The sequence below is a fragment of the Ursus arctos genome, unplaced genomic scaffold (assembly GCF_023065955.2).
Source record: "Ursus arctos isolate Adak ecotype North America unplaced genomic scaffold, UrsArc2.0 scaffold_17, whole genome shotgun sequence".
NCBI classification, from domain to species: domain Eukaryota; kingdom Metazoa; phylum Chordata; class Mammalia; order Carnivora; family Ursidae; genus Ursus; species Ursus arctos.
In genome coordinates this window covers 39664781-39736869 of record NW_026622841.1, presented here as the reverse complement: position 1 = coordinate 39736869, position 72089 = coordinate 39664781, and the positions used below count along the sequence as shown (strand labels likewise).

Here is a 72089-nt window from a genome sequence, read left to right as displayed (position 1 = left end):
TTAAGTGTATCTACTGTTAGCAAATCACTTTTTTTATATTTAATCATATTGACAATTGACCAGATTATTCTTCTTGTAAATATGCATAAGTGACTGCACTCTCAGATTTTACATTTGTGCCATATATTTAGAAAAAAAATGGAGCATAAAGAATTTATAGTTTTCAAAAATAGCTTTATTACATAAATATATCTTGAAAATATGCTTTACTGACTTCTCTCTCAGGCAGCCTTTTCCCGGCATCGGAAAGGCAGGAGTTCTAGTTTGCTTGGCGTATCTAAGCATGTGCCCTAATGCTCAAAAAAATATACTCTGTAAAAGGTGGAAAGTCACCCTTTACTGTATCAGAAAAGTAATACTATCATCTTCCAATATGTGTTTAGAAATGGAATTGATATTTTACATGATATTTTCAAGTTTTATGGAAAAGAAGTGTTTTAAGAATCAATTAACATAGCATCTCCAAATGCAACTTACCACTTTGCTTCTCCGCCAGGTAAAATTGAGCTTTTGGATTGAAAGTAAATATCCAATAAATAAAAGTCAAACCTCTAAAGAATAATATCTTTTAGTAATTCTAAATCAAATATATTTTGTCACCAAGGAAATAACATGCTTTCAACTTGTTTTTCATACCAGATGTCCATTTAGGCCCATTTCCAATTTTAAATAAATTTCAGAGACATCAATGGATACTAATTAATCTGATTCCACACACAAAGGTTAGCATCCATGTCATAAAAATTCAAGAAACTGAACAAATAAAACTGAAGTGTAAATACTTAAAAATGACATGAATGAAAAGAACTGTGGAAATTAAAGAAGTAAATCCTGCAATATTATCCTAAATCCTAAATCAGCAAAGCGTGAAATCCTAGGTCTTGGAAGGATTTTGACAATGTGTTTAACCCAGCAACATTCCTTGAGCTCCATTCAGACCCACTTTTGCTTTATGGTTTACACTGTGCTAATCACATAATTTCATTTAATCTTTACAGTAACCCATGGAAGTAGATATTATAATTACTTAGCAAGTTCGTACATGGCAAGGCTGTAGTATAACTGCAACCTCCCGTTTTCTCTTCTGCATTCTTTCCATTATATAATACAGGGGACAATTTATCCTGTCTTTATTCAGCTCTAGTGACCAAACTTTAATTATCAAGAATTATTATGCACCATCTGTTATAATAAATATGTACAGATTTAGGCATGGAGGAAAGGTAAACCAGCCCAAGGGGTTTTTTGGAAGCTTGACTGTTGAAATAACACTTGAACTCATCGAAGAATAAATAAAATATGATCAAAGGGAAAAGGGGCCTAATCAAGTTTGGGATTGGAAACTTGGAATCAAAATCAGAAATTTCTGATGTTAACCCTTCTTCCCTATTCTACTACTATTAATTTGAACTATACTTATGTAAGGGCAAATATAAATTAAAAATAAAAGGCCCAATTTATCCTGTTAAAAATAAGGGAAGGGATTCCCCCCACCTCCCTTCTCATACCATTTATTGCAGTATGTTCTTACTCTTTCTCTGACTTGTAATTTTTTCTTACTTGTAATATGTTCTTACTCTGTCTCTGAAAATTTGTAAATCCTTAAAAGCTAAATTAGCCTTTTACCACCTTAAGGACCCAGGAATGTCTTTCTCAAGGACCTAGGAAATATCCCATTAAAAAGTAAACATCAAGAAAAATCGCATTCTCATCTCCCAGTTTCTGTGGGAAGATATTTATTTTAATAGTTATATCCTTATTTTATTTTCCATTCGAGCAACTATAACTACTACTTCAAAATGATTTTATGGGCATTTGTCCTTAACTTGAGAGTTCCCTAGCTTGAGGCTAAACTGATATAGTTAGCTGGCTTAAGGCTAATTTAAAGAAAAATATTGCTATCTTTCAATAAGACCAAAAAATTTGTAGTTTGGTAAAATATGGCCAATAAATTTTAAATCAGACTTGTATGCTCTTCAAAGCCCTAATTAACATATTTGGAGAAAAGAGAAGAAAAAGGAGAAATTAAATAATCTTGAAATTATTGTATAGAACCTATGATTTTTAAATTTAGGTTAGGTTTGTTTCCTAAAATTTATATTACTAAACACAAAATTTAATTAAATGTTACCATATAAAAGAGCTATTTTGATTCCGCCTCTAAAACTCACTATAATTCATAGAAAGCTGGTGTGTACAGGACTGCATACAGGTCTTTTATTGAACACAATATAGTAGGTCTGGTTATTTTTACAATTGTTTAATGTTCATTTGTTAATTCATCCATTCATTAATCGATAAATATTTTTTAAACTTTTCTTACTGTTTTATTGAAATATAACACACAGATATAAATGTATACAAGTCACAAGTTTTAGAGTTCACTGAATTGTCGTAAAATAAATACACCTTGGTAACCACCATCCAGACCAAGCACCTTAGAAGTCTACTACCTCTCCTCCCCAAAGTCATCACTGTCCTGATGAGTATTTCTTGATTTTTAAGTTTCATATAAATGGAATTATACAATATGTCATATTTTCTGTCATGCTTGTTTTATGGTAGTCCATTGTTTGAATACACCACGATTTCTCTGTCAGTTCTGCTGTTTTTGGAATATGAGGTGTGTCCAGTTTGAAACAATTGTGAATAATGTTAGTGCAGACATTCTTGTATGTGTCTTCTGGTGCACATGCAAATGCATTTTTTGGGTGCACACCTAGTTGTGGAATCTTTGGGTATGCCAGTGTTTAGCTGTACAGCAAATGCCCGGAAATGGTCTTACGTTCCCACTCCACCATGGCTTCAGAAAGCTGCTTCACATCCTGGCCAGCTTTGCAGTTTTTGCTACTCTGGTGGTGCTCAGGGTTATCTCGTCATGCTTCCAGTATGTTCCCCTGAAAAGGAGGTGGAACATCTGTCCAACTGTCAGTTGGCCTTTCTGCTGCCCTCATGTGTAAATTCTAGCCTCTTGTCATTTTTTTAAGTTGGGTTGCCAATCTTTTTTTTCACTGGTTTGTATCATTCTTCATGTATCTGGATGTGAGTCCTTTGCCAATTATGTGTGTTGTAACCACCCTCTCCCACTCTGGGTTTGGCCATTTCATTGTCTTAATGGGTCTATTGACGAAGAGAAGCTTTTAATTTCAGGGTTGTCCACTTTATCAGTCTTTTTTATGGTTGCTCCTTGTGTCCTGTTTAAAAAATCTTCTCCTATCCTAAAATTTTAATCCCCTTCCCCCACCTCCTCCCTTCTGACAACCACCAAATTGTTCTCTGTGTTTACGAAGTCTGTTTCTCTTTCAATCAACAGATATTCTTGAGTGGCAATTATAAGCCAGACACTCATCTAGTGCTGGGAATACAATGATGAATGACAAAGACCTAGAACCCTGCCCACATCTACTATGGAAGACATGAAATAAGTAATGAAATGTCTACTTTGTTATAAAATACTACTGGATTTTGAATTATGTATAGATTTTATACTTACATTCATTCTATTCTTCTCATTGGAATGGTTATCATGTTAGTAAATTTTTTGATAAATATTTTGATATAAATAATGCATTTTTGATCAATAAGTTCAAACTGAGAGATTCCAATACGTGGGCATAAACTGTTTTTAATATGAATATTTGTAAAATATAACAGTTAACTGATACGTAGCATTGGCCAACACTTCCTTTTCAGTATATAATTTCACATAGCCTAAATGCTTAGGAATGTGAATTTGCAGTATTAGTATCTTGGTTGTGGCAACTCAGGGAACACCAGCTACATCTGCTCCTTCTTGTCAATGTTGCAACCACCTTTGTTTTAGAGCTTCTGTCCAAATCATCTTTTAACCAGTTCTTATTTAAAGAGCAGAGAATACTGTGTCTGTAGGCTTCTCAAAAAAGCACAATTTCTTTCTTGTAAAGGACTCAAAACAATGATCTTTCAGTCCTGTGTCACTCTGATATCACTGTCTAATTTTGATTTTAGATTTCTTCTCTTCAGAATGAATTCAAAAATTAGAAAAACAGATTTTTTATAAGCTCATCTTTATTTTCTATGGTCCTTAAAAAATAGAAGCCCAAACAACTGCACCAAATTTAAATGTAGAAAAATAGGCGGGACACAACTTTGCACATCTGAATTCTGATTTGGTAGCATTGATTAGTGAAAAAAAATCCATTTGAGAGCATTTCAGAGGATCGATGGCTGTATTTTAGTGCCACATTACTACCATCACTTCAAGTGAGGACAAGTAATTTCCTTTAAAGAGCCATCTATCACAGAAATAAACACAACTGATGAGTTATTTTCTTAATTGCCATTATTTCTACCATTAAGATGTCTTTGCCAAGAAACCAATTTTAGGAAAACTTAAACTTTAGGTTTGGGTTAATTTTTTCTGCTCACTGCCTTCAGCTTACCTCAAGGTTTTGGGTTAGATTCATTTCTTCAGTTTGCTCACTGCAGTCATTTCGATTTTAGTAATAATTTCAACACACATGGTAACTAAGGGGGGACACAAACTGAGAGACTAGCTTATGAGCTACACTATTGATTTCATTCAGGAGAATTATGATAATGTTGAGCAAAGTAGTACTATTTCTGTGAGAAATTGCCAATGCAATGAACTGAGAGATAGACTTATGTCACTCTCCTTTAAAAAAAAAAAAAAATCCCCAATCACTAAGACAATTAGTTATGCACAGGTAAAAATTAAGGTATTTTTTTGATTAATAAAACTAAAGATTGTGCTCAGTCTTTTAAGATTCACAACATAACACATCATATGTTAAATTTAAGTAGGTGTGATCAGGAAAGTCTCAGTCATTTAGGAAGCCTTCCTGGAGGAAGTAAGACCACATATGAGTGAAGAAGAAGCGGGAGATGGGGGGCAGGTAGGTGAAATAGGTAAACAGGTTTAAGAGGTACAAACTTCTATTTGTAAAATAAAGCTGTCATGGAGATGAAAATACAGCACAGGGAACATAGTCAATAATATTGCAATAACATATGATGATGGCCACTACCTTTATAGTGGTGAGCACTGAGTAATATATAGAATTGATGAATCAATATGTTGTACATATTATATGTACATTATATGTTAATATAAACTAAAACTAATATAACATTGTATGTTAATTATATACTTCAATACATTTTTTTAAATAAAATAAAATGTTCTTTAAAAAGAAGCAGCAGGTGAACGCATTATAAATATGAGGGCATAGCAGTGTTGACAAAATGTGAAAGTATAAGTAAATATGCTCAGAGCACAGGGTTTCTGTAGAAAAGTGGTGGTTGTTTTAAAATCTGGGTTAGAATTTTACATAAATGCTAAGAAACTTAATGTAATACATAGGAATGGAAAACTTGATTTTTTTTTTTATTTTTTAGCTATGGGATGAATTTAGAAGATAAACACTTCTCGTGGGTTATCAAAGTGATACTTCTAAATTATGATGTATGATCAAAACGTAATTATTTTTTCTATTCCTAGATATTCTAAGAGCATGTAGGAACTGAGTACTCTTCGCTTAGTGGTAGGATTGTCATTTCATGATGAAACCGACTAAGTGGGCAGGGTCAAATCTGGCTTTTGGAAATCAAACTCATTATGATGAACAGACTCTATTGTGGGCTTGAGCCACAGGCTAAGAACATGAGTATCCTGCAGATGTGCACCTCAACTCTGTTTAGGAACTCAGAGCCACAGCAGCTCTGAGCTACAATGCAAAGTCCTACGTCCACAACCAGTCATTGTCCACTCTAGCTTTCAGAAAACAAGTATTTTAGAACATATGCTTTGGTCAAAAAAAAAATTGAAAAAAGAGGCAATATGAGTGAAAAATCTAGAGAGATTAAAGAAGAAAAAAAAGTCCCCAAATATGAACAGGATGTGAAAGATTTGGAGAGGTTTGACAGCACGTGTGCAAAAGCAGGTAGTGGAGACAAATTCTGTTCAGTAGAATGTTGGTGAACTAAAGGATAAACAAATCTTGTTAATTTAGAAAATTTCCCCGATAGGAAAACCTTCCTTGCTAGAGCAGTATTTCTACACTGCTTTGATAGCTTAAGCTGGTGAAAAATATTCCTGATCTTCTATCCCCAGAGTGGAATGAAACCAGAAGAAATCTCTAAAAGGCAATGTCTCCATCTCCATAATAACTATGCATTTACAATTTCACCATTTTCTGCTCATCAACACAGTCAGAACTTTAGATTAGATCATGCAGAGAGCCTCATTCCCCTCAAGTCTTGGCACAAGAATCTGGACTTATCTTTGTGTTGCATAAAGGTTTTCTTGACAGACTGCTACCCTAGGGGAATCCAATATCCCAAATGTAAGGCCCTGGATTGAACCACCTGGTCTCAATTTCAAAACCTTCAAGTTAATATCTGTAAAAAATTCAAAGTTTTGGATAATAAATTGTACAGGCCAAACTTTCCAAGCTTCAGAAACGAAATAAGGAAAGGGGAAAAAATCATTTAACAAACAGTTATTGAGCTTGATTAGCATAGAAATAGTCCTCCATATAAACCTCATATGTATCTCATCTTGTAAGGGTTCTACTTTGTTCAGTTTTTAATATTTACTATTATAGTCCTGATTACATGCCAGAAATTTCCATTTAGGTTGAAACAGAATTTTATGAATACGACTTGTGTTCAGGACCAATTTGGAAAGCAAGGAGTAATATATCTATAGAGGCAAATTTTTCATAGGGCTAGAAGGAATTCTTACCACTAAGAGGTAACATGGAAGTTCACCCTTCAAGATGCATGGATGACCTCAGAGGTCAGTAGAGGACCTCCCAAGCAATCGTGTAGACTGAAATATGGACTCGAGCATCCCTTCAGTTATTTTGTTGTTTGTCTCTGAGCTATTCAAAGACAGCATATCTGAAAGTTATGAAGCTAGGGATTTGGGAACTGCAAGCTACCCTTGAGCATTGAGACTGCAGGAGAGGCATGAAGTAAGCTCCTCTCCCATCTGTCACCCAGCACACAGGAGAAATGAAGGAGCATGTTTTGTTTCATATTTAAGGACCAGAAAATAAATACTTCAAATTTAGATCATTACTTCATGTTAAACATTCTTGAATGTATATCATTTTGGTCCTATCAAACTCAATTAGGTATTCAAAAATAAAATCCTCAAGTATGACAAGTCAAGAATTTATAGTTAAGGAAAAGCAATTTATTGTTTACTTTGGTTCTGTCTGTAAGCAGAACTAAGTTTAAATGGTGTCTGTTTTAATAACTTAAAACCTTCTGAATGTATTTTAAATATAGTTAAAAGGTGATGAATGCAACTGATTGTATAGTTGCTGACGGTGTGAATGGAACAAAATTATTAGAAATTTTCAAAATGGTAGAAACTTCCTGAATTAAGAAGGTATAGGAATTCTGGGGGAAATGGCAGTGTAGAGAGGATCTTACACTCAACTTTTCCCATGGATACAACTAGATAACACTCACATTCGTGTAAATAACTCAGAAAAGGACCCAAAGACTGACAGAACAAACTCTCCACAGTTAAATAGAGAGAAGAGGACACATCAAAAATGGTAGGAAGGATGGAGACACAGTTGGGAACCAAGCTGACTTGAGAGACTGTCCACAGGAGGGAGGGCCCCCACAAGCATGGAGAATGGCAATAAGCAGACTCCACACCAGGTACCCCAGACAGAGGGGACCCTCGCTGGGAAGGCAAACCCCATGACATTTGGCTTTGAAAACCAGAGGGTCTTAACTTCTTGAGTTCTTATAACCAATGGGACTTAACACATGGAGCTTTAAAAACCAGTGACTTGGCTCTGGGAGAGCCAAAAGCTGAGAGGAAACTGAGTACCCATACTTAAATAGACAGCACAGCAAACAGCCCCTCTGAGATATAGCATGAAAGCAGTAGTTTGAAAGATGACTTGGATATACAGGAAGGAGATTTGTTTACTAATCTCAGAGTGTGTGCTGTAGGAACAGGGATCTTTGGGAGACTTCTCCAACAACAAAAGAGCTGGTGGGCACCATTTACTGCCCCTGCCCCCCAGCCTAGATACATGGACACCTGTGAGAACCACTGCAGCACCAACACTTTCCACTTAGCTTGCTAACAGCATGCTGCACCCCCATGCTCTTCCGCAGACTCACCCCTTCCAACCAATCTCAGCAGCTATCCAAATTAGTACCAGGACTTCTCCCATAGCAGATACATGTAAACCCTGCTAATACCATGTGCCCTGCCCCCATGCCCTTCCCACTTGGCCTTGGCAGGAGTACATCCAAAGTTACACCACAACCATGGCATTGTGCAAGCAACCTGACAGGCACCAACACCACTCTGAAGTGACTCCTGACCCAGGGAGAGGGGTCACATACCAGTTCAACTGCTGCCCCAACAGTGGGCTAGGGGCTGACAACTGGTCTGACTACAGGCCCTGTCCACCAACAAAGCCTCCCGGGAAAAAAACACCAAGACTACCATGCAGTTCAGTGTAACTGAAGCTCTGGTGAATGACTGGTCTGACTCAGCTCAAGCCCAAGGCAGACCCAGATGGGGACATTAACAACACAGTTTCAAACCCTGCCCACAACAGTCAAAAAGAGCCATTACAGATGACTGGACTGGGGCAAACTCTGCTTAGCCACAAGAGTAGGGTGCAAAAAATACACATAAGAGATACCTCTGAAGTGCAAGGTGTGGTGAACAGGGGACAACTGCAGTGAAGTTCACTGTAGAACCTCTTCTTCATAAAACCATTACTTTCCAGTGCAGAGACATAGCTAACTTTCCTAAGACATAGAAACAGACACACAGAAAGTTTAAGAAAATGAGGAGCCAAAGGAATATGTCACAAATGAAAGAACAGGACAAAATCACAGCAAGATCACTAAATGAAACAAAGTGATATGCCTGATAGAAAACTTAAAGTAATGGTCATAAAGATACTCACTGGATTTGAGAAAAGGGTGAAGGACCTCAGTAAAACCCTCAATAAAGAGATAGAAAACATGAAAAAGAACCAATCTGAGATGAAGAATGTGATACCTGAAATTTAAAATACACTGGATGGAATAAATAGTAGACTAGAGGAAGCAGAAGAATGGATCGGTGACCTGAAAGAAAGAGTAAAGCAGTTAAGCTGAACAGGAGAAGGAAAAAACATTAATAAAGAATGAGAACGGATTAAGGAAACTCAACAACACTATCAAGCATGACAAGATTTGTATTATAGGGATTCCAGGAGAAGAGAAAGAAAAAGAGGCAGAAAATTTATCTGAAGAAATAATAGCTGAAAACTCCTTGAACCTGGGGAAAGAAACAGAAATCCAGATCCAGGAACCACAGATAGCCCCAACAAAATCAACCTAAGGAAGTCTACATCAAGACACATAGTAAATAAAATAGCCAAAAGTAGTGATGAAGAGAGAGTTTTAAAGGCAGAAAGAGAAAACAGTGACATATGGGGAAACCCCATATGGCTATAGGCTGATTTTTCAATAAAACCTTGCAAGCCAGAAGAGAGTGGCATGATAGAGTCAAAATGCTGAAAGAAAATAATAAAAATAAAAACCTGTAACCAAAAATACTCTGTCCAGCAAGGCTGTCATTCAAATAGAGGGAGAAATAAAGTTTCCCAGACACTAAACGAGCCCTACAAGAAATATAGAGCTTGAAGATGCCTAACAAATGTTCTTAAAATAAACCTCAAAGATGCCCTTTGGCCATAAAAACACACACTTATCCCACATGCAAAATATACTCATTCTCATTCCATCCAAAAGTGCTCAAATGTCTTATCTAATCAATAACAGGCTCAAAGTCTGGGATCTGGTGAAGTATATCAAATTGAGAAACCCATTCTCCTGATTTAGAGACCTATGAATAGAGAGAGAGAAGGGGAGAGATAAACACACATACAAGTAAATTTTTGACCTCATCCATACATCACATAATTTTTGAAATAGAAACCAGCAAATTCTAAAAAACACTTCCATTTGAAGAAAGGAAAAAAGAAAAGTACATAGGAGTCACTGCTCCTTGGAAACTCAGAATTCCTGCCATGCAAATGTTTCCATGTCCCCCTTCTCTGCAAGCAAAAAATGCCCCTTTATTAGGTCCCAGTTCTGCTCCTAGGAGTGGCTTTCAGCCACTTTTGTCATCATCTTTCTCCAGTTCTAAAGAGATTGCTAGAGGATATACCCTCTGTTTTCTTAACCTAATTTCTGCCTACAAAATTGGAGACCCAGAAGTTATTTTAGATATTAAACAATTTCAGTCCCTTTTAGCCTGGCTGGTGGTACTTTAGCCAACTGTCCCCAAATCTGAGTGTTTTATATACTTGATTACAGTCAACAACATTTACAAAGGTAAAAAATTTGTGTTTTATTATGTATTCTATTTCCATGAACCATAGTTATAAAGGCCACAGACCTTTGCGTGCTTTCAGTAGCATCGGCCCATTAGGAATCTGTGAGACTATGCTTTCTAGAGGCCCTTTTAGTCCCTGCAAGACATACTAGGTGCCACCTTAATTCTTCCAAATGTCTTAAGAAAGCACAGGCGGGCTACTTCTTGATTTGGTCTACACCCTTAAGCTACATCTCAAAGGCCCTTGATCTTATCTTTGTCCCAAAGCTCTATCTATCTTAATTTGAGAATTTTTTACTGTTTTGCAAGGTTAAAGAGGCTGAAGAATTTTAAAGAGTTTTATAAACAGTATGCTATGGAAGCTCTCTATTGCCTCCTCACTCTGTTTACTAACTGGGTAATTCTTTTCTGAGCTCATGTCTCACTTTTTTTACCTTATTAAATCCATCTAAATGAAGTTAGATCTCTTCTTTTGCACTCTGCCTGGAGTCCATCTTGCCCAAATCTAGAAATTAATTACATCTGATATCAGTCTTCCAAAAGATCACAAAAGACAGCTTTTACAAATATTTCTTGACTGTATCATATCGGCTACCATTTTCCAAGCCTCCTATGTCAGCTTCTTTCCAACTTGTCATCCAGGCTTGAAATCAATGCCACATATTTTAGTTTTTCATTATATTAGCACTCCAAGTACCAATTTTTGCATCAGATAACTTTTGCTGTATAACAACCACAAAATTCAATGACACACCAAAACAATAATTTGCTTCTCACACATCTTACCAGGTTGCCTCTACTTTTGTCAATTGGGTTCGCTCACACAGCAGTGGGCCTACTGAGTTTTTTGGGTTCACCTGAGTAGTTCTACTTCAAACATAGGTCTGTGGATTGGCTCTACTTCGTAATTCACACAACCTCCTTGGACCGGCAAGCTAGGTAGGGCGTGGTATTCTCATGGCAATAGTAAAGTGTAGAAGAACCTGTCCATGCACATTTCAGTCCCTCCATGTTGAAAACGCTCTTGCTTTTAGCATCCCACTAGCCAAATCAAGTTGCCTCATTATCTAGCCCAGAAGCTAAGCAGGGAAATATACTTCGTGTTTTGGGATAGGAATTGCAAAATTACATGGAAAACAATGTAAATCGAGGAAGGAATGATATCTACTTTACTACAAAAACACTTTTGTAGAAAAGTTAATGAATTTGACACATTTTATATTCAGAAACACATATAAAAATCCAGAGTATATCCAGGAGGCAACTGAGGTGAAAGACTTGGTGATGTCAAAGCTAGAAAAATAGATTTGGGCAACACTGGTATACAGATATGTAACAATTTTGCAGTGCACACACTATCATAAGGATAAAAAGATTATGTTTTGGAATAAATATAAATGCATGGGGGAAGACAGCAGATAAGAAGGCAGAAGAGGATGCTAAAAAGAACTGTTCATGTATAAAGTAAAGTACAAGTGAGGGTCTGGTGGATACCAGAAATAAAAAAGAATTTGAGGGAGAAAGAAGTCATAGGATGTGCAGAAAGGTAAATAAGGCTGAAACCTAGAAACAGATAATTACATTTGACAATTAATAAGTTCAATTTCCATGTTACACATGTATGAAATAGTCACATAATTTATACATGGTTTAATGATATCTAAATACAAATCATGCATCATAGCATTTGACTTTAGGGCTGCCTACCCTAAGACCAATTTAATAAACATAAGATCTTGCTCATCAAATTCCCAAGGGGCAAATTAAACATTAAGATTCTTTGATATCTACATCTAAGAAATTCTTATAATTAGATGTATGTGGAAGGAGAGTAATCCAAATTACAAAAGCTGAAAAAAATTAATCTGGCAATGCCTCTTCAGCCTGTCTCATTTACAATATGAGTAATAAAAAATATAATTAGAATAAAGCACTTTAGGAAGAACAAATTCCCCAAGCCTACCCTACAAGTTTTGACTCTGTGTTCCAGGAGAACTTATCTAAATGAGCAAAAGGAAAATGCAATCCACTGGGAATAACAAAATCATAAGTAATATCACTAAAGTTATTTGCTCCCCACAGAAGTACCCTCAATAATATCAGTTGGAATTCCATACAAAAAGAGAGTGTTAGATTCTAGTCTGTAAGGAATAATTTGCTATCTATCTGAATTTAATTTGTTTGGATAGATTAAATAGTTTTTTAAAATGCTATAATGAAATATGCCTAACAAGGCTTCATCTACTCTTCTTACAGACATGGCAAGAAACATAATATTATTTTGATCACACAGGTTGAGTTTATGTATGCAAGCGTTATGAATTGAATTGTGTGCCCACACACACAAAAATATGTTGAAGTCCTATTCCCCAGTACCTAAGAATGTAGCCTTATTTGGAAATAAAGTTATTGCAGATGTAACTAGTTAAAATAAAGTCATGCTGGAGGAGAAAGGGCCTTCAGGACACCATCACTGCTGTCTTTACAATATGGCCCTGTGAACATGGAGACACAGGGAGAAGATCATGCAAAGGCAGAGGACTGGCGTAACATGTGGATAAGCCAAGGAACATCTAGGATTGCCTGCAAACCACCAGAAGCTAGAAAGAGGCAAGGGATGATTCCTCTACACATTTCAGAGCCAGCGTGATTCTACCAACATCTTGACTTCAGACTTCTAGCCCTTAGAATCAGCAGAACATACATTTCTGTTGTTTTGAGCCACCCAGTCTGTGGTAGGTACTTTGTTATGGCAGCCCTAGAAAACTAGTATAGCAAGTCTCAATCTGACTGAATACAAGCAACTTAAACATACATTTATATCCTATATGAAAAATTGGTGATGACTTTAAAGGTGTCCATTTCATAAAATGCTAACTAGCCAAATTAATAAAATTAATAAAAAGCAAGGTCATCAAAATTATTGATGAATATTCAAAAGGTGAGAGTGAACCATGAGAGACTATGGACTCTGGGAAACAAACTGAGGGCTTCAGAGGGGAGGGGGGTGGGGGAATGGGATAGGCTGGTGATGGGTATTAAGGAGGGCATGTATTGCATGGTGCACTGGGTGTTATATGCAAGTAATGAATCATGGAACTTTACATCAAAAACTAGGGATGTACCATATGGTGACTAACATAATATAATAAAAAATTATAAAAAAAAGAAGTGAGGGTGGGTTAGCAATTGGCTTAAATGACTTCACAATAAAACACTCCCCATTGATAAGGAGGCAAATTTTAATGAGGTATGATGTTTGGTGGCTTTAAAGTCAGGTAATCTTGATGTAAAAAGATCAAGTTCCACCATTAACTAACTGCTTGACCTCAAGCAGTTTATTTTAATTTTCTAAGACCCAGTTTCCTCATCTGTAAAATGAAGATTATAATAATATCTGTCCCTATAGAGTTTTCATGAACACTTAAGTATATTTTAACACATAGCTCCAGTGCCTATGAAGGTGTTATTATTATTATTCTATTACCCGATACACTTTTGTATCATTTTAGAAATCCTCGTTCCGCACCGCTGAAAATCAGAATATTCGTCTTTCATTTTCTTTTATCATCACATTTCCACATCATCTCTAGCCAAACCACATTTCGAAGATGAAATGTATGCTCTAGCTTATCAATTGACAGAGAGATACATGATTAAGTGTAAAAATGTACAGTTTCTATAGTCAGACAAATCTAGTCTTCCTCCCTTGCCAGAAAGGAAAATTCAGACAATTCATCTAACCTCTCAAAGTGCCTATTTGCTGTGCTGTAGCATAAATTTATACTAATGTCTACCTCATTTTAAGTGCAAAATATAGACAGAGCATATGGCACATGGAAGTTCAAAAATTGCTGGGGCACAACTCTCCAACCCCTCAATTCATCTAGGCACTGCTATTCAAGTCATCCCCACGGCTTCTAATTGGCCGGGGTCCCATTGTCTTATGACAGAATCACTCCAATAGCTTTCTAAGCTAACTCCCTTGGCTTTGACCTCTCTACCCAGTTCTAAGCAACCTGCATACTAGTAAAGGAATGAACTTTATGTTATTATTCTGCCTTAAAAAAAAAAAAAAGACACTGGGGCACCTGGGTGGCCTAGTCAGTTAAACATCTGACTCTTAATTTGGCTCAGGTCATGATCTCAGGGTCGTGAGATCGAGGCCCGGCATTGGGTTCTGTACTGAGTGAGGAATCTGCTTGAGATTCTCTCTCTCCCACTCTCTCTTCCTCTCCCCCTCCCCTGACTCATGTGCTCTCTTTTTCTCAAATAAATAAATAAATAAATAAATCTTAAAAAAAGACGCATGTTCACCATGCATAATTTCATCTACTCTAGATCTTTCTTTCTGACTTGCCATAGTCTTGATAATCTAGTTCCACCCCACTGCAATGGACACTGTAATACACCACCCAGATCCCTACTGATGAAGAAATACATCAATGAAGTTTCTCCAGTTGCAGAGTGCTGACAGTAGCCAGCTTTCAATTGCCAGAAACATCAGAAATGTTACAAAAAGACTCACTTTTTGCAAGATCGTGCCCCTTCCCAGGGTGCCCAATACCCAATGGCTCATCAGTGCAGGCATAAAGAGTCCTGAAAGGTCATTCTAGCTCCAGAACTCTCCATGGGGTTGGCTGAGGCTATAATTAGAGCTGCCTTCTCAATGTCTCCTTCTTGCCACGCCTGCTACAGTGACTCATTTCACAAATGTTGATCCCAAGGGCTGTCCTTATATAAGCACCCTACTTAACAAACTCTGTCTCACAGTTGGCCTCCCAGGAAATGAATCTGAAACATCCGTCTAAGCTTTATTTCAAAGAAGCCATCACCAAAAATGCTTGTCAAGGTCAGCCTTTCTTCTCTCTTTAGCAAACTAATCACACACAAGCAATGATTTGTTCATTTATTCATTTATTTTTTGAAAATGAGCAAAGAACCCTTCCTTCCCTGTAGGCTTCTTTCCTACAGACCAGGAGAAGAACGTAAGCATTTAAAATAAATGTGACTAAAACAAGATAGTAGCTCTCCTAGAGGTAAATGTGCAGCCCATATGAGCACACAGAAGGAGCTAGACATTGCTATTGCTGTGCTGGTTCACAGGCAATTCTGCGGCTTCTTTTTTTCTTCTCTCTGTTAATGAGAAACTCAATATTCACCTCTTCGAGGGAGCTTCTCCTGGCAAGCCTTCTCACTCTATTTATTTAGATTTTCGTTGCCAATTATGGAAATCTTTCTGGTTAAAATATCATTATCTTTACTTTTTATTCAAAATATGTGTCTGCAATAGGCAAAGTATAAAGTACAGAGTTTCACAGAATTGATTGGAAAGATGATTATGTATAAGTTAACCATTTTCCTGAATACCCTAGTTGTCAGTCTGAACAACTTTCTGGAATATATAGAAATGGCAGCAAGAGGTTTCAAAGATAAAACATACAGGTTCCATAAAGACTGGGTTCATTATTTTCCAAAGATAAAATAATATTGATTTCTACAGCTCTGCTAAAATGTTCTTCCTTTCTGCATCTTCAGATAAAGGAAGGGAAGTTCTTAAAAATCTAGGAAAAAACAAAAGTTAACTTTCACCTTACCTAGTAATTTTTCACTTATTACTCCATTAGCAAGACATTCTACCTATGTAAAAATGACACCTTTCATCTGACCCAGAATCCATAGAACGAATTAGTCTCAGTAAACATGTGAAATGAATACTTAATGAATAAGTTAATAGAAAGTCACCTGCAGCTTCTTTTCCATCAAAAATCTCAAAAGTATACTCTTTGAAAAACATTTTCGCATGCATATACTTATAACATATATTATGAGGCTTTGCCTCTAAATTTGCCTCTAAATTTCTAGGGTTAAAGAAGTAAAAAATAGGGTGTTACAATAAGACAAGCTAGGCAAGTAAGAAGCCACATCTCATAGGTCTGTGGAATTGCTACCAGATCCCAGAAGAAACGGTAACATATACAAAGTTCTACATTGCAACTTTTCCCATGGGCAATTGCATTTTCAGAAATTATACATTTGAAGTTATTCTGTACTATTGTATTTATAGGATATTTCAGGGATAATTATGCCACAAGTCAGGTCTAAAGCACCACTCCTGTATGAAGTTGCTCTAAATGAATACTCTACTCAAAGGCTGTTCCTAGGTTTTCTGGCAACATTTCAATGATTTAAAAGGAGAATATTTAAGAAAGTTGTAGATATTCTGTTTCAGATGAACACACTAATCGATTACTCTTTCCAAGGCACTTAAGCATACCTCAAATAAGTAAAAATTCTTGGCTTTTTCATGATAGGTGTGGGTAACATTAACAGCTTTGAAATAACAGATTGTAGTGAGCTGACTACCCCACCACCATTACACTACCATAAACTACAGGAAAGAGCAACTCAAGACTTAACCCCTTGTGTGTTTCTTCTACAATGAGACTTTTACCGATTGGTGAAGACTTTTAAGTAAGTACTGATATTAGAATTAATATCTGAGCTCTAAGATACTGAAGTAAAACAGCACAACAGGATTTGGAATAAAACAAAAAAAGAAGGCAGTGGACTCAAATATAATTATTTTTTTAAAGATTTATTTACTTGAGAGAGAGAGCATGTACAGAAGGAGAGAGAGAGGAAGAAGCAGACTTCCAGCTGAGCAGAAAGCCCTACATGGGACTTGATCCCAGGACTCCAAACCTGAGCCAAAGGCAGACACTTAACTGACTGAGCCACCCAGACACCCCTCAAATCTAATTCTAACATTTAAATCCAAATGTTATCTCTTTGGCATTTTATCACTTATAGTTAAATTAACCTAGAAGAACAGTCATTAAATGCAACAAAGAAAGGTACATTTCTGTAGAAACTGGAAAAATTGACAACTATTCATTATACACTTTTTTATACACTCTGGGTCTATCAGTTTTAGTACATTTGTATACACAGCAAAAAAAGTATTACTAAGAGCGTCTTCAGAGGGCAGGGTTACAAACTGGGCGAGCATATTTAATTTGCTGGTGCTTAATTCCGGGAAGTGTGAAAGCAGGATGATGGAAGGGAATAGGAAAAATATAAGGAGATAAAGGAAATGTTCTTCCTAAAAAGACTTGGGTCCTTCTTTCCTCTGTCGTTTTTTGGTTTTTGGTTTGTTTTGTTTTGTTTTTCCATGTCTAGAAGCTGGAACACGATGTCTCACTCTTTGGTCGAACTTTCTTTCCCACTTAGTGACTAAGCAAGCAAAATCTGCAGGGCATGCTTTACAGAATTAAAGTTTTAAAAATGTGAGAAATAACAAACAAAACCTATAAGGAATTCACTATAAATATCTCCCCAAGGTTTGTCAATCTTGAAAATGAGTATAAAGCCCATTAAAGTTTATAAATTCTTGACTCTTAGCACCTCTTTATAGTGAAAGATTTTACCAATACCTAAGTTTTGCCTAAGTTCTTCTTGTGATCAAGCCCAGGATCTTTGAGTGAGGATTCTATATATGATTTAGTTTTATCCATTTAGAATGTTTAGGGGTGTGTGTGTGTGTGTGTGTGTGTGTGGTTGTGTGAAGTAAAAAAGAGGAAACAGAGAAAAAGAGGGAAAGAGAAAAAAAGAACCAGAGAAAGATCAGGCTTGGGCATGCTGTTTTCTCTTAGGTAACTATCATAACTGCAGAAATGAAGATAAAAAGAATCAATGTTTAGCTTTTGTATAAAAATTGAAAATCAACCCTTTGGCAGATTCTTTAGCTTTTTAAGTCACAAGAGGCTAGATCTTTACAGCATCAAGATCCAAGTTCTTGGTATCAGTATAGGTACCGAGTGAATAAATAATTGATCAGTAAGTGCTATCTCCAGGCACTGAAACTGGTAAAGATTTTTGCAAGTCGGGAAGAAGTGAGAAGAGTCAGAGAGTCATTGAAAGGGTATTGAATCCCGCCCTACCTATGTTAGTTCTAGAGTATATGCCCACCTGAGGGGTAGATTGATCTCATGGATGCTTCAGGAGGACACATATTTCTTGCATGCCAGGAAGCAACCTGAGGCAGTGTCACAACAGTCCTCACATGCTCTGATAAGACACAAGGAGCAAGCAATCTGCCAGCCCCTTCCTTGCTCTTTGGCTGAGACTGTCAAGGATGTGGCACCCTGAGCTGGAGGGTTGAGAAAGATTTGCAGTGGTTACAAAGACATGCCTTGGTGCAAGGGGAGAGTGAATCAAACGAGAGGTCTCTCAGCACAAGGCAGTAAGAAAGACGTCAATAGCAGCGTCTGGGAGCTTCCCATTCCTCCAGATATGATGATGTTTTTGATACATGCAGGAAAAATATCCCTGAGAAGAGGCAGGACTGAGGAAGAATCCTAAATTCATTTTTTTATCTCAAATTGACTAAGTTTATATGAATTGACTAAGAATTATTATGTTTTCTCCCATTAAACTGAATGGGAGGATTTCTATTGGGAAAAAAAAAAAAGCCACCATTTAGTACATCTGAGTCATAGCTTGAAACTGTGTTCATCCTACATATGTCTTTCTTTCTCTGAGCTTTCAATTGTTGCCTTACATTATCTTCTGGGAGCTTCTAGTCTGGTCTTTTATTGAATTTACCTGTCCTTGTTATCACTCTGAAATCTTGAATTGTGCCTATGGCATTAAGTCAGCACTGAACAAACATATGGAGGAAGGAAAGGGAAGGAAAGGGAAGGGAAGGGAAGGGAAGGGAAGGGAAGGGAAGGGAAGGGAGGAAATGAGAGAGGGAGGGGGTAGGAAAGCTGTAAAACTAATGCCTCCCAATATCTTACTCAGTATCTCTAAATGCATTGGAAATCCACTACTTATTTTGCCATCGTATTTGTTATATGATCTACTTGTTCCATTTTAAGGAGAAAGGGTTAAGCACATTCGGGAAGGAATAAGATACCAATAAGGACAAATGTTCCCATGAGAGGGAATTCTGTCTGAAACTACATGTATGATGGTTTTTCAAGCACTAAAAGAATGTCCGGGTTACTATTTTTAAAATCATGATGAAGGATGAATTTTCTAAAACACGAAACCAATACAGATATCATTAAGGAAAATATTTTAGGTTACATAATACCACAAATAAACAATTGAAAGATATACTTCAAATAGAGGAAATTATTGTATAAATAGGACAAAAGACTATTGCAATAAATCTTTTAAATCACATAAAAAATATAAAATTAAAGAAAGAGAAAGGGGAGAGAATAGACAATGAAAATGTGTAGGAAATAATTATGAAATCATTTTTAAAATATAGTCATTAAAGTATGAGAAATATTCAACCTCACTAACAATCCAATAAGTGCAAATTAAATGAATTTTTTCAAAAGTTTGACAAATAAAAAATTGACAATAAAAAATAAAAAGACATTATAAAAAGTGATAGTAAAATGATAGCACCCCAGTGCCAGGTGCAACAAATAGGACAGTTTGACAATAGGCATCACAATATGTAATGTGTGAATTCTTTGATCTATAAATGTCACTTCTGAAAACTTAACCTAGATAATAAACACATTGTAAGGTAAGTGTACAAGGATTTGTACACCTGTGTGGTTTAGAGCAGTGCAAAATAACATTAGCCTAAATGGTCATCAATAGTATTTCGATGTATAGTCTAGATCCATAGCATAGAAAAATACTTTGTGGAAATCAAAAATGATCGTGTAGTTGGCTTTTGGATGTGCCCAAACTATATTAAGTGAAAAAAAGAAAGTCCAGAAAACATTCAACCTAGGATGGTATTTTTGTTTTAGAAGGTGAAGAGGAGGGAAAGAAGAAGAGATGGGGCAGGGAAAGAAGGAGAGAGAGAACAACAGAACCTAGAAATATATTCAACATATATATTGAAAATGATTACTTTTGGATTATGAATAATTATAACTTCCTTTACTACAATTTTTGTTTAATAGCTTACAATGAAGGTATGTTAGGTTTAATGTCAGAAGAACAAGCTAATAAAGACATTTCTATTCTGGAAAAAATCTTAAGTTAATTATTTATGAAAAAATAAGGTTAAAAATAGCCTTAGCAAACATCTTTGACTTCAAAATGACTGCATCAGAGAAAAGAGCAGCAGCTGCAGCTGGGGGTCTTTGGGTGCAAGCTGTGGGCCTGCTGAGGCTGTTGGAGGAGGGGGAGCCCCTACGGACTGGAAGCTGGTTTGCTGAGGATTGAGTGAGTACTGTTTGAATGGCCAATAAATGCATAGTGACCAGAGGCTCTGGGTTCCTGGAGCAGCACATGGGGGAGCAGTTTCTGACCAAGAGGCTACACTGTCAATGGATTTGATATGCAGCAAGGTTTCAACATTCCCAAGGTGACCTCTGCAGCCAGAAGGATCCCTACCCAACTCTGAAAGGTGTAAGCACAGTTGTCCACTGTGTGTCACCCCCCACCATCCAGTAACAAGAAAGAACTCTTTTATAGAGTGAATTACATTGGCACCAAGAATGTCAATGACACTTGCAAAGAGGCTGGGGTTCAGAAACTCATTTTTATCAGCACTGCCAACGTCATCTTGGAGGAGGGTTGTCAACATCAAGAATGGAACCAAAGACCTTCCGTATGGCATGGAACCCATAGACTATATGGACACAAATATCTTACAAGAGAGAGCAGTCCTGTGGGCCAACAATATATTTCTTAACCATGACCATCTACCTTCATGACATTTTCAGCCCAAGGGACCCCAGTTGGTCCCCATCCTCATTGAGGAAGCCAGGAAAAAGGCAAGAGGAAGTTTGTGATTGGAAACAGGGAGAATTTGGTAGACTTCACCTTTATGGAGAACGTGGTGTGCAGACACATCTTAACAGTAGAGCACCTCTCCTGAGATGCAGCAGAGAGTGAGAAAGACTTTTCACATCACCAATGCTGAACACGTCCTTTTCTGGACATTCCTGCCCCGCAGCCTGACAGGCCTCAACTTCGAGGCACCAAGTACCACATCGCCTGCTGTGTGGCCTACTACCTGGCCCTCCTGCTATCCCTCTTGGTGATGACGATCAGTCCCATCATCCAGCTCCAGCCCCCTTGCATATCAATGCGGGTCGCACTGGCATGTTCTGTTAAAGCGGTGAGAGAGCCAAAAGGCCATGGGCAGGCCACTGGTCACCATGAAGGACACCAAACAAAGGACCATGCAGAGCTTTCGCCACCTGTGGGAGGTCGAGTGCGACATCCCAGGGACTGGGCCCTCGCAATGCATTCCCTGGCTGCTAACTCTCCCCTGTGGACCAACAGACTAACTTCCTTCAAGTGAGTTTCTTCTGAGCTACAGTCTCATCCTGCCAGTTAGATGAGAGCACACTCTGCTCCTCCATGACCACAAGGGTAGAGAAAACAGCAGACATTTCTCCTTTAGCAGGATTGGATTTGAATTTCTTAAAGCAGGAAGTTTCATGCTCTACTGTTTTGTGTTCTCTCCTCCCTCCCCCATCTTGCTCTTTCCCACCCTTCCTGTCTCCTGGGTTACTTACCATTCCAGTGTCCTTGTACATAACCGAGGAGACTGTAGGGAAGAAACAACTCATTTGCTAATTGATGATGGAAAACTGAATTTACTTCCATGTAAACTGATACTAGAGGAGAAGCCACAGACTGTTCAAGGCGTCACATATTACAACTATCCTAGAAGAAAAGCAGAAGTTATAAACACATAGTGAAACTTCCAATGTGCATTTCAAATAGACAGAATTTAAAGAAAAAATTTTTGAAAAGCTTAAATAATTGTAGCCCCCGCCACCACCAATCTCCAGAAGGAAAAGACTGCTGGTTGTTCACCTTCTTATATGCTTCCAAGTTCTCTCTCTCAGGTACAGCTGGTGAGCCTGCCTGCTTTGTTTTTTCATAAAACATTCTTTCATGGACACATCTCTCTTTATCAACAAAGCCCCATTGTCCTTTTTCATTGTAAGGTGGTAGCCCCAGTGGCCTACGATTTCAGCTGGGTAGCTTCTCTCCTAACATAGGACATGGGGCTGATTGACGGTAAGCCATTGAAAAAGAGAGAAGAGCCCCCTTTATCTGCTTGGAATTTGGGCAGAAACTCCAGGAGATGATGCAAAAAGTGCTATTTCTCTGCAGCTCACACTCAGAGAACACTTCAGGCCAATTTCCAAAAGGCAAAGCACATACGATTTAGGATTTTCCATTTTCTGGTGATGTTCTGCTTACAGAACCTGGTTTCTTCCCAGACTAATCGAAATGTCATGTTCAAAAAAAAAAAATGACTGCATCAAAATTGCATTAAAATAATGCCTTCTTTTGCTGCTTTAGAAATTCCATTTCTATACGTTCCTCAAATATTTTTATGTGTTACAAATATTTTTGGAGTTTGTTGTCTGTCTCTCATTTTCTGGTGTGTTTTATTAATTGCATGTCTATTTTATTGTCATCTATTTTTCCTTTAGGATTTTTTTTTGTTTTATGTTGTCCTTAAAATGATAACCAACACTCAAAAAATAGGAAATCATATCAATATTTTCCTCTAGCATTTCTATTATTTATTTATACATGTAAATTGATACAGAGTTAATTCTGATGCAAGTAGTAACATATTTTGGATGTAGTTTTTAATCTGTTATTGTCCATAATATCTCTATTGACTTCAAATGCCACATTTATCATAAAGTATGAGATAAACATAGTCTACACTTGGACTTTGTATCCTAATCTCTTGATCTGTTGATTTTATTTTTTAGCATTCTGTTTCAATTAGCTAGTAACATTCTCTTTGTTTTCCTGGACTCCACGTGTTCATTTCTCTGGATTAATTTTTTATAACCATTTCATGTAATAAAAAAGAGGTATTTTGAATATGAACCTATTTCAGTACAAAGTTTTTCTAATATAGGAATTATGTGTAGCTTTACAATGTTGAGAACTCTTCTATACAAAAGGAAAGCTAGATTCACAGGACTGATCTAAGGTTAAACTGCTCTTACTAATCAACACTATAAACAAAAATCTCATTTAAAAAAAGCAAATGATATGAATAAGAATTTCACAAAAAGTGAAAACAAGATGAAAATAAACTTAGAAATGTTCGGATCATTCACACACACACAAAAGAAATATACTCTAAAACAGTAACAATGCCCCATTTCCAAACTGCCAAAATGATACAAGACAAAATATTTTATAAGAGCTTATGTTAGTGAATCTATGACAGAATAGGTATCATCGTCTTTTGTGGATGGAATATGTCTATTTTGCGAAAGCAGTTTGAAAGTGTAGATACAAAAATTCTTATTGCAAATCAACACATCAGCAAGCCCACTTTGAGGAAATATCCAACAGATATTTATCCAAAGATAAAAATATCGAAAATTCAACTGACAATGTTAATATCAAGAAATAGGAGATAGATCGAATAAACTACTATAAAGCTGAACAATGGACTATTATGCAGAGATTAAGAAAAATGTGGTAAATTGAGATGAAATGGTATAAAAAGCTGATTGTAATAAATGACGAGTAAATATCAAATGAAGGGCAAATCACAGAATAATGGGTTAAGAATGATCCCATTGCATAAAATAAGTTATTTATGGGTACCCGTTCTATCATACAAAACTGGCTAATTATGGGCAAGAGAAGAGGTGATCCTAAAGAGTGACTTTTTTGAACCATTATTCATATAATGTCCCTTCTGTATCTTTCTATATTTGCCATTATTTTGTCATATATTGAAGCATGTATGACTACTTTTTCAGTAGGTCATTTTAAATTACTGTAAAAATTTAAATAAAAAATGTCAAGCAGTGTGGTAAAAATATTGGCCTTTTGTGTTATGGTTAGATTTCTATTTCTATACTTATTCAAATATAAAAGCCATTATCAAATGGCTTTTAAAATTCAAAACGGGGGGGATGGGATAGGCTGGTGATGGGTAGTAAGGGGGGGAATGGGATAGGCTGGTGATGGGTAGTAAGGGGGGGAATGGGATAGGCTGGTGATGGGTAGTAAGGAGGGCACGTATTGCATGGTGCACTGGGTGTTATATGCAACTAATGAATCATCGAACTTTACATCAAAAACCAGGGCTGTACTGTATGGTGACTAACATAATATAATAAAAAATATTATTATAAAATAAAATAAAATTCAAAACAGAAATAACACGGTCTAATAAGTTGATGCATTTGTAACTTTATATCTTAATATTCCTAATGCTAAAAAGACACTAAAATTAAAGATAAGAGTATTTTGTGTCATAACTATAACGTAATTGTTAGTACTAATGTAATAATAGTATTTATAATATCTAACATTTTTAAAGTTGTCAAAGGCTTGTAACGTGCATTATTATCTTATTTGAGCCTCATAACAGCCCTGTAAATTATAGATGAATATAATAAAATTTTAATGGAAATTACCCTCAAATCTCCCATATTCCGCAAACATATATATCTTAGAGACAGAACATTGCATTTTAAAATGCATTGTAAATATAAACTGAAACAGATTTCAGAAATGTATCTATCCTAAAATTTACCTCACTAAAGGTTTGGAAGCATAAAAGGACCACATTAGCATAGCCTATGCACAATAGCAAATTGATTATCCATATTTAAAACCAATGCTTAGAATTCTTTTCATGGGCGCCTGGGTTGCTCAGTCATTAAGCGTCTGCCTTTGGCTCAGGGTGTGATCCCAGGGTCCTGGGATTGAGCCCCGCATTGGGCTTCTCCACTGGGAGCCTGCTTCTTCCTCTCCCACTCCCCCTGCTTGTGTTCCCTCTCTTGCTGACTCTCTCTCTCTGTCAAATAAATAAATAAAATCTTTTAAAAAACAAAAATAATTATTTTCATATGGTATATAGTATAGTTTGCTCCACAGGCAGTGAGTTTGTGTAAACTAGAGTAAAAACAAAATCCCTTCTTCCTTGCTGCAGCCAGATCCAAAGCTGCCGCGAGCCATAGTTGTCACCGGGATACCACACAGGTCGGATTTAAGGATGCAATAATGAAGCAAATTTATTATTTTTTCCAATGTTCCTGCAAACCCTTTCAGTGATGTTTGATTTTCTCTTTTTCTGGATGAAACCTCAAGCAAAGCCAGTAACTTTTCCAGTCATTGTCTGCTTTATAAAAGTCTCCTGTCACATTAATCGCTCCAATGGATCCAAGACATCCATTCCAATAGCTGTTATGTTCAGGCAAAGTAGTAATCAAACTCCAAACTTCGTTAGAATTCAAAATTACTCCCCTCCCTCTTCTTGGGCCTACAGAAGGCAGAAAGGGGTGGGGGGCTGTCTGGCCCCTCTCCTTATTCTTCTCCTCCTTCTCCTTCTTCTTACTTCAAGCTAGGAGAAGAAGCAACCATCTAGAGAGTCTTCTGTCTACTCTAAGAATATGGTAAGCTGTCCTTGGATTCTGTCCTGCTTCCCAGGAAACACACCTCTCTTCTAGGCATTCTTTTTTTTTTTAATAATAATTTTTTTTTGTTATGCTAATCACCATACAGTACATCCTTAGTTTTTGATGTAGTGTTCCATGATTTATTGTTTGCATATAACACCCAGTGCTCCATGCAATATGTGCCCTCCTTAATACCCATCACTGGCCTATCCCAGTCCCCCAACCCTCGACCCTCTGAAGCCCTCGGTTTGTTTCCCCGAGTCCATAGTCGCTCATAGTTCTTCTAGGCATTCTTATTCTTCCAACATAGTTCACGTCACTCCAAATGACTATTGGATAGGAAATACATATTTCCTTTTAATTTGTCAACTCAAAACACTGGGGAGAAGCATGAGAGTGAACATGGCTGAAGATAGCAGTACCTGGACAAGGAACACGGATTTCTAAACACATAAACCAAATGCAACTGGTTTGGGAGAATCATTTTCACACCTGACTTCACCTAAGCCAGCATTTGTGCTTGAACTCTGAAAGTTTTTGTAAAAATTTCGTATCCAATTTAATCTTATTCAGACTACTTTAAAGCACCCATCGTCCTATTTTAATCTTGGCTGTAATTACATTTATGTCTATATACTTAAAGGTATGATTTATGCATATGTGTATATTAAAGATATGTGATGTCTTCAGGGTTTTTAAAGCTAACTTTAGCTTTATTTTTTGCTGAATGGAACATAAGAAAAACTTTAAAATATTCTCTGGATCAGGAAAGACCCAAGAATAAATTATTGTAATGATATTTCCCCTACATATGCATAGACTATCCAGAGGATGACTTGAACATAACAATTTAAAAAAAGAAGTAACTTGTCAAGTGAGGAATTTTCAAGTCAAAGAAAGTTGACACTGTCGCTTTATATTAACATGTTTTTGAAATTTGCTATTTCAAATAAAAGAAATTCAAGTTTCATGTTTATTAACAAAGCTAATATGGAGATGCATAAGGTGATGCTCACTTCTGCATCCTTAGCAACAGCCTCATTCTATGTATTCTCATCAGTAAATTCACTATCCACCTGCTATAATCAAAGTCTACATTTTTGAAATTGATATGTATCTTGTCCTATTCCTTCCAGGAAAAAAAAGAGAGATGAGTATCTTATCATTCACTTAACACCTTAGGAAATTAAAATGTATGTTTCACAATTTGGGTATCACAAAACAAGTATAAATATCTGCATTTAAGGTTTCTACATTTTAATAGATAAGATTTTCCAGTTGATATTAGTCTGGCAAACAGTGGAAATGATTCCCCCTTATTACTGTTTATCATCATTGGCAAAAATTGTGGTGATGTCAGCATTCTATTGCAGTTTGTATCCTACAAAGATGAAATCATTTTAAGATCTAGAGGTCATCATGTGGCTCTGAATGAGGAATTATTAGTAATAATCACATTTTGGAAAATCTATAATGTCTTTTTCTATTCTTGCAAACATATAAGAGATTATTTGGCAAATTTGGTTACTCTACAAAATATGTACTGTCTAGTCCATTTAACCTCTATATTAGGAGCTCAGGATATAAATATGGGGGTGGGATTGGACTCTACCTTCTAAGACCTTATAGAATGGAGATAGAATGGATAAGCACACCGACCAAAAATTATAATGCAATGTATTGTTGCTGTATTAAAGTTATATGCCAGATACAGGAAGAACTTAAGGCAGATTGCTGATAGTTATCTGAGAGAATCCAAGATGTATTTAAAGAGCAGGGGAGCCTTGAGCTAAGACTGACAGGATGAAGAGGCACTTGGGTGACAATCAGCAGCAGACGTGACAGATTAAAGGAATATCAGGTGTGAAAGTATGAGTCTGACAAGGTCTGGGAACACTAAGCAATTCAGAAAGGGAAAATGGAAGGTTGAATCAGGTGAGATACAATATTTAGGTGTGGTTCACGCTAAGAAAAATCTGGTATATTATGCAGAAGTTTAGATTATTCTCTAATTAAGTTTTTAATAATTATATCTCCATTTGTCATTGACCAGTCAAGTGTCTGTGTTGGAGAGATCATCCTGGAGGTGAAACTGAGGATGGACTAGAGGAAGATAAGCACAGAGAAAGAAAGATGATTAAGGAGAGTAATACAATTATCCAAGTGAGAAGAATGAGGGGAAAGAATTAGGGCAGGGACAGTGAGGATGGAGAGGAGGGGACCAGAAGAGAGATGTTTAAGACTGAGAATGTGCCAAGTTACTGACTCTGGAAGGTAATCAAGTAGAGAAATCTAGGATACATTGATTGATTTGCGAGTATTGGACCACCCCTTCAGCTCAGGAATTAACCCAATCCAGAAACAGAGGAACTCGATCCTAGATTTCTCCGCAAATCAATCAATGTGATACACCACATTAATAAAAGAAAGGATAAGAACCATATCATTTTCTCAATAGATGCAGAAAAAGCATTTGACAAAATACAGCACCCATTCTTGATAAAAAACAAAGTAGGTATAAATGGAACACACCTCAACATCAAAAAAGCCATGTACGAAAGTCCCACAGCTAATATCATTCTCAAAGGGGAAAAACTGAGAGCTTTTCCTCTACAGTCAGGAGCAAGACAGGCATTCCACTCTCACCATTACTATTTAACTGGAAATATGAGCCTTAGAAATCCGACAACAAAAAGAAATAAAAGGCATCCAAATTGGCAAGGAAGAAGTCAAATTTTCACTATTTGCAGATGACATGATACTCTATATGGAAAACCCTAAAAAAGACTCCACCAAAAAAATTGCTAAAACTAATACATGAATTCAGCAAAGTTGCAGGATATAAAATCAATGTACAGAATCTATCTGTTGCATTCCTATACACCAAAAATGAAACAGCAGAAAAAGAAATCAAGGGATCAATCCCATTTATAATTGCAGCAAAAACCATAAAATACCTAGGAATAAACCTAACCAAAGAGGTAAATGATCTGCAAGATGAAAACTTAAGAAATTGAAGAGGACACAAAGAAATGGGGAAAAAGTTCCATGCTTATGCATTGGAAGGACAAACATTGTTAAAATGTCTATACTACCCAAAGAAATCTACACATTTAATGCAATCCCTGTCAAAATACCCCCAGAATTTTTTACTAAGCCATCAAAAAGAATGAAATTTTGCCATTCACAAAGACATGGATAGAGCTAGAGTGTATTATGCTAAGAAAAATAAGTCAGCCAAAGAAAGATAAATGCCATATGATTTCATTCATGTGGAATTTAAAAAACAAAACAGATGAACACAGGGGAATGGGGGAAAAGAGACCATAAGAGACTCTTCATGATAGAAAACAAACTGAGGGTTGATGGAGAAGTTGGATGAGGGGATGGACGAAATGGGTGATGGTTATTAAGAAGGGCACCTGTTATGATGAGCACTGGGTCTTACATGTAAGTGACGAATCACTGAATTCTACTCCTGAAACCAATACTACACTATATGTTAACCAACTAGAATTTTAAAATTTTTGAAAAAAAAAAAACAAGTAATATAAAATCGAAAGAAGCTTGGTTTGTTTTGTTTTTAGTGAGAGTTTGAAGGAAAGAAAGTTCCCTTTAGGTTACACTGAATGGGAAGTTCTTATGAAAATCTTTATGGATTTTCCCATTGTGGAATAAAAAATATTTTTAAATCTATTTTTCTTTCTGCTTTATATGATTGGGGATTTTCATGAAATCACTATAGATGATCAAATAAAGTTGATATTTAATGTCAATGACATTTAAATCACTGATATTAGGGTAATTGAGCCAGAAGCTGTATTAGAACTATATACTTTAAAAAGAATGTAAAGTAGTGATTCCCTATGCCCTGAAAAAGACTATTTAATAATGCCAAGTTGTCCTCTGTAGTGTCATTCTCTAAGGCTATGGCTCTCAAATGTTTTTGAATTTGCCTCATCAGATGTACTTTTTCACACTGTCCGCTAGCATCAAGGGGAGGTAGAAGTGAGAAAATTCAGTGATAATAAGAGTGTCACCACATCAGTCAAATTATACCAGGGCCAGAAGGAAGTGGACACAACCCCTGGAGTGTAGTAGGATGGATAACAGTGTGCTTACCAAATCTCACCTTGAGCAGAATATTGGATGTAGTTGTAAGGAAGATATTGATAAATCATGTAGGGTCAGGGTGGAGGTTAATGAGAATCCCACGGACCATTCTTGAATAACAACAGATGGCCACCAAATGGTCTTTCAGGAAAGGTGGGTTCCATTATATTCAAGGTCTTTATATTCAAGGGGGGGAGGAAAGGGATGCAATTTCTCAGACAGAACTAATTTCTTAGTTATAATACAAGAAACCACTGACTCTATCTCCATGGCTCCTCCCACTCTGCCTTGGTCTCAACCTCTCAGAGAAAAACTGTCAGAATTTTGTTTAGAAGGATGCCACATTACTTGGCTTGTGTGAGAGATCCAATTATTAATATCCCTAAAGTGCCCACGCATTTAAACCCCTTAGTCCAAAAAATTGCATGTAAAATGTTCTCGTGGCCTCCTCCTCAAAAAAGCCCTTAATGGGCTGAAAAATTGTCTCTTTCCTTCCTTTCCGTACTCCACTTGCTATTATGTATGGTGTGCTTGGATGTGATAGAAACACCTCTTTTAGGGTCAGTATGTTTTATACTGTCATGTTTACCTCGAATATCCAAACTTGAACAGTTTTATGATTATGAAAAAGAGGCAATATGCTGGGGATGTTAGTACATAAATCATTGTCAGGAAACCAATCCTGTGTTTCAACACAGCAAAAAGCTTTTAAAGTATTGATATAGGTCCAACCAAAAGGGCATGCAGGATTTTCTCTTTTGTTCTAACTGGGTATCTCCTAAATATGAGGCTTCTAAGTCTGGAGAAATCAGTTGATTAAACATTCTTATAAATAGATTTATTTAATGGGCTTTAATTAAAGAAAGGCTGTCAAAACTGATTTTTTTCTTAGTATCTGCCATTTTGCACACCATTTTTTAAATGTTAGAGTTAGAAATGTAAATTGTTATTTTAGGACTAAAGCACTTACCCAAAACAACAACTAAAGCATTTTTCTAAAATAGCAGAAAGACAATCATTCTAATTCATGCTAAGAATTTAGAAAAGGAGTAAAGATTTATTGTCAAATTCTAACATGCCAATTCTCCTGAGACGTTCAAATAGCGTGTATTTTTCAAGCATCGTTCACAAAGTTTCCATTAAAGTGTCTACGTTTACATGAAAGTATTATTTCATCCCTTTACTTTATGAAGCAAGTTTGCTGGGTGATGTAATAAAAGTGATCTACATAACGAGGTTGAATAGAACTTTTAGGTCACAATTATTTACCTCGTTATGAAGATATTTTCATATTTTATCCTTATGGAGGATGAGCTCAGAAGAAGAAAATATTTTTAAATGTCTAATTAAATTAAATTAATTATAGAAAATCATTAAAATTGGAATCAAAAGAATTGAGACCTGGTTCTTCTATGGGTTATTTGCATCTTGATTTCAAATAAGTTTTAACTCTTTAGATCTCAGCTTTTCCCAAATAGAAATGAGTAGGAAAAAGCAAAACTGTTGGTACACATCCACCCTATTCTACTGTTCTATTGTTCTACAATAAAAATAAGTTTAAGCAATTAATTATTGTATTATTTATATACCAATTTTATGTATTTATTCAATATTATCTGACAATCCTTTTTTTTTTTTAAAGAAACAACACTATATGGTGAAGGTAAAATATTTGGACAGTAAATTTACCTTCACCTATGTAGACACCATGGTTATTTCTATGGAAAGCAAATATAGGAAAGAAACCCACATCAAAGAAAACATCGGAAGAAGTAGAGAAAGAAAAAAAGAAATATAAATTGAAAATATTTCTTGCCCAGACATAATACATGGTACAACAGGGTGGTTAGCAGATGATGGAAATAAATCTGAGTTTGGATTTTGATACCATAACTTCCTAACTATATGACCTCAATCAGATAAATTACCCATCCCTTTAAACCTCAGTTTTCTAAACTATGCAATGGGGATAAAATAGAAACCAACTCTTGAAGTTGTTTGAGGGTTATATTAAATAATATGTTAATGTTACTTGGCACAGTGCCCAGCAAGTGCTCAATAGAGTTTAGTCTTGCTAGAAGCCTTAAGGATACTTGAAAAAAATAACCTTCGGGTAACTAGTCTTACTGTAAATAGTCAGGAATGAACAATGGTAGTTTTGTAACATATCCTTGCTCATGGGGACCAGCCAGGCACATAGCTACATCTTCAGGGACACAAAAAAAGCAAGACGACGATGAGAGAATGGGAAAGAGCAATCTTTTCCATCTGTCAGAATCCTCACTGTGAGCATGGTAGCATTAGTAATTTCGGTCCCTGTGGGGAACTGTGCAGTGACTGAGAAAACTTTATCTTCATCTGGGATTATGATACAGCCATGGTTGTATATCAACGTTATATATCTTTTGCCATTAAAAAAATATTTTATTCTTTAACTTTCCATCACTCTTATTTTCTTCCCATTTTTCCAGCCAGAAGAAAAAGCATCAAATCTAGGGTTTCCATTTAATAATCTTTTCCCGGAAAGGTGACAGAAGGTCACCTTCAATCCTAATCTTGTTTAGGAACTCTCATGAGGTGTCTGTGGTGGGCTGTGAATTGGACCTGAAAATTGCTCAGATGCACAGAGGGGCAGGGGTATTGAAGGTAAGTCAGAGGTGGCTTTAACAGTCTTTAACCAAGGCTTTAACTTTCAGAAACCAAGATTCTCCTGAATCTTAGGCTCAGCTTCATCTTATTTCCTCTTTAATACCATGTTCCTCCCAAGCTCCCCTGATACAGTTTGTTTAAAACCGTTGATTTACAAGTGTGTGCTCCGCTGTGTTATTGGCTGGAGACTTTCAAGTAATGACCCCAGTTGAATGATGTGTTACCTTGAAATAGCCATCCCCAAACTGTGAGAAAGTCCTAGCCTTTTGTTTTGTTTTGGATGGTATTTACTTTAAAGATGTGGCCTGTCCTTTTCATCAAATATTATCTTTTATATAAAATCCAAATGCCCTGAAATGCAATTATTACTGTCATTAAATTAATAACAAAACCACACCCAAAGGAAATTTTAATTACAGTGAGATTTTTAACTTAACTCTAATTTTGAGGGGCTGAAACATTTCAATGAATTTTGTGTTGTTAAACTCAGCTTTTCTTAGTCTTGGCAAAGTGAATTAGAATGACAGGCAACTGTCCAAACTTTTAAATGTAAACATTCTTAGAAACGAGCCCTATATTTTGCTTGGTTTGTTATTGCCCATTCATGCCATGACCATAGTAAATACTTTATATGTGTTTTGTTGACGAGTCTTCCTTAAATACATACCAAAACTGTATAAATCATGAAGGGGAAGGTACATCGATTTATATTGCATTGTCTAAAGTGATTTTCCACACTGATCTAGTTAAAATGATAATTGAGGGGTTTTTTTCTTTTCATTCTGTCTAGTAGCTTATTTTCACCTTCTCCTCCCTTGTTGTTATGGGGTTTTTGAAGAGTGGAGTATGGCGGGAGCTCATATTACAAAATTGAAACTTTTTGGACTATTGCATAAGTAGTGAGTATAAGTAGTAGAAAGCTAATTAAATCATTGTGAATTAAATGACAATCAGCTTTGAGTAACAACAGCAGCAACAAAAAATGTATGATGTATGGGCAGGAGCATTCGGATGCTGCTGTCCAGAAAAGCGTTCAAAGTATTGCACAAGCTTAAGCAATGAGCATACTGGCACGGCCAGGTTTGTTTCTAGCTTTTGAAAATCGCAAAAGATGAAACAAATATATGCCATTGTAGCCTTTGAAATGTTGAAATGGAAGAGTTTGGGAGACCATAAAGTTAACATTTTATAATTCAGAGAGTCTACAACAATCATCAAACACTGTGATAAACTTGTAATTCATGGTAACACTTCCAGGCTGTTGCACATAAAAAAGAAACAACCCTCCCACCCGTTGTCAGCCATTTCTATGTATGTCTTTGTGAATTTGTAACACAGGATTCCCCTTGACATGGATGTTGGAGAAGAGAAGGAAGAGGAGAAGACCTCGTTAATGAATCATTAAAACCAGAAAAACTAAGTGGAATAAGAGATCTTAGAAAGAATATTTCAGCCTTAGTAAGATAGTAGTTGTCTTCAGTTTTGCTCTGCCTTGAGACCTACCACAAGGAGTAACGGATTTTGAAACAGGAAGAAAGGCTGACTTTGGTCGTTGAAAGAGGCTCTTCTAATGATGACGAGGGTGGTTTGCAAGTAACAATGTCGCTCAACATCAGTATCATTCCCAATGCCAGATGCTAGAGTAGGGAAAGTGCTGAATATCTCTGATCTTTGTACCTATCACAGTGATGAACGTTAAAAGGACAGCATGAAGAAAAAACTACAAAAATTTAGATTTACATAAATATCCAATGAGTGTGAGAAGAGAGTGGAAAAGAAAGCCCAGCACAGTTTTAAGCCCCTAGCAGCTCAGGAAATACATTTTTAAGACATAGGGAAAAACATTATCTACAGAGCTGGGGACAAGGGGTGACTTAAAACAGTTTAACATAATCCAATAAGAGAGGAGTCTTCTAGGAGAACTTCAACCTTACTAATGTCAGGAGGCATTCTTCGATCCCTTGGTGGTAATTGACAAAGTTTCCATCGACTGCTCAGGCCAAAAATCAAACTGCAAGAAGGATAAACTTTGAAAACATTATTCTGAGTGAAAGACCACATATTATGTCTTTTCATTTATGTGAAAGATCAAAAATGGGCAAATCTAGTGATCGCCTTGGTCTGTGAGGGACTGGGGCTAGGAAAAATAGGGAATGACCACTAATGGGTTCCTCTGGGGGTGCTGAAATAGTCCTGTGAAATTAGGTACCTATGATGGTTGCACAACTCTGTAAATACATTAAAAAACATTGAATGTGTTTTCTAAATGGGTAAATTATATGATATTGGAATTATATGTCAATAAAGCTGTTATAAAAAGTGAAAATGAAGAAAAGGCTGCCCACAGTCTTGGAAGAGATCTGAGAGGTAATTGGAGTGCTCACTGTTAAAATAATTCCTGTGGCTGGGAAAATGACAGCATGGGTTGGCAAAGCCTACGTATTGCAACTCTATTCATAAGAGAATTGATAGAATCCGTTTCTAAAGAACCACATGGATGTCCAAGTGCAATTCAGTTTTTGAAAGGAGACAGTGGGGGTAAAAAACGCTATAGAGGCATATGCAAGTGTTATCAAATAGGGAAGTCATTTTTTTTCTTTTTATTCATTTGTCTTGACTGCAGTAGGGATTATTCTACTTCTTGGTAAAGAGAAAATCCCACACGTGGCTTTCCTGAAGTCTCATAAAAACTTAGTTACGTAAAAATTTTTCTTCTTTAATTCCCATTTTATGGATGAGTAACTGAGAAATTAGAAAGACTGAATGATGTGAACAATCTGGAGCCGGAAGTGGAAGAAGCCAAGATTGGAATGTAAGCCTTTGAGCTCCAGGCCCTACGGTCTTTCCCTACGCCATGTTGCCCGACTCTCTCAAAATTCTGCTGACTTATCATATTTGGAGTTCTATCTCATTTTGAAACCAACATCCCCTTGGAAATGACTACAGAGAGGGAGCATTCTACTTTTTTTGAAGTTCTCATTTAGTTGATATAGTAGAAGGAACATAATTTGAAGAAGATAGCTTTAATGAAATGACTGTTGTATTCTGTGCCTACATATTTCCATGAAAAATGAAAAACATAATATTGCAAGGAGGCTACATTTCTGTTGGGAGTAAAATTGATAAGTCACTTTGGAAAACTGTCAGTGTTGACTTGAGGCAAACCAACGCACACCCCATGGTGAAGCAGTTCTACTCCTCACGTGGTCGCCAAACGACATGTACAAGAACGTCCATAGCAACCTATGCTTAATACTCCCAAAACCTGGAAATGATCCAAATGAAATACATTTGTTCTATTCAACTAGTGGAGTACTCTAGAGCAATCCCCCCAAATCTGCAGCTAGACACAACGACATAGACAAATCTCGGAAAACATACCACTGGGGGGGAAAAGCCATAAACAAATGAGCATACACAGGACAATTCTATTTCTAAAATGTTGAAAACCAGGAAAAACTAACCCTGGCAGTGAGAAGAGGGGTAATAGGATCTGGAAGTTGAAAAGAGGGTGGCCCCTCAGGTGCCAGCGATGCTATTTCTTATTACGCGGGCTGGACAGTGGGGTTGTGGATGCGATAAAAATCGACCAAGCTAGACAATCATGATTTTGTGTTTTTATGTGTGTATAAGTAGGCATATTCAAATATATATCATGTGAGCTCCTGGAGGAGAGTTATCCTGAATTTCCAGATTTTTGCCTAACAAAGTATGCTCTATAAAATATCCATATGACAGATTTTCTCTTTACACCGTAGAGCAGACCCTGGGAGAAATCCTCCACTATAATGGAATATATATTCAGTTTTTTTTTTTTCAAACTTGCACTTATACACAATCACATGCTACTGCACACAAATGACTAATTGCTCCAGGGCATATACCCAAGGAGGACTGCTGTCACCTGAGAGGTTTTGAAACTAAAAAGATATAACATAGTAAAAGCAACAAATGAATCCTAGTGAAAATACTCCAAGCGTTCATGAGCAGGTGGCTTTGAGGAGGTGTCATTTAACAAGAAAGAGCTAGCAGTGTGAAACCCTGAAGCCAGAGTTTTCTCAGCAAGAAGAAATAGTAAATGCCAAACCCCTGAGGTGAGAACGAACATGGCATTCATGAAAAGTAGAACAAGGACTGGTTGCTGGCTCCAGTGGGGGTAACAGAGAAGTGACAGGGATGGTCAGACAAGCAGGCTCTGGTTGGGTGACTCCGGTCAATGCGGCCAAGGAAAATGGATTTTAGTGCAACTCTGAAGCCACTGGAAGGTTAAAACAGGTCAATAACATGATCTAATTGGCATTTTTGAAAGTTCACTCTGGCTGCTCTACAGAAAATGGATTGTGGGGTGGGGGAAATGAAAGCAGAAAACGATTACAAGTTTACTGCTATAGTCCCAATGAGAGCTCGATAGGAGGCGTTGAAGGATTGTATGGGGGGACACCGACAGAGAAGAATCAAATGTTTGGGGGCTTGAACAAGTCAAGGGAGGGTGGTTCCGTTTCCTCAGAAAACTTGGAAAGGCCAAGATCAATGGAAAAAACGCATATACAGCATTTAACATAAAGGGTGGACATGTTTAATTCATGTCATTTTTGTTGTTATCACGTTGCTTTGGCTATTTTGGTAGGCTGTTAAACTCTGAAAATAAAACGTGATTTGTGCACTTGACTACGGCAGCCCTAAGAGGTCCCATTCAAGGTTCTTCAACATCGGCAACCATACTTAAAAGGAATTTTGAAATAAGCTCCTCTTTTTACAGGTAACGAGATTAAATATTAGCGAGCTAAATGATTTTTCTCAAGGCCGACTTTACTCTCGAAAGCACAGTCCTGAAATCTGTGCTTATGAACATGAAATCCCTTAAAATTGCTATAGAGTGGAGCGGAAATATTATTTATAACCAAAATGGCAGGGCAGAAGTACAGCTCATGTGAGTTGGAAATTCATCTCTATTCTGCAAATGCCAAAACTGCTTCTATTTCTTCTGTGTGCTAAATGATGGAATCTAAAGTAGATAATTTATCTGTTTTCAAGCAGAGCACATTGATGAGTCTTTTTTATGGCAAGCTAGAATCAGAAGGAGTAAAGAACTAACCTTTGCATGTTACAGCAAATGGAGTTGAGTTTGCAAGAAACTTATTCTTTGGTAGAAAAGGCCGCACACAAATGTTTTCATGAAAATTTTGTTTATTCTTTTCTGTACATTAGCTGGTTAGATGGAAAGCCGAGAGAACACAGGAAATGATGCAGTAGGTACTGAGAGGCTAAGTAATAAATCGTACTAATTTGAAACACACGCACACACAATTTTAATTAATTAAAATTCAGCAGTAACTCTAGCACTTTTATTACTTAGACCAAAGATATTTTCAGGGAGGAGAATTTTATTATTGGCATTATTTACAATTGTCGACCTATGGTGATAAAAACATCAATTTTGAGTGGTTTTATTATTTTTAATTGTCTAAAGAGAATGCCTCTCTCAAGGGTAGACCATACCTACCTCCCTTCCCTGGGTTTGCCACTGTAAGGAAATAATATGTAGATTAAGATGGTTACTGAAATTAGCATGTATATATATACATCATATATGTGTTATGTATATATGTTATAACATGTATACCTCATATATATTTTTTTCAAGGAGTTGACATCTGTGACACAGTTAGAATGTATTAAATGTGAAATGTTAACATTTATCATGAGATCAGTAATTTCTACGAGACACAAAAATACAAGCCTGCGATATAAACATCTTTCTTGAAAGAGTAAATTTCACATTTTATGCAGAATAGCTTGACTTTCAAAATGTAATCTGACATTGTATGAAGTATTTTTAAATTTTATACCTAATATCAGACTCCATATAAAGATAATTATTTCCCATGTTTATATAAAATGAATGTAATAAAATTTTGATTATACATTCTGGAAATTCAAACAAAAAAGGAGATACCCTATGCACAGAAAAGCTTTCAAGTTTCATAATTCTGAAAATCTCATTTTATCCATAAAGACTAATGATATATCAGGATTAACTTCCTATACTTCAAACTGTTCTCTTTCACTCTGTTTGTAATCACGTAAAAGACACACACACAGAGAAATAAATGCCAGGAGTCAAAATGAGGAACTTGCTTAAAACTTAGTCCAATATCATCTATCTGTGTAAAGTGTTTCTTTATATAAACAGGACATTCAGTCAACATATCACACAAGCAGTAAATCTTCTGGAAGTTTCTCTTCATGTGGACAAGTTTCCCCATGGAGCCTTCTACATGGAGCTTTGCTTTACATTTTCATCATGATTTGGAGAATGTGTAAAGCAAAAGCCTAGAAATCTGGACGGATAGAATACATTTGAGAAGAAAAAGACTGGAAGTGGTTGAGATATCTTTACGCCATTTACCAACCAGTCACATGTATTCAAAATGGCGTGACAGATAATCAATAAAATACATTAAGCCTGACTTGGTTCCACTAGTTAAATAAATAAATAAATAAAAATGAAAACAAAAGCCATTATTCCATTCAAAATGCATGGTAACCTACAGGGCTCAATCCACACTAAGTTTTGCTATAACTGTAAATAGTATTGATTTTCTTCAAACAGCTGAGAAGTATTTGATGTAAATCTTGTTTGGCCCATGACAAAGAACTGCCAGATTTGATCCAAATTGTTAACATATTGCGTTAAGCACTAACTACTTTTTAAAATCCCAGTTTTGGTTAGTTTCTTTGCACTCAGCATCAACCAAAGCTATCCTGCAAAAAGCAGTTACTTTGCAGAGACACTTCTAAAGGAGAAACTTTGCCCAGGGCTGATCCTATGTGCACTGAGTCGCTATCTCAAAGAAATGTTTGGTGTTCTCTCTGGCAAAAGCTGCTGCTTTTTTGTGGATCCTCCTGCTGTTTTAGACTCTGCCTGGTCCTTTGGTCGCAGGTGGTTATCTATTGCTCTGATGTAAAAGAAACCATTTTGTTTCTGCACAATTTGGTGTAGACCCTTCAATTTGCAGACGTTCTGAAACCATCATTTTTTGGTTGGCTTTGGTTTCCTATTAGCCTGCATAGAATATACAAAATGTCTTCCACTTCCACATTCCCAGTACAGGAGTAGAAACTCAGTTTTGCTTTCACTTCCAGCTACAGCTAGCCTAGTAGATGCATCCTGTAATTTGCTACATGAATCCGGATGGATTGACTGCTCCATGACCTTGGTAATCAACTTGTCATGTAATGTTATAGTTTCTTCTAGAACTGTGTGTCCTTGAGCATAACATTTCATGTCAGTGGGTCTCAAATTACTCATTGGTAAAATGGAGGAGGGAAGGGATAAAAATAATCATGTATTTTTCTAATTGTGAAAAATTAAATCAATCCTTATCATCTCTGGTAGATCAGTCATACAGGAAAAAAAAAAGGCAGAAAAGAATTGGCTACTCGTGGATTCATTTGCAATTTGCTCACCTATTAAAATGTAATCTCCATGCAGAGAAGAGACTTGTTTTTCTTCTCTGGGGATCCAGTACCAACAACAGTGTCTGGCACATATACTTATATTCAGAAGATACAAAGACATATTAAAAGAAATAAAATGAAGGTAACTTACTGTCCTCAAAGATCTGACCACTCCATAATTCTTCCCGCTGTGTTATAGTGAAAAAAGCTCAGGGGCAGGGACTCAGAAAAACCAGAGTTCCTCCTCCGACTTCGAAATTGTCTCACTACATGACTTTTGACATCATTTAACCTCTAGATGCCTCAGCTTGATCATCTAGAAATGGAATAACATGCACTGGAAAAGGATAATACATTGAGTTCAGCCATATATAACAGGAAATCCAAGTAAGTAATAGAGGCTTAATAAAGAGGATGAGTATATATTTTTCTTCAAGCAAAGAAAATTCCATAATGAGCAACTTCAGTCGGGCTTTACAGCTCTATGATACTATCACAGAGCCAGTTTCTTTTTGTCTCCCTGCTCAGCTGTCCATAGTACGTGCACCTCATTTTATGGTGACAGATGGCCGTTAGAGCTTCGGTATCACAACCATGTTCCAACCATATTTCAGGAAGAACAAAAGGTCAAAGGGTCATTCTGATTGAGTTGGCTTCCTTTAAGGAGTTAGGCACATGCCAGAACTATATCATATATTTATTTTAAAATAATGCTCGGAAATGTAGTTTTGTTGCTGGTCACTTGCATATCCAACAAAATCAAAACTTTGTTAGTAAGGAGGTAGGGATGAATAAATATTGAGTAATAAACTAGCTGTTTTAGTCACAAGTGCAATCTGTTTATACAATAAGCATTTATTGCATATGTATTTAGGGATAAGTATTTTACGTGGTTGAGATGGAGAGAAAGGAATGTCCAGCAATTAATAAAATGCTTGCTCTAGCCTGAATGATTGTGTCCCCCAAAATTCATATGTTGAAACTTAATTGGATTGGTGCCCATGTAAAAGAGACCCCCTAGGAGTTCCCACACCCTTTCCAGTATGTGAGGACACAAGACTGTCTATGAATGAAGAGGAAGTAGGCCCTCACCAAATACTGGATCTGCTAGAGCCTTGATCTTGGACTTCCCAGTCTCTGGGCTGTGAGAAATAAATGTCTGTTGTTTAAGCCACCCAGTCTATGGTATTTTATCATAGCAGCCCAAGTTAAGACAGTGTTGCTCTCAATATCCTGAAAAAGGAGATGATAAAATAGTATTTAGGAATCTTTTTTTCCAGTAGCAATTCTATTTTAAAGCCTCATAAAAACTAGGTGCGGAGGGGCGCCTGGGCGACTCAGGCAGTTAAGCCTCTGCCTTCAGCTCAGGTCATGATCTCAGGGTCCTGGGATTGGAGCCCCACATCAGGCTGTCTGCTCAGTGGGGAGCCTGCTTCTCCCTCTCCCTCTGCCTGCTGTTCTGCCGACTTGGGTGTGCTCGCTCTCTCTCTCTGTGCCTCTCTGTTAAATAAATAAATAAATAAATAAATAAATAAATAAATAAATAAAATCTTTAAAAGAAACTAGGTGCAGAAGTCCCAAGGTTAGCCTGTATTTAAGAGATGGCGAAGCTAACTGTACTTCTTGGTTGAAAAAGCATGGCAAGAATTGCTACAACCATCTTTGAAAACAATTTCATAAGGTCATCAATGTTACTTTAGTAGGCTGAGTGTCTAACTGCCTGCTAGGCTAGCTTTCCTTACCACAGTCAAAATTCTCTAAACTACTAGGAGAGGAGTAAAACCTAACACTTTACTAATTTTAAACTACCCCATAAAAAGCATAAAATTCTCTACTATATGATTTTGTTCCATTTAATCCAATTCTGTAAGTTTCAAATTGGGTATCTTGGTTATGATGGCCAAATGTTTTCTGAGTTTCCTCATACTGACAATTGGGGTGATAACATCTACCTTCTTAACCAAAAATGTTTACATATCAGATGGACTAATGGATGTTAGAGTTCTTCACCAGCTGAAAATTACTATATGAATATAAATTCTTATTATTGTCATACTTTGTTTTGGCTCATCTTGCCCACCTCTATCAACATTAGTCCTTCTCGGGGCATCTGGGTGGCTCAGCCATTAAGCATCTGCTTTCAGCTCAGGTCGTGATCCCAGGGTCCTGGGATCGAGCCCCGCATTGGGCTCCCTGCTCGGTGGGAACCCTGTTTCTCCCTCTCACTCTCCTGTTACTTGTGTTCCCTCTTCTGCTGTCTTTCTCTGTCAAATAAATAAATAAATAAAATCTTAAAAAAAAAAAAATTAGTCCTTCTCCCACACAAAATTCTTTGCTCAGTCATGATTTCATAACAACATATCATCTTTTTATGGCATGGCAATCCTTTATAGTTAAAATAAAAGTAAAAAAGTTTAAATAAATAAAATTATTTCCTCCTGAAAATTCTCCTCTAATTTGACATCCTGCTTACTACCATCCCATCGCATTGTACTAATGAATGTGAATTTCAAATTATTTTTGAATATTTGAATAATTATTCATTTCTGTAACTTATATTCTGTTTGCTGTATATAGGCTTATACAAATAATTTATTTACAGGAAATTCAACTATTAGTTGTAATGAAGGGAAGCAGCACATTGATAATCTAAAAGTGTTAAGGGCAGTTTATATTTGTTTTGGGAATGCAGTTTTTTCAGGGGATTTGCTTTCATAATTACATTTTTTTTCTTGCTAGAATTAAAACTATTTGCATTCCTTGGGCAGGGAGGCAGAAGATACTGAGTAGAATTGTGAGTACAGAGAGAAGATGATCTGGATATAAACAAAACTCCATCACAGAGAAGACACACAATTTTAAAATATACTAATCACTGAGAGTTGATCACATAACGCATTTGCTTCTGTTCATTCCATTTCTCTACCACACTATCAAGTCCTTGAGTAGAGGAGTCAGCTGCAATCAAATTCTATAAATATTAAAGTGAAAAGTACCATACCAAACCCTTCCTCAGTATGATAAATAACTCTCAGTGGCAAGAAAATAGTTACCTAATTCTGGGACTGACCCAAAAGCATATAGGTTGATGTGATTTTATTGAGTCTTTTATCCTCTCTCTTCTATTACAAATATTTGCATGTGCATGTGTGTGTATGCATATGTATGTAGAAAGAGAGAGAGAGAGGAGAAGGGAAATTGAATAGAATAATGAGAGAAAATGATGTTCCAACTAACTTTAATGCCAAGATTCATAACAGCATAAAGAATGATTTCATGGGAGAAAAATAATAAGATAAACATTTAAATCTTATATTTCATAAATATGAGGTGATTTTGGAGTTTACCTCAATGAATGTAATGGAACACTTATTGCTTTTATTTACTTTAGAACAGGATATGCATTAGCTGTCTCTTAGCAAGGTTCATTTATAAACTATTAATGATTTCATTTGCATTTTTACCAAAAACAAAAAACATAGTTATTGCATAGGTCTTTTTTTTCTCCAGACACCGAGTCTTTATTTAATTAAGTACTGCTTATAGTTTTACATATCACATTTGCATTTTTATCTAGGTGCTGCAATTGAGTAAACGTATATTTAATTTATCATCTCATATATTTTTTAATCTAAGCAGATGAAGATCATTAGCTTTTCTTATAATGGCATGTTTCTTTAAATTCTTTAACTCAGAGACAGTAGTTTCACTTCCTTTTCTTTGAAAATAATGTTGTTAAAAAGTTAGAGACCAAACGAAAACCAAAATATTCTGACAGTTTTTCAGTGACCTAGTTTACAGATTCTATTTTTAAAGTAACCGCATTTTTACTGTATATTGTGTGGTGTTTTCAATTACTTTTTTACACAGACTTGATTTTCCCACTGCATGTCTCCTTTTAAGAGCTATGTAAGTAGTTAACCATGTTTTGAAAATTCTGCAAAATTCTTAATAAAGCTTAAGCTAATATAACATAAGAGAACATTATCAAAATGGAAGAAATGGATATAATATATAAACTCAGGAGGCTGTGATCATTATCTACAATTACAGGAAGAATTTTAGGAAACAGAAGTATAACATTACAAAGTGAAAATTGATTTTGAATATTAGGAAAACAGTCTGAAAGCCTTTAAACTCTATGAAACTCTTCTGAGGTAGGTAAAATAACTCCCTTACGTAGAATAGTTCTATTGGCACATCTTTAAAAAGACATGAAAGCAAAATGCCAGAAAAAAATCTATAGCTATCTCTGTATCTATCTCTATATCTATCTATCTATCTATCATCTATCCATCATCTATCGTATATCATCTCTATATCCATAGCTCTGTAGTGCATGTGTTTAAAGAGAAAACTGAAAATCTCACCAACGCTTCACCTGAGTGGTGATGTCTCCCCAGTGAGACATTCACTCTTTATACCATTGTTCTCTTCACCAATGGTAAGTGGAATCTCCAGGCTCGATTTTCCCAAAACAAAAAAGTAAACAAACAAACAAACAAAAACAAACCTAAGTAGATTTAGAGGACAAGAATCAGAGCATCAGTAGCCTGGAGTTGGAGCACTGGAAAGCTGGACTTGGAGGTGAGAATGAGAGTCTAAGAGGCAGAGAGCCTAATACAGAGAAGCAAGAAGTTGGAACATACAAGCTAATGGGCTGGCCAGAGCTTTGATGCCCCTGGTCATACGGATATAGAAATACTAGTGAGTGAGGAAGTTGAGATTGCGAGACCTCCTCCAAGTTACTAGGGTATTGAAGTGGTTGTAGGTCTCTGTTAGCCACTCTCAGAATTAGAAACAAACTATATCTGGAGGCAAATTTGCCCAAATACCTTCGGGATTAAGATCACAAGTGAAGATTACCAAACTAAAAGCCAACCCTCTGATGATAAACAACAGAAACAACACACAAAGTTTTGAAAGCAAGGACTGCAGATTTGGGAACTGTCAGATATAGAGCATAGGATAGCTATATAGAAAATTTAAGGGAAAAAATGCAATTATAAAGTAAGTGCGGAACAAGAAGACATAAAGAATGATGGGCAGATTTGAAAACTAAATTAAATTTCTAGAAATGAAAGACATAATCATTGAAATAAAAACAAACTCAATGCAAGGTTAAATGAGAGATTAGGTGCATTTGAAAGAAAATTTGTGAACCTGAAAAATAAATGTAAAAAAATACGTTGAAAGAAATAAAGAAAGACCAGAGGTAGAAAACAAGAAAGATTAAAAGACCTAGAAGAGAGAATAAAAATTTCTCACCTATACCTTGTTGAAGTTCCAGGAGCAAGGGCTAAGCAGAAAGCTAAAGAGATAATACTTAAAATCATGATAGCAACAAATGTTCCAGATGTAAAAATATAGACCCACAGGCACAATGCATCCTAAACAAAATTAATAGAAAGAAATCTAGGCCAAAGGAGCGCCTGGGTGGCACAGCAGTTAAGCGTCTGCCTTCGGCTCAGGGCGTGATCAAGCCCCACGTCAGGCTCCTCCGCTATGAGCCTGCTTCTTCCTCTCCCACTCCCCCTGCTTGTGTTCCCTCTCTAGCTGGCTGTCTCTATCTCTGTCAAATAAATAAATAAAATCTTAAAAAAAAAAAAAAAAGAAATCTAGGCCAAGACACACCATCATAAAACTAATAAAGGATCAAAAACAATAACCATGAAATAGAAAAGGAAAGGTTAGCTATAATGGAATGACTGTTGAAAGGACCATGGAATTCTCAATAACAGCAACAGCTAGAAGACATGAAATGTTATCTTTAAAGTATTAAGAGAAGGCAACTGCCAACATAAATTAGTACTTAAAATATGGTACATCATGTTATACCATTATGATGCTCTGTTATATGATTCCAAATTAGTCAACCAAAGCACAATATTCTATATAAGACTGCATGTCTGTGTGATAAAACTATACTTAGTATACTATGGCATAATGTAGTGTAGTATAGTATGGTGTAGCATAGCATAGTATTGTATAGCAACTCTAACATATGGTTTTCGAAATGGTGGCTGTCCTAAAACAAGGGGAGGTAGGAGAACGGGATAGGGGAATAGCACATCCACAGATATATGCTACATGCAGGGTTGAATTTTTGCTATGTGTGCTGGTTTGTGGTTTTATCTTGTATCATAACAAAAAGGCAAGCAAGCATAGACCAAGATAATAGTGCATTGTTAACCAAGGGCTCTATTAAAATGCTGAGCAAAAATAATCTCCATCCATTAAGTAATTGAACATGAGAAATACATAATGGCATAAAAATAATCAGTAGTATTATTTAACTGCTAATAATAATTTTTAAAATGTTACAAAAGAAAAATAGCTACTGAGTTTATGGATGTACTGTGCAAACAGTCCTTCTCATCAACATCGAGAGCTTTTCTTCCCTCAGGGTCGAGATGGAAAGCACAGCTACAGAATGATTTCTCAGCATCATGCACTCTGAATCTCTTTTTCTATTACACACAGAAAAACACCTATCATCAAAATAAATAGTTACTAATCTGCTTCTAATGGTTCCACACAGGCTCAGAAAGGAATAGGGTGAAGTTGAAATGCTGCATTAAGTATAGGAGTCATGAGACATGGAAAATTGCTTAAGGGCAGTATCAAATATAAATTGCCTGGAGATAAATGATTCAGTATTACTATGGTCATGAAAGTTCTCTGATTTTATTTAGCAAATTGTTGAGTGGTATTATCTTAGGTCATGATGCATTTTGAACTAGTGTCTCCATTAGATCCATATCCCTTAATATTTTTTCCATCATCGCCTTGGTCCTCTGTAGCAATATAGACAAGTAAGACATTGATTTGGATCAGAGTCTCATCAAGATTTGCTGATCCCATGATGGCTATAGACATCATTGGGATAAGGCTGTAGATAAATTCAGCTAAGCTTCAACAATATGTTTTTGACCCACATATCTATTAGCTAAACACATGCACATATCCAATTTGCTTTTCATTATAACAATCATGCTTTTTTAAAGGAAATGTTGTAGTCCTTGTATTTACTGTTAGTTTTTGTTTATTTGTTTTGGTATGGAACACTGGCAAATTTGCATGTCATTCTTGCATAGGGCCATGCTACTCTTCTCTGCATTGTTTCAGTTTCAGTGTGTGTGTTGTCAAAGCAAATGCTACTATTAGTTTTTAATAAACATTGTCAAGGACCTATATTAAACTCTTACATTTTTTATATTTGTATTAAAGAGGCAAGTTTTTCATACATGAAAATATAGATATCAAATGTTCATATTAGCATATTGTTGTACTAGAAAATCTTTGATAAGCTTTAATAGAAGCAAATATGTTCCTGGAAAGCTTAAGGTATAGGTTCTTTCAGAAAAGAGTACTACTTCATATAAAGAAGATTTGAAATAGATCTGGTGCATAATAATGTTTACAGATAGCTGCTGACATAATAAGAATAAGGCTATAAATAAGTTCAGCTCAGCTGAAAGAGAACACTTCTTGTAATGTAGCTTCCAGGATTTCTTACATCATTAAAGATTTCAAAGCAACAACCAATAAATAAATAAAGCAATCAATGCTTGTGTTATATCATAACTTAAGCACTTAAATAGCTCTATAGAAATATAATATTAGGCTAATGTGATATACAGGCATAAATAAATATAACAAATAAGGCAGATTATTCAATGTTAGAATATATTTAGTTTCCAGATTCAATTGCGTTGTCACACCATGGTAGGATTTCCTTCTTTTCTAAGACTGAATAATATTTCATTGTGGTATATACCACTTTTTCATTATCCATTCATTTGCCTGCGGACTTTTAGGTTGCTTTCATGTCTTGGCTTTTGTGAATAATGATTTAATGGATATGGGAGTGCAGATAGCTCTTGAAGATCCTGATAGAAGAGTCTCTCTCTATACACACACACACACATACACAGAGAGAGAGAGAGAGAGAGAAAGAGAGAGACGTGAGATTAATGAATTATATGATCTTTCTGGTTTTAATTTTTTGAGGAATCTCCATACTGCTGTGCATAGTAGTTTCATCAATCTACATTCTCATGAAAAGTGTGCAAGGGTTCCCTTTGCTCCACATTCTTACCAACATTTGTTACTTTTGTCTATTTGATGATAGCCATTCTAACAGCTGTGTGATGATATCTCATTACGGCTTTGGTTTAAATTTCCTTGATCATTAATGATCATTTATATACCTGTTGGTCATTTGTACTGTCTTCTCTGAAGAAATGTTGATTCAGTTCCTTTGCTCATTTATTAATTGGATTATTATTTGTTTCCTTGATATTGAGTTTTAAGAGTTTCTTATCTATTTTGGGTATTAACCCTGTATCAGATATAAAGTTTGCAAATATTTTTCTCCCATTCTGTAGGTTAACTTTTATTTTACTGATTGTTTCTTTTGTTGTTAAGCTTTTTTAAAATTGTTCTTTATCTCTCTTTTCTTTAGTCATTTTATTGAGGTATGATTGACATACTAAAAGCTATACATATTTCATTTAGACAATCTGATGAGTTTGGGGATAAGTACACATCTATGAAATTTCATCATAATCAAGGCTTTTTATTTATGAGGAATTTATTTCTTATTTATGAGGAATTTATAAGGCTTTACTTTTATGAGAAATCTAAAGTAGCCAAAATCATAGAAGCAGAGAGTAGAATAGTTGTTGCCAAGGGATGGGAGGAGGAGGAAATAAAGCACTATTAGTAAAAGGGTACAAGTTTCAGTTATAAAAAATGAGTAAGTCTTAGAGATCTATGTACAGCATACTACCAATGGTTAATAACATCATTGTATATGCTTAAAAATTTTCCTAAGAAGGTAAATCTTATGTTAACTTTTATTATATAATAATAATAAAGAAGGTGGGGGGAAACTTTTGGATGATAGATATGTTCATGGTATAGATTGTGATGATGGTTTCACTGGTGTATATTTATCTCCAAACTTGTCAAGTTGATATATTAATTATTTATGGGTTTTGTATACCAATCATACCTCCATAAGGTGCTTTTTAAAGAAAGAGTATGTTTTTCCTAGAATAAGTCCTACCTTTTTTCTTTATGGTTTCGTATATACATCCAAAGATCTCAAATATCACCAATTGAATTATGATCACTTTATTTACTATAATAAGTTAACTATTTGGAGGAGATCTAAAATATGATGCAATATCTTTGGAGATATGCACTATAGAATAAGGGTTTGTAAATATAAACATTTAAGACAAATGTCATTCCGTCAATGAGCACAGGCATAAGAGATGCAACGGAATCTGAACCTTGGCTCAACTGCTTCCCAGCTGGTGACTTTGTGCTAGTTTCCTTATCAACAGTAACTACCCTAGAGGTAGATTTTTAACGTTAAATGGTAAATGCATATTATGATTTCACAGAAGATCTGCCATTTAATAAGCATTCAATAAACTGTCATTATGTCACTAGCCTATATTGAAGAGTAGCATGAATGAGAAATGGAAAGTAAATGCCAATCCGAATGCTGATAACCTAAATATTCAGTGAGCTTAATAAAATTCAGGATTTAGTCTGAGAAAACTTAATTAAATATAGTCATTCTCTCATTTCCTTGCCCATATAACTCAATTTTGGAAGAAATCTGGTATTTTTGAGGAGATGGACTCTACTTTTCTGCAAGTTGTTGCTTTAGCCTCATGATGTGAAACAGCAAGGCAGATAGAATGCTAGGAAATATGAGATGGAAGAGTGCAAATTTGGTGGGCCAAATAGAATTTCTGTGGGTGTAATGATTTTTAGAAGCTGACAACAAGCTGTCTAATATCATATTTCCATATTCAACCTCAAGCAACATGAACCACAAAATTCTCAGCTCAAAGCCTTCCTGGTTGGCTGGGTTATAACTTTGGGAAGTTTATAGCTGAACTTTAAAATAAATCCACATGATTTTGGGCTTCAAATTCAACATTTGGAATATTAATCGAAGAGAACAACAGACATTTATTCTATCCAAGCGTGCCATTGGATGTCTTAAAACCATGCCGCACAATTCTTCTGTGAATGATTGAAAACTTTATATTGCCTCCTTGTCACCATAAGTTCCATGAAAGGCAGTAACTCCTTAATGGATATTTGTTCACCTGTCTCATCCATTCCAATAAAAAGCTGAAATAAATATACACTTGAATTGCTCTGAGGATTTATTCACAGAGAAATTATCTATCAGGAAGTTAGTTATATCCACGAGACATTCATCTCTTCTCTGTGTGTAGTAGGCCACCAGATGGTAGCTCTCCACAGCTCTCGTAGGCTGTGAATTGGCACTAATTGAAACATCAACACTCACTTCAAGGCTCCTATAGAGAAGCCTCATCTCCAGATCTCCAATCCTCCAAACCACGAATTTAGAGTGTACTGCATTTAATGTTATTGTTTTTATTTTGCAAATCAATAACATCTTCCCAGAAAATGCTACACATGTGGTAGAAAGAAAATCCTTGAAATTTTATCATTTACATTTTACATAAATTTATCTTGATTCTAAATGGCTCCAAAGAACATTTCTTTCAAGATGGTGTAAAACATTGCATGTGATGGATTTCACTCTAAGAAGAATATCATTTTGAACACTTTGATTCATTGAAGACATGTATAGGTTTTTTAATGATGGGAAATAAAACTAAATTACTAGTTGATTATCTCCTGTATCATTTTCATGGCCATGAACTACAGAGACAAAAACACACTTACATGGATAATAGCTACTCAAATAATGTCCCATCTCATTATTTCCCAGCAAATATTTTATATTGGTCAAGTTTCTAATTGTTGACAATATACTATAATAAAACCTAGTTCAATTTAGCAAATATTTATTGAAAACTCACATGTGCTATTCATTGTGCTAGACCTGGTAGAAGAACAAATACAGCTCTGAAATAATTCCTGACAATTTGAGGCTTCCTTTCCAATGGGAGAAGCCACCACAGGTACAAACACAATAAATAATCTCAGAAAAATGGTAGTTACCGTCAAAGCACAAAGAATAATTTTTCCTGGAAGAAATCAGGAAAAACTTAGAATCTAATGAAAAATCAATTAGATTGGAATAAATGTAGAAGGGGCAAGAACATTCCAGAAGAAGAGAACAAGGTTATCAAAGATTAAAATATAAAAGTCAAAACATAGGGACACCTGGGTGGCTCAGTTAGTTAAGCATCTGCCTCTGGGTCAGGTCATGATCCCAGGATCCTGGGATCCAGTCCCGCATAGGGCTTCTTGTTCAGCGGGGAGCCTGCTTCTCCCTCTGCCTGCTGTTCCCCCATTCATGCTCTCTCTCCCTCTCTCTCTCTCTATCTCTGACAAATAAATAGATAAATCCCTTTTTTAATTCAAAACATAAAAAAGTAAAAAAAAAAAAAAAGTCACTGAGGTCAATTCCAGAAAAGGGGTTCAGTAAACTCAATAAAATGAGAAACGAACTCCACTCTGAAAGTTAATTGGTGACTTTACGTGAATATGGTTTTCAATGACAAGGAATTTTCTTAATATTATTAGGAAATAAGGCAAGATAATAATTTTTATCCTGACGTAAGGGACTCATCTTAGTTCATTTTTACATCGCACAGCATTTCCTCAGTATAAAATGGCGAGGTTGAAAATCAGATTACCAAGGAATCGAGGACTAACTGGTAACCAATTAGATCAGCATGGGATGTGTTGATGGGATGACACATGAGAGAACATCAGCAGTTACAGGGAAAGAAAACAGCATAGTTATGGGAGTTCTGTTTTCGATTAATTGGTTAGATTTCCCAAAAACTTGACTTAGCAAAGAGATTAACTTCAGCACAGAAAATCAGAGCATGAGACATTCTGAGAGACTAATGAGAATGGTACCGTGGAAGAAATTAAGAACACAAACATTGAAGTCCCGCGAACCTGTGCTTAAATCCAGACTCTGGCTGTGTAATGACCCCAGGTTCCTCGGTGCCCCTGCTTTCTCTATGTAACTATGTAACGAGGTTACTAACGGCTACGTCACAGCATCGCTTGTAGATACAATAAACAATACTCATTAAGTGCTCAGAATGGTGCTGGAATGTTGCAAGCCCTCAGTAAAAAGTAGCTATAAAAAAAGGATCGTAGTTTCCAAACTGGATAAGCAAGTGAAAAACGTATTCCCTACATCAAATTAACTGCTAAAAGAATCTGCAAATTCCTCTTCTTGTACATCAAAAAAGAATTGAGATCGTTTTTAGTAAAGTGTTCTTTCAAAGTTGAATTTCCACCCATTATTCTGTCTCTTCTCAGAGGGGACAGCCATGACAGCAACATGCCCCTAACAGTATTCTGAGTGATATTAGTTACTTCAGATACTTTTCCAAAAGGTTATTTAGTATATATTTCGTGTCTGCTGAAGTCCTAAAGGCAAATGAGCTGAACTGCAAAATGCATTGCAGGGCCTCCAAGGACCAGTATGGAGGAAGGTCTTCAGGCAGGTTTGTTTTCCACTCTCATGGGATTTGAATCAAACAGCCTTACTTTCCGCCTCTCTCTCTCTCTTCCTCTATCTTTCCCTCTCACCCCTCCTCCCCCCATTCATCTACCTGCATTCTCTAGTAGTCTGGACATCACCGTGGCTTTCATCAACCGAGTTATTGCTTCAGATACGGGATGTAATGTTTTCACAGATTTCACCTCTTTCAGTCAATATTTAGAATGTTATGTTCCACAGTCATTTAAAAAATGGAATGCTTTTAGAATTGTCAGTTAAAATAAGTTGAATAGTTTGTGACAGCAAAGAATCAAAATGTATGTGTCCCACATCTCTAAACTGAAGAAACAATTCACGTAAATGAGTTAGAAGTGAAAATAACTACCAATTGATATGTTTGAGCAAGTCTATTTTTATAAAAACTCAGAATATTATTAAACTTCAGGAAAAAAACTCAAAGGTATACACCATTACACGTCGATCAATTTTGCATACTATGCAACATTGTTTTCTATCATCTTTACTGCATACATGGCACAGTCAATGTATTTTATAAAACGAGGATTGAGAGCTATTTCAAAAAACCAGGAAAACATTTTGAGGGCATTATGTGTAGAGGGTGAGAAATTCTGATAGCCTTGTCTCTAATCCCAGTATGACAACTTCCTATGGTCTACCATGGTCTTTCAAATAAGAACAAGAAGCAGGTTATGGTAAATATCAATTGAAGGAAGAGTTGCTGGATTGCTAAACATTTACAGAATAGTATGCAGCTTATAGATTCTGCAAGCAGAATTGATGAGGTGATATGAGATATTGAGCTGAACTTTAAAGGATAAGTATGATTTTTCAATTTATTTATTTTTCATTTTAAAATACATCAAACAGAGGTGCCTGGGTGGCTCAGTCAGTTAAGCATCTGCCTTTGGTTCAGGTCATGATTCCAGGGTCCTGGGATCAAGCCCCGATTCAGGCTTCCAGCTCAGCAAGAGAGTCTGCTTCTCCCTCTCCCTCTGCCCCTACTCGTGCTCTCTCGCTCACTCACTCTCTCTCAAATAAACAAATAAAATCCTCAAAAATAAATAAATAAAATAAAATATATCAAACATACAAGAGAATGTATACATATGATCTGTAGTTTAAGGAATAAGAAATAACATTCATGAGCCTACCACCTACCTTACATAGTTAAAAATGATCATTACCTTTAAATGTGTTTGTGTTCCTTTTTTTCTTCATATCTCTCTCAGACATAACCACTACCCTTGAATTGAAGGCTTATTGTTCTCTTGCATTTCTCTGCTCTTTTACCAAATATGTATGTGTACCCAAGACATATTCATTCCTTTTTTGTTTAGGTTTTTTACCTTTCTATAAATAAAAGAATACTCCGCATTTTCCTAAGACTTGCTTTTTTTAATCAATATTAAATTTGAGATTTCAACATACTTATTCATGTTGCTGTTAACAACATGGGTTTGAGCTGCACTGGTCCACTTATATGCCATTTTTTGAAATAAATACAGTACGATACTATAAATGTGTTTTCTCTTCCTTATGAATTTCTTGATAACATTTTTTTCTCTTGCTTGCTTCATATTAAGAATAAAGTATATAATACATACAACATAGAGTCAACTGTTTATGTTATTGGTAACATAGCCAGTCAACAAGGCTATTAGTAACTAAATTTGGGGGGACTCAGAAGTTATACACAGATTTTCAAGTGCACAGGGGTTGGTGCCCCTAGCCCACCATATGTGCTTAGACACATACATAATCTTCCCATATTATAACTAAAGAATATTTACACACTTTTTCAATGTCTAGCTCCTCTCTGTCCCTGGAAGCTCAAAACATACTTAATGCCACTGATAACTTGATACGATATCATAATAAGTTTAATCATTTGATAAAAACAAAAGATATGTGCCATAATTATTTCAAATTAATAGAGAATTTGTATACTTGCATATGAAAGACATGTCTTATAGTACTAGAGCTTTACATTGATTGACTTTTCAACTCTATTTTCAATTGGTGAACAGTAAACAGAATTATTAAAATCACAAAGACTTTATAAATTTAAAGTTTCTAGTAGCCCAGTTTAATCCTGAGGAGATAAAATGTTTAAAAGTTGATCGGTTATGAAGGTGTTAAGATGGCAGAATAAGGGGGGACCCTGAGCTTGCCTTGTCCCTTGAACACAACTAGATCACCATCAAATCATTTTGAATAACTAGGAAATCTATCTGAGGGTTAAGAAAACAATCTGCACAATTGGAGGGAGAGATCGTAGCAGATGTTGGGTTTGGAGGTGTGAATTGGGGGAGAGAAAAGCTGCAGTGCAGTGGAGGGGAGGAAGCCCTTTTTGTGGAGCAAAGTCAGGGAGAGAAGGAGAGAGTGGGAGAGAGAGCAGCATGTAGGGTTCACACAAGACACCATCATGTCGGGATCCCCTAGACTGTACTGGAAGAGAACGTGCCCCTTCCCGGAGTACATTTGGAAGAGGGTATATTGCCTCTCTGAGAACAAAAGGCCGGCTGGATGCCACTGAGAGGCTATTCAACAGCAGGGGACAGAGGCCCACTCAGAGGGCAGACAACATGGGTGCAAGTTTTCACTGTGCTTCGCCATTGGCTCCAGGCACCGCGCATCTATGCCACTGCTTCTCTGAGATGGCGCAGCACCCAGCACAGCGCTGCAAGGCTTTTCTCTGGAGCAGAGGAGCAGGTCACGCCTTGCCAGGTCCTTTAAAGATTTGGAGTTTTGAATCGCACCTGCTGGCCGGAGATAAAACACAGACAAACTGTGGCTCTGGGTGTGATGATGGCCCAGACACAGACATGGTTGAGGGCAGGGATCTGACGCAAGCCTGGGACACAGGAGGAGATTGTTTGCTTTTCTGCGAGGGTCCCCTGAACAGCGGTGGCTATGAGTTCCCCTCCCTCGGGACAAGAAGGTAGGCTGACGTCATCTTCCAGCCCGCACCCACCAGCATGGTCAGACTTCAGAGAGAAGCACAGCACCTCCAGTGGGGGCTGCAATCACTTACACCGAACCCCGCATCCCTGTGCGGGCAGGGGCATCTTGACTAGGGCAGGTCTGACCGTGAGCCAGCGCAACAGGCCTCTCCTCAGAAGACCGACACAGGCCCTCCACATGCACCAAGTCTACTGATCCTAGAATGCTCCAAAGTGTCAGCTTCAGTTCTGGAGGTGCAAGTAGGACTAGGCTCTCCTTTTTATTATTATTTTTTCAATGTAATTTTATTTCTTTTTTCTTTGGAATCAGGCTTTTGATTTTTGTTCATTTCTTGGTTTGTTTGTGTTTCCTTTTCTTGTTTTTTTGTATCATTCTTTTCTTTCTTCTGTTTTTTCTTCTTTCTTTTTCTTTGGAACCAGGTTTATAGTTTTTTGTTCACCTGTTTGTTTCCCTTTTTGTTCCTTTTCCTTTTCTCTTTTCTTAGATCAGGATTTTTTTTTTTTAATCAGTGTCATCTTAACAAACAAATCAAAGCACATCTAGTTAAAGGTCCCAATACTCCCCATTGCAAGCAAGGAGGAACTCTGCAGAGGACTGACCTGTGGGAAAGAGCAGCCAAAACACAACAGCAGAGTGCACACAGCATACACCCAGAGACACTTCCTGAAGTTCCAGGCCCTGGATAGTGTATGACCCCTTTTTAATATAGTATTACTCTCAGGAGCAGAAAACATAACAAGCTTTCATAACACACAAAACACAGGAACCTAGCCATAATGACAAGACTGAGGAATTCTCCCCAAAAGAAAGATCAAGAAGAAATCAAAACCTGGGATTTGCTCAAAGCAGATATAAGGAATATATCAGAAGAAGAATTTAGAACAACAGTCATAAGAATACTAGATTGGCTTGAAAGAAGCATAAAAGACACCAGAGAAACCCTGGCTATAGAGATAAAGGACCTAAACACTAGTAAGGCCGAAATAAAAAGTGTTATAACTGAATTGCAAAACTTTCTGGATATAGTAACAACGAGTATGGATCAAATAGATGATAGAGCAGATAAAACTATGGAAAATAACGAAGCTGAAAAGAAGAGGGAAAGAAAACTATTAGATAATGAATATAGACTTAAGGAACTCAGAGATTCCACAAAGTGCAATTATATCTGTATTATAGGACTCCCAGAAGAGTGGGGGAAAGGGGCAGAAGGTTTATTTCAACAAATTATACCCGAGAACTTCCCTAATCTGGGGGAAGAAACAGGCATTCAAGTCCAAAGGCATAGAGAACTCCCCTCAAAATCAATCAACTATTAAGGCATATCATAGTGAAACTTGCAAAATACAAAAATAAAGAGAGAATTCTGAAAGCAGCTAGAGACAAAAGGTCCTTAACCTAGAAGGGTAGACAACAGATCTGTCCACAGAAACTGGGCAGGCAAAGAAAGTGGCATGATATATTCAACATGCTGAATGGGGTATTAGGCAGCCAAGAATGCTATATCCAGCAAGGCTGTCATTTAAAATACAAGGAGAGATAGAGTTTCCAAGACAAACAAAAACTAAAGTTGTTTGTGAACACTAAACCAGCTCTTCAAGAAATATTAAAGGGGACTCTTTGAGTGGGAAAGAGAGACCAAAAGCAACAAAGACTAGAAAGGAACATAGACAATCTACAGGCACAGCGACTTTACAGGAAGTCTTAGCCTCAGCAATCAGATAACGAAAAGAAATAAAACACATCCAAATTGGCAAGAAGAAGTCAAACTTTCACCCGTCACAGGTGACATGATACTCTATGTAGAAAACCTGAAAGATTCTACCAAAAAATTTCTAGACCTGATACATGAATTAAGCAAATTCACAGCATATAAAAGCAATGTACGGAAATCTGTCGCATTTCTATATGCCAATCATGAAGCAGCAGAAGGGATCAAGCCCATTTACAATTGCACCAAAAACCACAAGCTACCTAGGAATCAACCTAAGCAAAGAGATAAAAGATTTGTACCCTGAAAACTACAGAATACTTATGAAAAAAATTGAAGAAGGCACAAAGAAATGGAAAAATGTTCCATGCTCATAGGCTGTAAGAACAAATATTGTTAAAATGTCTATACTACCCAAGCAATCTATACATTCAATGCAATTCCCCATCAAGGTAACACCAGCATTTTTCACAGAACTAGAACAAGCAATCCTAAAATTTGTATGGAACCAGAAAAGATCCCAAAAAAACAAAAGAATGTCAAAAAAATAAAACCAAATCTGGAAGCATCACAATTCCAGGCTTCGAGCTATATTACAAAGCTATAGTCACACAAAAACAGACATATAGATCGATGGAACCGAATAGAGAACCCAGAAATGGACCCTCAACTCCATGGGCAACTAATCTTCAACAAAGCAGGAAAGAATATCCAATGGAAAAAGGACAGTCTCTTCAACAAATGGTGTTGGGAAAACTGGACAGCAACATGCAGAAGAATGAAACTGGATCACTTTCTTACATCATACACAAAAATAAATTCAAAATGGATGGAAGAACTAAATGTAAGACAGGAAACCATCAAAATCTTAGAGGAGGAAAAAAGCAACAATCCCTCTGACCTTGACCATTGCAACTTCTTACTAGACACATCTCCAGAGGCAAGGGAAACAAAAGCAAAAATGAACTATTAGGACCTCATCAAGGTAAAAAGCTTCTATACAGTAAAGGAAACAGTCAAGAAAACTAAAAGGCAACCGACAGAATAGGAGAAAATATTTGCAGATGACATATTGGTTAAGGGGCTAGTATTCAGAATCTATAAAGAACTTATGAAACTCAACACCCAAAAAGCAAATAACCCAGTTAAGAAATGTGTGAAGACATGAATGGACACTTTCCCAAAGAAGATACCCAGATGGCTAGCAGATACATGAAAAAATGTTCAGCATCACTCATCATTAGGGAACTACAAATCAAAACCACAATGAGATACCACCTCTTACCTCTCAAAATGGCTGAAATTAACAACACAAGAAACAACAGATGTTGGCAAGGATGAGGAGTAAGGGGAACCCTATTGTACTGTTGGTGGGAACGCAAACTGGTGCAGCCACTCTGGAGAACAGTATGGAGATTTCTCAAAAAGTTGGAAATAGAGCTACTCTGTGAGTCAGCAATTGCACTACAAGGTATTTATCCAAAGGATTAAAAAATGCTGATTCAAAGGGGCACCTGTACCCCCAATGTTTATAGCAACACTATCAACAATAGCCAAATTATGGAAAGAACCGAAATGTCCATCAACTGATGAATGGATAAAGAAGATGTGGTATAAATACACAATGGACTATTACTCAGTCATCAAGGGGAATGAAATCTTGCCATTCGCAATGACGTGGATGGAGTTAGAGTGTTTATGCTAAGTGAAATGAGTCGGTCAGAGAAAGACAAATATATGATTTCACTCATGTGGGACTTAAGAAACAAAACAGATGAACATAAGGGAAGGGAAGAAAAAATAAAATAAGATAAAAACAGACAGGGAGGCAAACCATAAGAGACTCTTACCTATAAAGAACAAACTGAGGGTTGCCGGAGGAGAAAAGGATGGGGGATGCACTAAATCGGTTATGGGCATTAAGGAGGGCACTTGGGATGAGCACTGGGTGCTATATGGAAGTGATGAATCACTAAAGTCTACTCCTGAAACCAATACTACGCTATATATTAACTAACTTGAATTGAAATTTTAAAAATTTTAATTAAAAAAACAAAAAAACATTGAGCCATATGATCAGTACACTATATTGACAAAACCCAGAATCATTTTCCCAGAGTCCTAGAAAGTAACTCAACTATACAAAGTTTTATACTTAAAATGAAATTTTAGCTTCTAGAAATTTTATGTCCCTAATCCTATGTAACTGAAGTATTCTGTAAAATTATATCAATTAAACTTTCTTCTTTCAAATTAAAAACAAAAGTTGATTAATTACATCTAAGATACAGTATATCTTAGAAAACTATGGGGCTAGGATGCCAGGGAGTTAGGGAAATTGGTATTAATTTTAAATGGATTGTGTTCATTTTCCATGTTTATGTCTGCTTTAGAGACTTTTGTTTAGATGTAATATAAAGAGAGAACAACTATTCGATCTTTTTATTCCTTTTTCTTTTTCTGTACAATGAATGTTTTAAGTTAATGTTCAATATTCTTTAAGTATCTCACTGGCCTACTTTGCATAAGTACTTTGCCTATATTGTTCACATTACTTCAGTGTGTCTTTCTTGGTTCTCATTGCCAAAATTAGGACCAAATCTATATAAATCTATAAAATCCTTAATCATTAAAACCATGTCCCTCAGATTAAACTCCAACTCGGTCATGAAAATACTAATGAATGTTAATATGACTCCATGGAAAGTCTTAACTGTGATGGTCCTGAATGTGTGACCGGTGTGTGTGCCAAGCTGATTGAACCGTTTTTTTAACAATGGCTTTTTAGTTCAGTGTTGGAAAGGAAAGAGCCTACTTTTTCACACAATGCCAAACCCTGCATAGTTCCAATTTCAGCCTAATCACACTGTCCTTAAAATTTCACTCTGCTTGAATAATGAAAAAGGGTGATATGAAAATTGTATGAAACTAGCATGCCCCAGGACAGGTAGGGTAGGATGTAATTACATATGCTTCAACAGCTGGAGCAATGTGCTGTAAGAAAGGCTTTTAAGGTGACAGGAGTTAATTGCACAGGTTTTAGGGCAGAAGAAAATGTATGTGAAGAAGCAAAGGGGAAGGACGCAAACCCCAACAGGGTGTCAGATTTCAAAATTTGAGAGAAAAAGGATTATCCCAAATTAGAAATGGACATAAAAAGGTAAATGGTAAGCCACTTTTTCCAATAGATGAAATAAAAAGGAGAATCTCGGCTAGGTGGGAAGCAGTGTGTTCCTAGCTAGTCTCTCAAGCACAAAGCTCTTTATGATGTACCTGCATATAAAATAGGACAGCCTCCCACAAACCAGGCTGTGACATTTCCCCAGTGACACTGGTCCACAAGGCAGCTCAGTAAGAAATAGCACATTTTCCTGCAATATCTGTAATAACAGTGGTGTCTATCTTGGACTAGAAATTGTAGGGCCATAGAAACCATGATGCATTCAGTCTTGTCTCCAGCTGAAAAACACAGCTTTTGAAAGACACCCTTTGGGTGGCATTCCTCTAATGAAGGCTGAATCACCTTTGCAAGCTGTGTGAGTTTGTCAAAAGAAGAGAAAGGGACTGTGTATGATAGTAGGTGTCACATTGAAAATAAAACTTTCAAAAGGAAAAAGGGAGTAAGTTGTGGTATCAGTCTTGGTCTTATCCAACCTCCCCACGGGGCTACCTTTTTACAGAGCTGGTTAGACATGAGCTATGCTGCTCACTCCTGGTGGGTACAGAATAAACACAATATCTTGCCTACACATGCTTCACTTTCTGAATGTTTTCAGAAATAGTACGTGATAAATCACCAAAAAAGAAATCTTCTTGGATTTTGTATAATGATCTCTTCTAGAAACGTGGATAGGCAGAGAGGAATTTTTAATACCCCTGATATTGTAAGTTATAACACTTGCTCAAGGATATTACCACTAGATCTTTAATTGACACTAATAAATTAATTGTGTGGCACTAAAATATTTAATAAAGACTGAGGCTTGTTCAGAGAATGAAAGTTTATTGTTGAATTTTAATGCATAATTCAAATATATTGATTTAATTGCTCATTCTTCCCCATTCTTTGGACACTTCATTTTGATTAGCTAAATGTGTTTTGAAGACATTTCTTCAGTTTGCTGAAAAAGTCAAAATCTTCCCTAAGCTAGAATGTAAACACAAACACTAAATCATTTACTAAATATCTGTCAGCAATTTACAATCCCATAACCTCATTTCAAATTAAAATCTCTTAATGCTGCATCTTTCCCCCTGGGGGAGATCAGCTTGAAATTCTCAAGGCAAATACAAATTTCTTCTCCAGATTCAACTTAATCCTGATTTCTCATTAGAAACTTATTTCGAGTAACATGATGTCATCTGCTTTCTCATCATGGACAGCTGTGTTTATCAGCCTAGAGACACATTAAAGGTACAGATATATTCATTTATGATTGAAAAAAAAAAGTAAAGCTATTTCAGTCATTTTTGTGTGTCTTTTGTATACCTTTGCAGGATAGATTTTACCTTAATTTTGTATTTGGTCAAGTTCATTTTCCTCTTACCACTCTGCTGTTATTTTTGTTGTTTTTTTTTATTTAAATTCTAGTTAGTTAACATATAGTGTGATATTAGTTTCAGGAGTAGAATTCAGTGATTCATCACTTACATATAATCCAGTGCTCATCCCAACAAGTGCCCTCTTTAATGCCCATCACCCACTTAGCCCATCCCCCTACCCATCTCCCCACGAACAACCCTCAGTTTGTTCTCTTTAGTAAAGAGTCCGCTTTATGATTTGCTTCTCTTTTTTCCCCCATGTTTGTGTGCTTCATTTCTTAAATACCACATATGAGTGAATGCTTTATTTAAAAAAAAAAGCAAAAACAAAAAAAACTAGAGTGTTTAAGAAGGGAAAGTATAACCCAGACCTTACTTGTCCTTTAGTATTTTTAATGAATGTCTCTGTATGTACAAAATATGTACATATGTACAAAATTAAAAGGACTACACCACATTTATGCATAATGTACCAAATATTTGGGGATTTCATGGAGGAGGGTGGTTGAAGTGAATTAAAGATCAACTATTCTCCAGTCTGTAGGCAAGACTGTACTTAAGTCATACCAGAGGAAATTTTTAAAGAAGTTTTTAAGAAGACCTCTGAAGAAATTCACTCACCGTCCTATCTCCAAAAGACTTTTATGTATACATGAAATCTAGCATAGTGACGGACATTTTCCTTATTCTTTCTTGGTATTGATGAAGAATAATATGCTACAATTTAAAAATAATAATCTTTCTCAGGCCAGACATCCCGCAAGACGGGTCAAGGAGCAATTACATCTTTGCATCCACTAGTGTTGGTTACCATATTTTTCACAAGCAGAGAACCAGTCTGAAAACAGACTTACAACTCCGAGGCTTACAGGGAAGCAGGGAACAGTCCCCCTCCATCCCATCTGTCTGTTGCTTTGACAACAAGTTTATAAAGGATAGCTTTTCATCCATAGGGACAAGAATTAGCCAGATACTGCTTTTTGATGTTGATCTTATTTTTAAACCTTAAATCTTCTCCATGATTCTAGAATAAATTCTCTAATTTTTCACTGGTTGTTGATATTTAACTGTTATAGCACAGTCTTGATATAGGAAGATGATTCTAATATCCTTCTTATTTGGTATTATTCAAGTTGATTAAAAAAAGAAAAAACAACTGTGTACCACGTTTACTTCCTTATGGTAGTCAAAGTCTGTTTGAATGCATTTTTTACATGTAAAGCATTTCTTTACTGAGCAACTATTTTTTCAACACCTGTCATATGACCATGATTGTTGAAGACATTTTGGGACAGTAAAGAAAGACGAAAAGATAACGCAGTTGCTGGCCTTTAGGAACATACTGCTTATGTGGTTAAGTACGAGAAGCTGCCGTAATTATCTATATATGTATATTTGTATGTGTGTCTATGTGTTGAACATATGCATGTATATATTGAGGAATGTGACATTCATAAATGATCTAATATTGGACTAGAAATTTCTAGTACGATAAGAGTCACTGATAGAAATTTAAGTTTTAAATTAAAATTTTAAATTAAAGTTAATTAATTTTAACTAATTACATTAAAAGTTTCAGTTTTAAATTAAATTAAAGTCAATTTAAACACAGAAGGTATAAAATGAACTGAGACACCTAAATTACCTCTCCAAACTCTGCTGTTACTCCCAATTCCTAGACCATTTTGCTGGTGGTGAGTGGTTTTCAGGTTTTAGGTCATCTCTTCCACCAGACATAAATAGGATGTTTGATGAAAGGAGAGGGCAAGAGAGTTAAAAGGAACTCACTGCTTTATTGACACATTAACTAACAACGAAATCAACACATCCAACCCTTTTCTTTCTCCTTTTTATATTCATTATAAGACAAAGTAAAAACTTTTTTTTTTTTTAACTAGGCAAAGATCTTTATTAACCTTGCTTCAAACTTAATTCCCAGGCTGCTTCGGCTTAATCAGCTTAAAGAATGAATTCTGTCTAAGCAAAAACTGAAAAGAGCGGCAGTGTCCAAGCGGTTTGGGCTTAAAAATATTAGAGATCTAGATTTTATCGGATCCATGAACAAAGTTTTTAAAAGCAGTCTTAATATGAAATAGCGGCTCCCAGTAACTTCAAGTTCTGTTTTCTTCAGAAGCTGATTCAGTTCAGTTTGCTTCGTTCTTGGAAGCTGCATCAAAATTCTCCACGAAACCTAAACTTCATCCTCCTTCTGCTCTCCAGTAGCAAGTGGTGCTTTTCCATCCACAGATGGTGCGGGCAGAGCTTCAGCCAGTCTTCCTAAACTAGTCAAACTGTACCAACTTGGTTTCAGACACTGGGCAGCATTTCTGTCAGCAGCTCAGGTCGTGATCTCAGGGTCCCGGGATCGAGCCCCGCGTGGGGCTCCCTGGTCAGCTGGGAGCCTGCTTCTCCCTCCCTCTCTCACCGCACGACCACTCATGCTCTTTCTCTCTCTCAAATAAATAAATAAAATCTTAAAAAAAAAAAAAAAGAACTGAAGTTTTTCATTATCTGCTGTAGCCATTCTATGAACCACTTTCTTCTTCCGACAGGCAGCTCCTTTTCCACCAATGCTCACGTGTACTTGCATTTTGGTGAGTTTCTCCTGGTTTATGATAGTTTCTTTCATCTTGTTGGAGCAGAAATGGGACCGAGGGAGAGTAGGGTTGGGGCTAGGCAGGTCTCAGGGAGGCTAGCTGAGAGAAATAAAGTGCACACATGCAGGGAGGCAAGATGGCAGCTCCAAAGTAAAAACTTTTCAAACAATTTTGAAAACACTAAAAAAATTCGTGTCCACTTTTATTGGCGAATGATCAATCTATCAACCCATTATGCAACAGCAAAAGGTTTTCCTCTTTGTAACAGAAGCAATTTATTTTTCCAACTGAAAGCCCCAAATACTAGCTGAATGCTTACGAGACTTTTCAGTAACACATGGGCAAATATTGTCAAATCGATTCTACATTCAGAAGATCTCAGGCAGACTTGCTGGTTACAGGTTTCGGGACCTTCCGTGCTCACGAGAGTAATCACAGCTAGACTAAGGTAGGAGGGTGCATTCACTAGCAAGCCGCAAGGTGACTCTAGAATTAAGAGTTGTGCTTAAAAGTTACTTGCACACATCCTATAGTAAAAGCAGAGAGGTGCACAGCAGCCTCACAGCAGCTAGCAATGCTAGTGTTCACACCAGGTCTCCTGGAATCTGGATCCCGCTGCACAGCCACACAGAACAGCCTACTGCTTCCTCTCCTTCCCCTTAACTGAGTTTTCTGGTCTTAACCTCTTGCTTACCTAGATCCACAGTCTCTGATGGGCTTTTCTGGCCAGTCAGGTTGATCTTACTTTTTTTGGTCAGTCCTAGCCTATAGTCTCCAAGTCCCTAGAATGACCAAAAGGTACCCACCTTTATCCGGAAGTTACCGCAAGTCTTCTATGTCTCCAAACCTGTCAGTTACAAACAGACAATGCAATGAGAATCATAAGCAAAGGCTAATATACATAATAGCATCCAATGGTCACCAAAAGAACACACAGGTAGTTCCCAGGTAAAAGTTTAGGAAAATTCATACATTTAAGTACAGAAATAATGCTTTCCTTCGATCTTGAGCAAAATCAAGTTTACAGTAAATAATAGGTGGAAAAATATGAGGGAGGAAAAAAGAAAGAGGATAGCTGTATAAATCTGTATTTATTTAAACGTGTGTATGATGCTCAGAGGCTTACAGAATGATTAGGGCTACAGGTAGGGTGGACCATATATCTGGGTTTGCCAGGGACGGTTGTAAATGTTGCCTATTCCTGATGTAATTACAAATAGCATCTTTCTTACTCTTAAAAGGGTACCAATTTAGATAATAAAATCTCATGATTATTCTATCTATAGTTGGAGAAGTCATCATGGTGAGGATGAATTATTAAAAAAAAAAAAAGTCAACTTGTGGAAAGCAATGAGTCAGCATTAAGCTGTGAAAGGAGACCAGGATTCGAGGTTGAGTCTGCAGAACTTTGCGCGGATGAAAATGAATGTATTTGCTTTTGTGGAGCACAGTGTTTGACTTTAAATGTTACAGAAAATGAGATCAACTAAGCAGAGAGAATCCTAGTGATTAAGAATTTTGAAGCCCGTAATTTAGAATTCTAATTAGACTTTAGCCAGTAGTTATTTTCCTTCTCAGAAGAGGAGCTTTCCTCCAACTTACATGGAAGGATTCTTGATTCTTGTTGCTTCAGAAAGTCTCATAGTCTGGATGATACATGGACCATGTTGGTGCCCATGCAAATGATGAGGAGTCCAAAAGAAATCAAAATCTTAACTGCAGACACTGTGAGGGTAAGACAAGAGCAGCATTGCCTCTCAAATGATATATACACACTCCATGTACTTCTAAAGTATAAAGCAAGAGAAAAGCGCTCTAATGACTAATTCGTAATATGCGTCAAGATTTTTAATTGCAATGAACTCTATTTCTTTATTGACTTCTCTCCTACTTTTCTCTCAGTAAAAGAGATAAAAGCAAAATTTTAAACCGAGAGTAAAACACATCTTAGGTCATTTATTTAGTTAGTTATTTATTATACCCACAAGGCTTATATGTTTTAACGAACAACACAAAATCAGAGTTGCTCTGCCCTGTGCCCTTGACAAAAGACGTTATATCTAAAGAGCCCTTTAGGTCAGTGACTATTGCCTGGTTCTAAGTTTCCAGAGAACTCTGTAATGACGAATAGATGACTGTAGCTCACGTGAAAAATCACACTGTGTCCTGCAGCACATCAGACCTGAACAGTGCCGCTCACTACTGAGCCAGTTTGGCCTGTGTGTTGCTCTTCATTCTCTTTATATGCTGATGATATTGGGTGTGGTGACCATTTTCCTAGTTGCTTTCGGATGCATCCTCCTGCCTTGCACTGTCCTATCTGATATCGCTGGGGGCTGACTGCAAAGTATAATCCCCAGGCTCCTTTGGCAACTAATCTCTGGTTCAACCAGAGAGCAGGGGCCAGGGAGAAGCCGGGGGTAAGGCCCACTCCCACCTCTGCTTCAGACATGTGCCGGTGGCAATGACTCTGTCTCCATGTGGTTCCAGCGTCCGCAAGAGGCTCATTATATCTCCCTCCCGACTCTTGCCTGGTCAATTGCATAGCAGTTCTAATACTCACTGAGCAGCTCCAATTCCCCACTTTTGATGACAACACCCATACTTGGTTACAGGCCTGGGGAAATCTCAAGGCGATTTGTAGGTTGCCTTCTTGTCCCTGTTTTGAATTTCCTCGCCCTTATGACATGGATCTCTACCCATCTACAAGTATTCTGTCCAACACCTTGAGTGGACTTCCCTTCCCAGCACCTTCTTTTTAACAGAATGTCCTTCCCTAATGATGTAGATGGAGGTTTAGAGACAAAACTAACGTTAGAGTAAAGTTTTTATTATGTCCATGATCAGAGTGACTGCATTCTGATTTTTATAGAAGATTCCCAGTTTATGCCTATTGTCCCAGCGTATTTATGAAAAACAGCTCCTTTTACTCAAAAGTGTTTCAGTTTACAAATTATATGGTCATTCTACCAATTGGCACCCTAAATTTATCACAATTTTCAAAACCTTAAAGATGACAACATGAAACATGGAATTCACTACCCTTTCTATTACTTAACAAGCCCCAATTCTTTCCCGGTTTATGGGTATTGAGCTTTTGTCTTACCCCAGAGATTCTAGAGTTTTCACAGTGTGCAAATAGTTAATAAGTTCTGGAAATATACATGAGCAGAAACTCACTTAGTGACTGGAGAGTTAAGATCCATATTGATATAAATAAAGACACTAAAATTTATATAAATGGCTAATTAAACCCAAATATTTAAAAATAGGATTGTCAAAGGCAGTAGCGTAGACATTTGGGTGGAATAGAAGCTGGTACCTTTATATTTATTTATCCACTTAGCAATAACTTTTAGGTGTTTACTTTGCACCGGTCTATGGACTAAGTGATAGAGACATAATGAGGAAAAAACAGAAAAAGATTTATTTACCTTCAGTGGTGTTCCATTGCTAATAGCATGGAGAACTAGTGCTATGCCTTTTGGGCAAATGACACAGAAATATGTATCAAGGAGGGCACATATTGCATGGTGCACTGAGTGTTATATGCAAGTAATGAATCATGGAACATTACATCAAGAACTGGGGGTGTACTGTATGGTGACTAATATAACAAAATAAATATTATTAAAAAAAGAAATATGTATCAAGAGCATATATGACTGTATTTTTTAGCTTATTAATGCTCCTCAAAAATTAATTCTAATGAAATAAAGACAGTTATAAATAGACAAAGTCCAATACACAAGATATTGCTTGCAATGGTGTTTGTAATACCAAAAATTAAGCAACCTGTAGAATATTAAGTAAATACACACACACACACACATAATTGCATGTTTGCTATTAGTACAATTACCTTAAAAACTAGAGTGCAAGAATACAAAAGTAAACGCAATTTTTTTGGTTCAGTGATCTTAGACATTTTTCTCTATTTTAAAAACTTCCTGTAATGCTCTTTTCTCCAGTTAAGTCCATTTTAAGATAAAAATAAAATAAAGAGGGGCACCTGGGTGGCACAGCGGTTAAGCGTCTGCCTTCGGCTCAGCGCGTGATCCCGGCGTTATGGGATCGAGCCCCACATCAGGCTCCTCCGCTATGAGCCTGCTTCTTCCTCTCCCACTCCCCCTGCTTGTGTTCCCTCTCTTGCTGGCTGTCTCTGTCTCTCTCAAATAAATAAATAAAATCTTTAAAAAAAATAAAATAAAATAAAATAAAATAAAATAAAATAAAATAAAATAAAGAATTCACATTGGCCTAACAAATAATTAAGAATGTAAGACATTAAAGTTTGAAGTTACTTTCTGTAAGATGAAAAATTAAGCGCTTGTGAAATGAATATTTCTTTGCTTCTTTCTACACATAATAATGAGATAAAACCTCAGTGTGTTGACGAACACTGAGTCACAGGCTAGGGATTTTGTCACTTTCCTGCCAATAGCTAATTTTGACTACAATTTCTTGAGTAGTTTCTCATCTGTAAACTGATGAATCTGAACTCAAGTAACTATTGGCCTATAAACTTTTTTAAAAAGAATAAAAATTTTAAGTCTATGAACATCTGTTATCACTAACAGCTTATTGTTACTAATTATACTGCCTTTGTACGTTACATTTGCAAACCTGCATTTATCATTTTATGTTTACGGTATACTTTCACAGACCACTGATCAATCCCAGAATATCCAGTTTTAATATAAATGCTATAAAGATGGTAGACAGTATCATCCTCAACTTAGAAAAAAAATAGCTATCTTGTCTCCCTTCTTATCGTATGAGTACTGGTATATCAAGAACCCGTTATGCAAAAACATCTCACATGCCTTGTGACATTCTCGCTCTTTACCAAATGAAACAAAAGATAAAAATCCCCCTGGGTAGAATGTCCCTAATGAACAGAGTTGACATTAGAATGTGACGGGCTGACGGAGAGAATGATCCGAAGGACTCAAACATTCTTATTGTGTGTGTATGAATAACCAAGAGATGGGAGACAGACAAAATTACTCTCTTAATTTCTTTTGTATTCTAATATATATTTTAATTGACACAAAAGTTGTTTAAAAGTTCACTTTTGAGGATGGTTGAGTTCACAATAATTCATTCACGTGGAAGTTTCAGGATCGCTTAAGTGAAGACAGGGCCTAGGCCGTATACATATTTTCTATGTGTACATAGCATGTCCTCAATGCATCTTTATTTAATGAACAATTACTAACTAAAACTGAAATGTATGTTCCATGGGAGCTGGGATTTTTGTCTCTTTTGCTGACTGATGTCTACTAAGCTCCTAGAAGAGTGATTGGCACATAGTAGGTGTCAATAAATATTTGTCGAAGCAATAGATGACACACAGGAAAAAAAACTATCCATTTTCTCACTTACTTCTTGAGTAATATTATTGCTAAAATGTCTTTTTTCAAAAAATGTAGTGTTTAGGGGGATCTGGGTGAATCAATCAGTGAAGCATCCAACTCTTGATTTTGGCTCAGGTCAGGATCTCAGGGTTGTGAGATGGAGCCCCACATCAGGCTCTGCACTGGGCATGGAGCCTGCTCAGGATTCTCTCTCTAACTCCTCCTCCCTCTCTAAAAACAATTAAAAATATAAATAAATAAATAGTGTTTAGAAAGAAGCTTAGCAATGTAGCTGTGGGGATAACAAAAAGGTTATGGTGAATGCAAAAGTAGATGAACACGGGCTTATGAACTACCTTCAATCTTCACCATGGAGCTATTAGATTATTGGATATGCAAATGTTTTCAATAATTTCTTGATACAATGGAGAAATAAAGATATTAGCAAGTAATACAGCTATCTAATTGCATTTACTGTGTATTTATTGGTGCATACCCGAATCTTAGTGGCTTAAACAATAATGAATTTTAATAGCTCTTATGGTTTCTGTGAGTCAGATATTTGGGGATAGCTCGGATGGGCAGTGCTCAGTGTCAGCCCAGATGTCGCAAGGGCAACTGTCATCTAAAAGCTCGTTTAGGGTTTGAGGATCTACTCTAAAGTGGCTTACGCTCGTGACTGACCAGCAAGAGATCTGAGAGTCTCCACACCTGGGCTTTACCAGGGTTTCCGGAGCATGCTCTCAAGATGGCAGCCTGCATCTCCCAGAATAAGTGATAAAGAAAGCTGAGCACAGAAGTCACAGTGTCTTTTGTGGCCTAGCCTCAGAAATAACATACTGTCAGTTTCACGATATTCTATTCCTTTGAAGAGAGTCACTAAACACAGACGACGTTCAGAAAAGGGAGGAATTAGGCTGCCTTTTTTGAAGGGAAGAATATCAAAGAAGTTGTGAACATACTCTAAAAATGTGAACAACTGTTTAGCTGATTTTTATGTAAGCTCCTATCCATTGCTCTAGCCATATAGAGAAATAAATGAGGTTATAAGATTTTCAATTCTATAATTAAATGAGTCACATAATCCTCCAAGTAGATATTCCTGCACACTAAGTATTTTTCCCCAAAAACTAGTCAAATTACTAACTCTATTTCCCATTTCATTTTGTCTATGAGTATACATTATATGTATTGGGAAACTTGATTACCAGTGGGTCTAATATTATTGTGTCGATTATTTAGATATCTATAAGAACCTCCTGGGGACACTTATTAAAAATGTAGATCCTTGGGTTCCATTCCAGTTTGACTAAATTAGAATCTTGTGTATGAGATGTTGGAAGCTTCATTTTTAACAAGCTCCTAAGGGCGGTTTTGATTGAGGTGGTGTACGAACTCTAATCTAGTAAGCTCAGGTAGAAAGAACTGGTAAAACAGGGCATCACTTGTAGTGTAACCATGCTAGGAAAGATGTCTGGATATAATGCCTCATGTCAGGGGCTGGCTAATGGAAATGGGATTGCAAATGTTTTCTGGTTTTTTCAATTATATGAACTAAGCATCAAATAGAACTTCCGGAGGAAAAATCATAATGTTTTTCACAACTCAGCTGTAGGCTAGAAACTAAGCAGGAACTATTGATAGGCTTAAATCATTACAGAAACCTGAGAAAGCTTTAAAATGAAAAATTACATCATTTAAAATTAGGCTTCTGAGTTACAAAGCAGGAAAGGCAAAGAAAGAAATCAAGCATCACTGATCACCAGCTAAAAAGCATATTATGAAAATGTTGCTTCATAGCAACAAAAGGAATGAGGAGACCCGACAGTGACTCTTTCCAGACAATAGTAATGTTTGCAATTATCTTCTTCTGAAAATAAAGAAATAAACCATTGTTTAATATTTATAAAATGTCAGAAAATAATTAAATGAACAGCTCTAACTTTATTAAATTTTAATTGCATCAAAGCAATTTTCAATGCACATGATTTCACATTACTTTTTAAGTAAAGTTGGAGCTTTGTGAACAATGGCCTACAGCTGTATCTTTCTCCATTCATTCACAATACTGGAGGAACAAGGAACAATAGATGACAAGGAGGTAAAGGAATGACACATTTTTTTAGTAGATACCTTCTGAACACATACATACAAAAAGGTAAGTGCAGATACTCCTTTTTTTCAGATCATAGGCTTTCTGCAGACACCACTCATACACTTAAGGGTTACTTTCAAAATCAGTTAATAAATTATACACAAAGGAAAACAATATTGGGGTGCCTGGGTGACATAGTCAGTAAGCACCCAACTCTTGGTTTCGGCTCAGGTTGTGATCTCAGGGCTGTGAGATCTTGAAGTTGGGCTCTGCTCTCAGTGGGGAATCTGCTTCAGCTTCTCTCTCCCTCTCCCTC

The 72089-nt window shown here is 36.5% G+C and overlaps 1 pseudogene; it reads left to right on the top strand.

Annotated features, from left to right (window-relative positions):
- The first annotated feature begins 20593 nt into the window (after positions 1–20593).
- LOC113253194 (sterol-4-alpha-carboxylate 3-dehydrogenase, decarboxylating-like) lies at positions 20594–21651 on the top strand (annotated as a pseudogene).
- The last annotated feature ends 50438 nt before the right edge of the window (positions 21652–72089 follow it).